The sequence below is a fragment of the Chaetodon trifascialis genome, chromosome 21 (genome assembly GCF_039877785.1).
Source record: "Chaetodon trifascialis isolate fChaTrf1 chromosome 21, fChaTrf1.hap1, whole genome shotgun sequence".
Lineage (NCBI taxonomy): Eukaryota > Metazoa > Chordata > Actinopteri > Chaetodontiformes > Chaetodontidae > Chaetodon > Chaetodon trifascialis.
In genome coordinates, this window is record NC_092076.1 from 7,235,570 (window position 1) to 7,298,449 (window position 62,880).

A 62,880-nucleotide genomic window follows, 5' to 3' on the forward strand; every position below is an offset into this window, starting at 1 on the left:
CAGCACAACGAGGGCCAAGCATGTTACCGCCTGTAGGGGTTTAATGGGCGGTGATTTACGGTCTGTTTAGATGGTGTAACTGTAAGGTGCTTTATTAATATGCTCCACCGCACAGAGGAGATGATAACATATTCAAGAGAGCACAGGCGCAGCCACCAGCACCATTCATAACTGTGTCTGAGTCACTTTCCATCAGTTACCAGGCTTGCACAGCTGCGCTAACAGCTAGCAATTGTATTTACTGTGCCTGGCAGTGGCCAAAATGAAGTTATTTCCATTAAGATATCAGTGCCTTTAGCTAATGCAATAGAAGGAGCTCTCTGTGTTGATGGTATCTCTTTGCATGGCATCTCTCTACCTGAAACATCATTACACTGTACTCAAGCTCCTCACGTTTTTCAAATGTCTGTTTGACAGTTTCACCTGAGGGTCACATCATTGGTGCTTGGACAAACAGCACTGCGCTGTTTGCATTTGTAGACGCACATTTTTTAGACTGGTTGTTTTCAGATCTTGGTCAATGCTGCTTGAATTTCTAAGTGTTTTGATGAATTGATCGTCGTTGCATATTTAAACTGAAAGAGGGTCTTCAGGGACTGTTTTCTCCACAACACTTGACAAACTGACAGCATCAGATGATCTGGGATTAGACGGACATTCAGGAAATGACTCTTATGTCTGATAAGTGGTGGGTGCATGCAGGTTTTACTGTGGCTTCATTGTACCTTAATATGACTATTTTGGTCACTGTTTTGTTCATATTTTGTTTGTTCTTAAACACTTCAAGCACTTTCAGCATCAAGCCAACTTAAGAAGCATGATTGTTAAGCATGGTTGTTTTATTCATTGGTGTGTTTTGTTCTTTTTAGTCATAGTAAAACCCTCAAAAAAAAAAAAAAAAGACTTTGGACGCTGTGTGAAACATAAATAAAACTAGAAAATCATTTGCAAGAGTCCATGCAGTAATATCCTTTATCCAGTCATGTGTTCACAAAGTGGTCACGATACTCTCACCTGTTACCAATTAACCTGTTAACCTGTGGACTGATCCAAACAGGTGTTTTTGGAGCGCTCCACAGCTTTCCCAGTCTTTAGTTGCTTCTGTCCCAACTTGTTTTAAACATGTTGCTGCATCAAATTCAGATAAGTATATATTTACAAAAATCAATGAAGTTGATGATTATTTATGTCTTACACTGCGTCCCAACTGATTTTGTGGAATTGTGTTTTAATGTTTACATGTATTTGTACTATCTGCTCTCATAATAAAAGGATTTTGTGATTTAATGCTTCTCATTGTGATTTATACAGTTTTGGAACAAGGTGCTTCCAAAGGAATTGCTTTCACCTGATAATAATAATCTGTAATATTCAAAGTCATCTGTCAGTGTTAGGCCACAAAGTTTCTCCAGACTTTGGTTTGAGAGATGGAGGGCATCCATCAACAGCTCACTCTGCCCTTTGAAAGCATGTAGCACGTCTCCAGCACGGTAAAAGACTGGATATTAGGAATGGATGACTGGCCACAGGGACAATGCGAGCTCTGTTGGGCAGCGTGGTGGCAAGAGGGAGGGGAAACTGAGCGGAAATGGACATGGAGATCAGACCAGAACATAGTGTGACAAGGTAACAAGGTAAACTGATCCAGGCTGCAATTCCTCTGGAAACTGAATCAATGAGGGTTCTGTTCATATGGAAATCCTCCCGGATATCGAGTTATGGTGAATCTATAGCACAATAGAATCAGCTGGAAATATGCCATTGTTTACCTTTGGAGTAAACTCAGAGGTACATCATACAACATGCAGATATTCTGAGTAAGTTCCATGTTTCGACCTATAGAAGTGAACCAGTGCGTCCGGGAGGTGAAGAACTAAAAGTCTTGACCCTGCAGTAAGACCATGTGTCCAAGTTTGACCTCTTCCCATTCAGCACAGTCCCGAGGGTTGTCAGGTCAGGTGACTGGTTTGACCTTTCATGGAACTGGGAAATCCTGCACCACAGTGCTGTATTCATGGGTCAGTACCCGAGGACAGAACTGATTTTCACCTGCCTGAACGCAGATGCAGTTTGACAGCCGAATTTCAGCGCTGAACAAACTCCACAAACAGTTTGACCATATTTTGTGACCCCCCCCCCCCCCCACGTTTACTGTGATCGTGCTGCTTCAGCTTGACTGGCTGAAGGTTCTGATGAGGCAGAGGTCAAAACACTCTTTTTAACTGTAATATTTTCTGAGATGCTGCCTGCTTCATCTGTAAAGGGCCCTAGAGATGAGACAGTGTTGTACTGAGAGTCTAACCCCAGGGGAAAAGCTGTGTTTACTGTAAGTGGGGAAACAGTAAGGACTGACTCTTGGCTCTGATTGCGTCTCTACATAAACACAATGTGAACACCAAATGCACTGAAACTGCCAACGCATTAAGCAGTTAACAGCTCTGGACGTCATTTGCGTCTGGCTGTAATCACAAAATTTTTTAAAAAGCCAATTTTCTCACTGAACTCTGGTGTCTAGCCTTGCAGAGAGTTTTTGCTTTTATTTGAGACATCCACCGCTGAGATTGTTGCCTTCACCTCAGCACAGTGGAGGTGAATAAAATGTTTTCACAGCACTGATAAAAGCAGTACATTTAAACAAGACTAAACCGTGCTATAGCTCTGCTGTATTTCAACACAGTGGTGCTTTAGGCTAAATGCTAATGTCAACATGCTAGCAGTTGTGAATTAACACTAAAACAACGAGGCTGCTGGGAATGTCTGTGGTGATTTGGAAGAACTCTTGTTAAGTGTTCTGTGGAGAGGTGTGGGGGTTGTGTTTCCTTTTTGGCAGAGGCTGGGCGTGGCTCTACAGGTGGCTGGGCGCTCAGCTCCTACTCAGCTGGGACTCATCACAATCAGCGCAGCATAAAGACTGTGGACTGCTGACGACTTGTCGGCAGATTGTTTCTGCTTCTCAGTGGTATTGTTGGCCTGTTACCAGTGTTACTAGTGTTTGTTATCATCATGCTGCCCAGCCTCTTGCCTCCACCTGCCTCAAGCCTCCAACCCTCTACCACCTTGCTTCACCTGTGCCCAATTCCTACTTGAAACCTAAGAGTGTCATTAGTTTTGCAAGCATTTGACCATAAATCAAATTACTGGACTCATCAAAACTTTACAATTCATGAATTTGCATGGCAATCCATCCAATAGCTGGATGCTAACAAACCACAAATATCAATCTCATAGTAATGCTGAAGGAAACGTCAGGGAATAACTAAACACGATACATCGTTTGTGCACTATCCATCCAAAAGTTACTGAAATATTTCAGTCTGGACCAAAGTGGTGAACAGACCCACATTACCATCCATATGGCCATGCAGCTAGCGTGGCTAAAAACTCAACAGCTACGACAGTGTCATAGGTCACTCGGGATAATCCAAAGATCCCTGCTGTCAACAGTTTTCACTCAGACTACTTTATAAAGAAATATTCCCAAAAAGAACCGCTGACAATCTTCTCGACTTTGAACACGAGTGGCTCCAAACTTTTCCGCTTTTTTCCTCTTTTTCTCACAAAGTCCTTTGTAGTTTAAGCCATTCTGGCTTCTAAATATGCTTCAGATTAAACAAACTGAGAAAGGAAAATAATCCCTTGATGCTCACAATTCACAGATATGCAGCCTGCAACAAGGTGTCTGTAGACGAGCTGCAGACGTGGCTTCATATGAGGGGTAACAAGCAAAACAGGTTAGGAACTGCTGGCATACAACATAATAACAGTTACATAAACTGCTGTGAACATGTAAATACAGGCCCCATGACAGAAAAACATACACTAACTGAATTACACCTGAAAAAGCAAATTGCAGATATTTCCCCAAGACCTTTGCCAGTCGCAGTATTCATATAAAGCTGATGTACCAGAAGGTTAAGAGTGCTTATGTGGGAAAGAAATGCACTGATGTAAAGTGAAAAATCTTTTAATGCACTTTACAACAGGATAAAGTGTAATTGTGGTGAAAACATAACTACAAGCTGCATTTTGCAGGCTTTTATACAACTACTACAATGTGATGATGAAAGGAGACAGGCTGTCCCTCTAATGCCCACCAACCTCTATTCTGTGACCACTACTTTACTGAACAGCATCAAAGCTTTCAGAGTGTGAAAGCAGAAGGATTCATAAGAGATTAAATGTTTTTCCACCTCTTGCAGATGTTCAAAATTAAGTAGGGTACTCAAAAGTATCATCAAGATCCTATCAAAGGTTTGGTTATTAATACACTTCAGTGTGCAACAAAAAAAAAAAGAAAGAATCATTCAATTGTGCGTTCACAAAAATAAATAAATGGGCACATGGGTAACGACAGGCAGAGGGGGCTGCAGAAATTAGCCAGTTTTGAAACAACTCTCAAAAGCCCCACTCGTAAAAACCCACAGCACAACAAAAGACATACAGGAGTGAATGAAATGAAGCTTCCTTGCCAATTACTGCTGTGAACGTGGCCGCGGTGGGGCTTTTTGTGCTCCACACAAGCAGTCTTTTCTCCCCTTGTCCCCGGCTATTGAGAGGGATACATTAGCCAGGCGGGATGGATGGAGTGGAGAGGAGCGGAGCGGAGCGTTGGCAGTCATACAGCTCACTTCACGCCTGGTGTTACAGACCTCTCTTATGACTTCACTCACTGTGCTCACACAGAATGTGATTTTTACAATGTCATTTTCCGCCGCCTTTCCAAGACTTTGACAAAAATCCAGACATGCAGAATAGCTGCTCACTTTCATCTTTGGATAAACTGGGCGAGGTGGCGTTATGTGTGGTTTAATTTCTCATTGTGCTGACTTAAAATCTATTCTGTTGACTATTTACTGAGCTAAAATAAGGATAATTTCCACCCTCCCACTAAGCAGTGGCTTTGGTCAAAAGGCCTCTGGAAGCTAAAACCTGGAATTTGACTGAAAGGTTTTTAGGAATTTAGATAATTAACTGTTTTGATTTCATTTCAGTGACTGTATTTCAACTTGCAGTCTGCTTCACAATGAAACATGATCACTTAAATACCACTAAAACAATAATTACAGGCAACCTCGACATACTTTGACCTGCAGATGCTTGCTGGGCTGCAGCGCTGTGATTTGCTTTATTGTATTTTTTCCTCTACATGCCTCTGGACCACCTCGGTGGATGCTCAGCTCTTCATGCAGGCTCTGCAGGGTCACAGTGTGGGTAAATGTGCTGCCTGTGACGACTATCAGCAAGGTTAATGCTGCGGATAACAACATCCATCATTCAGTTTCATTAGCGCTGTCCTCTGACCTGTTCCACATAATGTTGTCAAAAGTGTCAGGCGCCAGATTATTGGGAGGTATGATGATCAATAGAGAAATAAGAGAGAGAGCTGTGAGCGGCGCTGCTGGCACGGCTGCAGAATAAACCTCCATCCAGCATTCTGCCGCCTGTCACAAATCTGAAAAACAAATGGACTAGCCCAAGGCAAGAGCCATCAATAATAATATAATGTGTGGACGATGATGAGTTAGAGCCAGACTTCTCCATGCATTTGCCGTTCTGCGCGCAGAAGCATCGCCACATGAATGCATTGATCTCTGTATTCACATTAGTTTGCTTAATCTGCATTTGAGTCAATGGCATGACATACTGTTTCACTTCACTGAATTCAGAAAAGTTAATTATGTCCAATAATCAAAAGCTGTTTATGAGAGCACCTCTTTTTTTTTTTTTTTAACGTGCCATTGATTTGACTCCGTAATGCACTGCAGTCTCTGATCACTCAGACAGAATGCACTTAGGAAATGACAAATGTATTTTATATTCAATAGCATAGATTTTTTCCCCTGCTTAGCCACAGGTTGGAATTTAAACACACAGGCAAAACATTATGATAAGTACGGACTCCTATTAACATTGAACATTTCCTTTCAGGTTCCTCATTGAACTGTAGTTCTGGGAAATTGAACGACATTAAATCAGCTGGAAATTTGTGTCATTTCACCTTGATGCTGACTGACTTGAGATCAGGAAAGCTAGCTTTTTATACTTTAAAGAACACATTATTCAAGATTTGTGTTTTCTTAAGCTTTCGCCTCTTTTTCCCAGTGTGTATTCAATGCATTCAAACTTGAATCTATTCAATATCTATTGTATTAATGCTTTATTTTGCTCAGATACATGCATTTTCTTGTTTTTTGTCTTCTTGTAAAGCACTTTCTATATATGAGAAGTGTTTTATATATAAAGATATCCACTGAAGAGCTGTCCTCCTTTGCTGTTGAACCCATAACTTCAAAAAAATGCATTCACAGCACAGCCTACATATTTTCCTATAGTTCTCAAACAATACTACAGTCAACCTACATAAACGTCCGTGGACTTTCACATAAACTATGTAATATCACACAACGCAGAGAAAGCTAATAGCAGAAAACTGCTCCGAGCTGCCTCATTTCAGCGGCGGTGTCACTTAAGACCCATGAGATCCCCACGGCCCACAACCACCACTACAATAGCCCTGGTGTAAGTGTTCCTGTGTGCTGAAAGCTGCCATGAGATCAGTCTTGACCTAAATGTCACAGGGCAAGCCACACAAGAAAATAATAACAAAACAGAGACGGCATATTTTTGTTATGACGCAGAAATGTGAGAAACAAATATAGATTGACGATGGAACGGAAGTGGCCATTATTGATCTGTGATGTGGAGGCTTGGCTCTGCCAGTTCAGACCCTTGTGCTGGTCGTCTTATCACCTGCAGAGAGTTTTTGCTTTGGTACCGTACACAGTGTGTACAACTTTATCCATCTGATTTCAGCGTGACACAGACCCTTAATCGGCTGATAATAATTGGCTTAAAAGGGTATTCTTCAGGGGATTTTGCCAACACCATCTACAAAAGCAGGCTGAAATGGATACAAGGAGTCCGTTAAATCTCGCCCGCAGTCACTCAGAGGCACACAGGGAACTTGAGCCTCAAAGATGTGGTGCATTAGTTCTGCTAAGCTAACCGTGAATGCTAATTGCAGGAAGGACAAACTGTAACCCTTGCCCTGTGGCCATGAACCCATTAAACAGCACAGAGGGCTTCATAGACATGGAGAGCGTACAAAGGGGCTGGCCTGAAAAGGCTTGCAATCTGATTTGGGTTTAAATAGGGATAACAAGTTTTCCAAAGTCCCCCCGGGGAACTGCCCTCGCTGTGTTTTCCGACAGTAAAAAGAAAACTGCCTGTCACTCCAAAGCTGACCGCAAATCATCGATACAATGCAACAGGTTCTACGTTTTCAAGTGGAATATGTTGTGAGATCCGAGGGACGGTTCTCACAGAGCCTGACAGGTGGCTCTCCGTAGGCTGTGGATCAGTTTTGTTCAAGCACTTGTGGTTTCAGCCCTGGAGGAAATTAACGAACCAACCATGGTACAATATGACACCCTATACATGGGAGAGGTGTCCTTCATCAGCAGGAACCATCAAGCATTGTCTCTCTGTTTTGTGGGCAACACCCAAAACACTTAATCAGAACAAAACTGGAATAAATCTATCAGTATAACAAAAAAAAAAAAAAAAAAAAAAGGGCTGAGCTGTTTCCCTTTCTGAAGTCATAAACAAGTTTTCGGTGTATTTTCACCTTTAGTCTCTGGTGCCTCTTGGCCATGACCCCAATGCACCGACTGCCTCCACTTTCTTTATACATGCATTCATCAGTTTGACAGGTAGCATGAAAGCTGATTTGAAGGTCGCCCCTTTTTTCTTTTTTTTGCACCGATTTTCCTTTTGAAGTGAATGTTCCTCTGAATTTCTTTTTGCCTTAATTTCAGGGAAGGAAAATATGGATCTAAGTTTGATACAGCAGTAATAGAACTGTAGAAAGAGTAAGAGTCAACCCGCTACTGGAGAGGTTGTCGAGCTAGATGCTAATGTTAGCGTGTTTATGAGCTCACTATGACAATTCTGATGCTTAGCGAGTATGTTTACCATGTTAAAATTAGCATGTTAGATCATGATGGCGCATGATTGAAAGTCAAGTCTAAAGTGTGGTCAAAACCTCTAATCTAAATTCAGCAAAATCCTTCATTTACATTCCCATATAACAGTGATTAATTCACTCTGGTTTCATTGTTTTTCAGGCCTGATCCGAGAACACCAGTGCTGCACATTTTTTAACCAAATGATTAATCTGTGGCACAAAGCCTACGAGCCAAAATGTAACCCCGAGCCCAAAATCACACCCAGAGATGTTTGATTTACTATAACACAGCTCCCAGGTGAGCGTCCCCGTCACTAGTCAGCCCCATGCTGCCTGCCTGGACAGCCTGTAAAGAGATGGATGGCTGCGAGTGTGAAACCTAGCAGTGGGTTACATAGCCTTGAGCTTTACCGTCTAATTAGGCTCTAATGTAACTACAATGCTCTGGAGGAGATGTTGTCTTGCCCACCAAAGCTCCTTAAAAGCCTCCCCGGGGCAGGGGCAGCTCGGAGTGAGGTGTTGTGGCAGGCCGCAGCCAAGTCGAAAGCTCAGGTTACATCCTTCAGCTGGGATGTACTGGCAACGAGACGCCAGGTCTGTGCGGGACAAGACCAGGATCTTCATTCTGGACCCGTCTGACAGCTGTGTGCAAAGTGTAGGTGTTCATCTGTGAAAATTATTCAAGAAATGGTTTAGCAGGGGTGGTGGAGCAGCCACATCCTGGTCCTTATGCACAGTTAGATGGTAGATGACACACACACTCATTGGCTGTTTGATACCTTCTTTTTCTGTAAAGTGTAATGCCTTTTTTCAGAAAAATGTGGGAAAAAAAAAAAATCACATCTGTATGAACACTTGCACCAGGCATACAGATGTTCACTGCAGTAAACTGTAGCCTGGCAACCCAAAGCATATCCTTATTGACTTATTACTGACCAACACAACGTTTATAAAGGATATATTAGACATGTCAAAGCATTTAGTTACACTTATGTCCATCCCACAAATCTTAAATCCTTCATGCGTGTTCCTGCGGCTGGCACTCTGCATAAGACAGCTTTCCAACTTTAAAACACACACACACACACACACACACACACACACACACACACACACACACACACACACACACACACACACACACACACACACACACACACACACACACACACACACACACACACAAGATCATTATCACAAAGAGCTGCTGAGCTGCTGCCATCAATGTAAATCAGTTTTTCAATGCTATCATCAAGGAAGCATGTCCCAACATGGATAGGAAGCAATGTAAAGTAGTGTTATAAAGTGAAATAATGCTGCTGTATATTCATTAAAAAAAACGTTACTAGTTTCATCAGGATTATTGAAACCATGAATTGAATGAAAAAGGAAGAAAGTGCATCATTGCATGGCGTCACCGTGCCTTCACCTCTGGTCCGCAGCACATGGCAGCGAAACAGAAGACAAACCATAATCCAGAATGCTGTCAATATTTTCCTAATGCATCATGTGACTTCCCCATTTCCACACAGCTCATGAAGGATGGTATCATCAGCTTGATATAATATTAGAAACCGGTCCTGAGAGATAAGGTGTCTGGTTGAAGGTCATCCGTGCCCTCTTGAGTGAACATAAGAGCCTTTTGTGGTTGGGTTAAATGCACATGACAGGCTGTTGGAGCACAATCACCCATTTTAATTGTCATGTAACGGTTTCATGTAGAGCCAAAGTGTCTGCAACACTTCAGCGCTGGAAACCAGAGCCCGGCCACACAACCACAGACGTGGTTAACTGGGCCTTTGCCGAAGGAACGGGAACAAAAAAAAGAGAGGCAGAGCTCGCTCTGAGGAGACAGGCTCGGAGGAAGATGCTGATAGATAATGCAGCAGATTTATCTGCGGCAATCTTTCAAACTACAGACCTTCATAAATCCACTAAGGTACGGAATAAGACTGGATTAGATTTGTAACTCTATGCAAGAAAAAAAAGGCTGCTTAATTACCTTTTCCTCTAAAACAGCTATCCAGCAGAGATGAGAAAACCTAAACAGTTTTAATGCACACTCAAAGAACTCAATTTTCCAATTTAGCGGAAACCAAACATGACAGGAAACAAGGTAATTCGCTGTAGCCCCACCAACAAACCCCCGGCCATTCTCCGTCTGCTTCATGGGCAGCAATTATGTCCCAAAATGAATGCCATTTCATATTAAGTCGCAGCCGTAATCCAACGTCAAAGATGGACTCATTATCGACAATCATGGGAATTAGTTACATCATTTAACCAATCCCAGCTAATCATTTCCAGGATACCGCAGAAGCAGATAGAGACATTAGAAAAAATTGGAGCTCTTAAATAGAATAATTGACATCTATATCTTCTCTGCTGCTTTGGCTGACGGGCTTCAGAAATTACATTAGTTGCAATTGAAAATGTGAACTGAGGGAAAAAGACACCACTTAGACTTTTGCAGGGCACCGCTCTGATCGCTGCTCCCATTCAGATGATGCTGAACGCTGTGTTAAAAAGGTCTGCACTGCATCTGACTCTGTCATCAGTGCAACAACTTGCAAAACAGCAGCAGATAAATTTGGCGATAATGGTGAAAAAAGTATTAGGCATCTCTGCTATCATCCTTTATCTACTATATTGATAAAATTGGTTGAATGCATTGAACTTCCATGGTAACATTTTCTTCTCCTGTATATATTTCTGGCTGAGGGAGTTAAAAACAATCCCACCATGCAGTGAGATCATAAGTCTAGAAATGAGCCTCGTGATCTCTTTATTTTAGTAAACTAAATTCCTTCCACCAGCCTGCCAGACGCAGCCGGGTCACCCAGTTTGGTGGTTTTCCACCAACAATGAAGGATCTGGTTTAGGCCGCAGACCTCTGATGTCTATCAGCACAGGTCACTGTCTGGGGGCAAGTGGAGCCTTTGGCAAGAGGAGTGCATCATCGCTTTCCCTCAACACATAATCAAGAGAACAGCCTCTGACACATTCCGAGCATTTCCCAGGTTTTCTTTGCAGGTACCTGTATTTTATGTAAATATGTTTAATTACACTCCAAGTGCCAAAGTCACATTGGAGTCACCGCAGTGTCATTTCAATGCAGGTACATCTTAAGGAGTCAACAAAAATGATCCTGAAACCCCAAAAGGTATATTATAAACCACTTTTATTTAAGAAGAATAGTTAAACACAAATATGAAACAGACACAGAGTAGTGAATTCAAACAGTTTAACAAGGACCAGAAAAAAGAGCAAAGGTTTTCAAACGTGACTTACAAAAAGGAATCTGAAATAGAAAAAGAAATGACAGGAAATAATGTATTTTTGTACACTGGATGCAGATAATCAAAACCTGATAAATGTATGCAGAGGGAAACCATTCCAAGGTGGTCTTAGGTTGATCTGTAAACCAAAAAAACAGTAGAAAATAGATTCAATCAACTCAGGCGCAATCACTGAACCAATGGAAGCAAGTCAGATCCCATTCATTGAAAACTGTTTCGAAAGTTATTTCTAGGGTTCAACACAGTCTGAGTGAAACCACCCATCCTTAAGACAATCAATAAAGTGGGTAAAAGTGACTGATGTGAGGCAAATCACTCTAAACTATCCTTTAGAAGCTGAAGTAAAACTTAACTTGTGAATGAAAGCCAAACAGGTGCAGATCGCTGTAATTGAACTGAAACTAAAGTTTTGCAGATTTTGTAAATCTAGCGACATAAAGGAAACAATGGGAAACGGTCATTTACTCCTAAGTCTCTATTGTGAGACATTAGTGGGAACATTTTACACTGACTACTACAAAATTCATCCTTGGTCTTCGAGAACCAGCTCCAAAACTCTAACACCGTCGTTCCTATGTACAAATGCTCAGCGATGGCCTTGACTGCTTATTTAGCTCCTGATATGACTGAAAAGTCAACAAGGTTAAAAACTTTATTTTCATTGGAGTGGGTCTTTAAGAACCGCAACTGATAAACAGAATCAGAATCATTACAATCCAAATGACAACCAACCCGAGTCTCCACAGAGCATTCTTGGAAACTAGAGCTCTTATGAACCAATGCTCGATTTACTGAATACAAGCAACCCCCTATCAAAGCCAGTCATAGTATAAATAACATTGCCCAAACTATTTTGATAATCAATTCATCATTTCAGTCATACATGTACTACATGGTACATGTTCTACGGGGTTTTAGATTTTGTTGTGCCAAACCTGCAGTGACCAGAAAAGAACAAACATAATTCAAAGTGAACTGAGTTGTCTTCTATTAATCACTGTGTTGTCAGTATTTCGCTCACCATCATGGACAAACAGGGAGAACCTAAGTATTACAGACACATTCCAATATAAATCAAGTCAATGCAGCCAACACAAACAGCCTCAGAAATGACCACCTGATTGCCTTATAGTCAACAGAAATATATGCTTCTAGTTCCACTAAGGTAGTAGTTATTACAGGGCTACAGTAGTGGATTGCATTACAATGTACAGCAGGTTTCTATTTGTCTGGTCACTGAGTGTATATTTACGAGAGCACAGACACACACACACGGGGGGAGGATTTTCACATTTTTAATCGATCTATCTTTCAACTGTCGGATATTGAAAAGCGGATGAACAGAGATAGAGATCAGCATATGCTGCAGCTGGACGTGCTCCTTATAAATACAGCTGCTCACAGATTCAGTGAGTGGCAAACCGTCAAATACTGAGGACAATGAGGTGAGGTGAGATGAGACTCACTTGGGTTTGGTCTCAGCGTCTGTGACTTGGCGGATGAAGATGGCGTCCTCTGGGTGGCTGATGTCTCCCTTCTCGTACATGTAGGAGGAGGCGATGGCAAGTAGGGTGCCGTCGTTATTGAAAGCCAGTGAGGCGATGCTGGTCGGGTACCTGTGGAACTGACACAGGCGCTTCTTGTTGAACGGGTCCCAGATGTTCACAAAGCCGTCTGAGCCACCTGGCAGAAGGAGAGGCTCAAGGTCAACCATCAAATCATTTAGGCTGTGTTACTGCTGAGATATGGATCTATAATAAGTGTGTCCTCCTTATGCAACCTTGGCAGCTCAATGCTAAAGGTCACAGGAAAATCCATGAGGTTTATAACAGCAAATTGCCCCATTAGAGAAACAAATTAAATATAGAAAAAAACAAAGGCTTCTGTCAAGTACTAACTAGTTAATCATACCTGTGGCAAAGGTGTTATGAACACTGTGAAATGAGATGGCATTGACAGGGTAAACATGCTCAATTCCATCCTCCTTCAGCCTGTGGCACTTGAAGGCGTACTTCTTCTTCTGAAACTCCTGGCTTGGGTCCAGGTACTCCACAGCGACACGTCCCTCGATTGAACTCAAGACATAGCCCTGGAGCCAAGACAGAAAATATGAAGTTACCATCCGACTTCTTCACATGAACACAATCATCTGTATCTGTAACACAATGCTTTATAAGGAGTAAATTATCTGTCAAGTTTGAACTGCATCTGCATCTTTCATCAGAACTGTGTGCACTCTGATAAATTTGAAGTATACCTGTTTGTTGGGGAAGGCTCGAATGCAGCGAGTCTGATACTTGAGACTGGACTCTCTTCTTTGCTGTACGTAGCCCATGTTCCTCAAATCCCACACCAGGACTCGTCTTCCAGCTGTGCCAACGATCAGCCGATCTCCAGCCACAGACAGGGTATACACCTTTCACAAAGACGACAAGTATGAGACAAGAGGGAGACAAAACAGTATCAAAGCCAAGAGTCCAACTTGATTACTATGCTAACACGTGCAACAATGAATGAGTAACAATGAAATACATTCTTCATCAATGTCATGCAACACTATTTGATAGTAAATGAACAAATTTACAAGAAGTTAATTTTCTTATATCTTTAGGCCAAAATAGTGCACTAAAAAAAGCCATAATATAAGCCAAAAAGTATTTTTCTCTGCCTAACATCCTGCTGATTTATACTTTTGAATCATTGTTCTACGTGTTATGTCCTTCGCAAACACAGTTTATTTGAGAAATACATCAAATAAACATGGCAGAATTAAACCTGGGACGATAACATGCAGAGAGAAACTCGTGGGTTGTAGGTAGCTAAGATGTTCCTGCCAGACAGTCACTCATTCATAAAATCTCATACACATTTACAGCATTGTTATAATATAGAACACTCTTTACCTTTTCAGGCTGAGAAAAGGTGCCAGCATTGCAGGGCGTCCTCGGGTCCCACAACCGAACTGATCTGTCCCAGCTCCCCGTTACCATGACATTAACCTCTGGGCAGTACTCCACACAACGAATGGGGGCATCATGTGTTCCAACGATTGTATCTGTTTGAGAATAATATGAATAATTAGCATAAATACAGACATACAGCAAATTAAGGTCATAGTTATGAAAATCTGCGACAGGTCTGGGTGATCCTGCCTTAAACATTTGATTAGTACTTTGCAGGTTTGTGACATACCTTGGTCTGTGTTCAGATCATGAGTTTTTAATTGCGCATCTAAGCCTCCACTCCATGAATGTGTTGGGTCCTGCAGGTCAAAGGGGAAAATTAACTGTGTGTACCAGATTTCTATGCTTTCACATGGCTATGAGGAATCTAATCAAATACAGAAAAATCTGTGACCCACATAAAAAGCACAGTCAAGAACTGGAGCTGAGTGTTGGTACTTCATCCGCATGGTGTTGCTTGCCACATCAAAGAGACGGACAGTGCAGTCCCAGGAGGAGACCAGCAGGAACTGTGTTGTGCTGGGGCTGAACTTGACAGCAGAGATGCCATCCTCTGGTCCCTGGTTCAGCTTGTACTCGTTTGAGCCAGTCATCTGCAAAAAATAAACATCATTGCTGCTAAATACAAAAGTTGACATTCAATTCTGATTATACAGGTTCGCTTTGAGCGAACTATTGCAAACAAAAGCCAGTCGTTTTATATGATAATAACAGGGGGCTCCTAGTAGCTCTCATATTTCGAAAACCTTATAAAACATGCCTGTTACATCATTTTGCCTGTCTGGGAAACATATCTCAAAACTACGTTTTCCAGATTCACACTAAAAGGAAGCTAACGTTGCAGGCATACCGGCGGATCAATCGCTGTCCTGCTTGTTGTTAGCCTAACGTTAACTCAATGGCAGTGGTTGTGGATGTAGCTAACTAGCCCCACAGAGTACTTATCTTATTCATATTAAAGCTAAACATGATTTTCTCTTGCGAAAGGCGGAACAGTACATATATTTTATGAGCATTCGCTCCCTTATGTTCTTTTGTCAAACTATAAACACGACATGTTCCGTTACATCCAGCAATTACACCAAGCCCACTAGTACTACGCCCGGTGTTTGCTAGCGTTAGCTTGAAACGTGAACGTTGGCTACAAGCCCTAGTGTTAACCGTTTCACTTGACTTACCGTTTCACTTTGGTGTCGATCAGATGCAATTGGTTCTTTTCTTCAAATACACTATTATGCCTTGGTTTACAATAAAATACAGAATATATAACGCATGAACTGCTATAAGGCAATGTGGCTGCGTTAAGCTAACTCCCTCGCAAGGGCTGCCGAAACTCCAGCGGATGGTGATTGGTCGAAACGAATGTTCAAATTCCCGCCTGCGATATGATTGGTCAATTGCATCTCAACGTATATTTCCGTTGTTTGAACACAGATCACATGACACAGGACTGCTCTCTCTTTATCTCCTCTCTGCTCTATCTCTCTGTCACTGTGTTTGAGTAAATCTGTCTTTCATTTAAAATAGATAGAATGCAAATGTCATAAAAACACTATAATGCACCATAATAAAAACAGTAAAGCAGAGTACTTGACCTTCTACAAACAAGGAAAAGCGTTGAAAAATTAAGATTATTTTCCATCAGGTTGACTGGCTCTATCAGCAAGGCTATACAAGCCTATCCACGCTGGTTGAGGATGTTATATGATATACTGTATCACACAATACAAATCGTCTGTATATAACCTTCCATCATTTTTTATATTTATTTTCCTTTTCTTTTGTCTTTTTCAGCAGAACTGTGCCCAAACAGGTCTAATCTAACAGAATAACAGTATTTTATTGGCCAACAGGTCGTTGTTTTCAGCCCTCTTCCCATGCGCCGAAAAGAAAGAGAAAAATAATTCATCCCTCTAAGAGTAATATCATCATATCGTTAAAATGTATGAAAAATTAAAGACTAATTTGGAGATTATTTAATCCCTTGAATTTGCTTTCTAATTTGGCCGTTTGCGAATGAGACAGCCGTTTTCTGCACAGCCTTTAATCAGTAATTTAAGAAGCACAAATTAGCAAAGCTTTATAGCAAACGGTCGAGGTGTATGATGGTAAAAATAGTCTATTGCAGAATAAATTCGAGAATATGGGTCTTCAAATGCTGTATGAAATTAGGCTAACGTCGCTCGAAATTTCTCCAATCATCAGATAAAAAAAGACGACCATCATTAATTAATTGTTAAAACGATCTAATTTTAGTATTTTATTTTGGGAAGGGACCATCCTCTCTGCAGAGCCCCCTTGTGCCTTAATGGTTATTTATAGTTAAACATATTTTTAATCTGTTTTAATCCACAGGGCAAGATTGAATTGAATGATTGCTTTCCCATGTAAACCTACATCATGATTAAGGATAGATACTTTTTTTTGGAACAAAATCTTTACTGAGTGTAAGACCATATAATATACAGAATTTCAATAACAATATGAGAGGGGAAAAAAAACATACACAAAAACAGAGGCTATTTTTGGCTCTTTCATGGCTTTAAAATTACCGGTAACATTGCGTGATAGAAACAATCACCTTTCACCTGCAGCTCTTCGGGGATTTTTTTTTTTTTTTAAGAATCACATGATTGTCCTCACTATTACAAAGAGATTTTTTTTTTCTTTTCTGTAAAAGTGAACTGTAGGTGACGAAGGCTGGTAGCCTAATGTGAAGCCAACAGTATTGCACAATATTGGAAAATATCAAAATATTAAATTCCACATTTTCTGCTACAAACACTGACACGAATCTCTGCAAAATACATAGGCTATGGACAGTCAACCCTGTTCAAAACAAGTTCTTTTTTCAAATTCAATACATTAAAATATATCCTACTCACTTCTGAGCATGTAACAATTTCACCAATAATAATAATAATAATAATAATAATAATAATAATAATAATAATAATAGTTTCAGATTGCCCCTGTTGTAACACTAGGGACTCTGTCAAGAGCGTTTCAGCATAAAAGATGATTACATATAATAATAATAATAATAATAATAATAATAATAATAATAATAATAATAATAATAATAATAATAATAATAATAATAATAATCTAACATTGCGTCCGTTCAATCTACAAAATATACAAAATTTCACTTTCTTTTTTTTCATTGAAGGTCACTCTCATTTAAAAACATATGTACAGCGCGTAATGACACAGTCAGCGTTAAACAGGCCTCAGCAGTGGGACCGGGTGGGAATAGTACATGTGGTGGGGAAAAGCCAGGAGTGACTGGCTGCCCGGTGAGTTTGCAGCGGGGGTCGCGGTCGTTTCTGGTGCCCCGTTCTCGTGGTAAAGTATGGGGACTCGCACAATCCTCTGCGCCGCCGCATGGCTCAGGTTGGCCGCCTCCAGCTCCGCGGCCAGCTGCCTTTTCCACTTATTCCTCCGGTTCTGAAACCAGATTTTCACCTGCGTCTCTGTCAGGTGCAGGGACGCGGCCAGGCCTGCTCTCTCCGAGCTGCTCAGGTAGCGCTTTATGTCGAAGGTGGACTCCAGCTGGAAGACCTGACTCCTGGAAAACACCGTGCGCGTCTTCTTCTTCCGACAAGGCTTCCTGTCGTTGTCCAGCTCGTCTGTTTTTCTCCTCCAATCGTCCTCTTGGTCTATTTCTTTCTTTGGCTCCTCCGAGTCACTTTCGTCCAGCGCGATATCGTCGTCGGCGCTTTCCTCTTTAGCATCTTGGTCACTTTTTTGGAGATCAGGGGAGCGTCTGTCTGGTGCTGGTGATGCTTCTCTCAGGTTGGCCTTCTCAGACCCTGGAGGAAAAAAGAGAGTATTCAAATTTGATCCTATAAGCAATGAAAAGCGTGATCTGCAATAGCCCGTATTTGAATTAGACATTCAGTTTATTGGCAGAATATTCTTTTTTCCTTTTGTTAAAATATTAATAGACATATTTATTAGAGAGATCAATGACATAATTACGCACGTATAGACATACAGGCTATAAATCCCACATTACTCATATGATATCTCTTAATCATATGAACTAAAAGGCCTTTTACTGTAATGTGTATCTAAATACAGACTTTTGCATATCAGGACACTACGCTTCCTTTATCTGAAGAGGTGAGGTTACATATATTTACCTCCAGTCCTCAGATGAGTCCCGAGCGTGTATGGGTACCACCAGGTGGACGCTCTCTCCAGGTACTGCGCTGATAGTCCAATTCTCTGCGTGGGCAACTCTAATCGAGGGAAAGACAAGTCACCAAGCCGGGAGAAGAAGCTGCCTTCAAACACTCCTTTGGACGAGCCGAGGAAGCTTTTCGGCTTCGTGGGTTTGTCTTCAATGTTCAGCAGGTTCTTTATGGAGAACGGCGAGTCTTTTGCGGGTTGGCGAGTCTCTTGCGCATCAGAGTCTGCCATCACCGTTTACTGTCCGATGTGAATCACCATCAAAATGTATAAGGGGAAAGAAAACGCCTGAAAAAGACTGTCTTGTTTTATAGTCTATGAAATCATACGAGAGCGAGAGCAGAGATAGAGGGAAAAAACAAAGTCGTCCGAAGCTGCGTCCAGCTCCAGAGGATGATCAGAGTGAGAGCGCGGAGATAACCACGTCAAACTTGCGCTGGATTGAAATGATGAAATAAAAAATGCCATCCGAGTTAAAACGCGCTCGGTCTCTGCTATTGGGCAGGTACAATAGCAAATGGGGTTTGAGATGAAACCGCGGGGGGCTGTGACGAGAATAGACTCCAAAGAAAAAGGCCGCGCAAGCGTTTTGCCATCGGGCTCAACAGTACGCACCCACTTATCAACCAATTAGATTAAAGAGGAAAATGTCTCAGGGTTTTTGGGGGCGTGCGTGAGCCGCAATCACCCGCCAGTAAATTGAATAAACGGTCCAGGGATTTTCACACCTCAACACGGAGTTGTATATATATCCTGGCCTTGGCACACATATTACGAATTTTACGCAAATTTTACGCACTAATATAAACATATAAAACAATACTAAAATTAGGAGACTTCGGCTTAAAAAATATTAGATTCATTTCTTATAGCACAAGAAAGACGGGTTACTGCAGAGGATGATGCTTGATGAACACTGTGACCTGTTGAGGACCAACCTGTCATCTGTCGTATCAAATATTCAGACGTCTTCTGTTCCACCTGTGCGCAACAGGAAAGCAATATGCACTGTGTGTTTCTCCAGGACCGGAGCTCATTGACTTAATTTCATTAGTCAGGAAGTGCTACAGGCAGACATCAAATTGAATGCTTGCCACCATGATAAAGGCTTTTCAAATCAGCTTTGTACAAAAGCCTGCAAACCCACAGGGGCAGCAGGTGATCTAATGCGAGAGGATGACACAGCAAGTCGTTTCTGTCACATATTACAATAACAGCAGTGCTCGGATGCTGCAAATTCTGTTTGTATATGTAATGAGACATCCATAGACTCAAGTGTGATCAGATTAGATGATGGAGACACAAAATGATTTAAGGAGCTACTGAATTCTGGAATTTTCTGAACCAAATAACTGGCTTCAGCAATTGCTTTGCCATAAGACATAATGCATATGTCACTTAGAAAACACACACACACACACACACACACACACACACACACACACACACACACACACACGCACACACACACACACACACACACACACACACACACACACACACACACACACACAAACCCTCAACACAGTGTTTGTACAAAGCTTTTAGATATAGATCTTTTTGTGTTTAACAGTGAGGTAATATTAGGCTCACACTTATCAGTATATATGGCCATACATGAATGAAAAAAAGTACAAAAAACACATCATGGGATGCATTTAAGAATCATCATTTATGCCAGTCTTGAAACAGATGCAGAGAACTAATCCAATCAACTGGATTTGCTCAACCTACAAACATGCAGCCTGTCCTTTTAGCTCGTGGAGCGCTCTCCAGCTCCAAAGGACAACACTGTGTTTTGTGAAAAGCTACTTGAATCCCTGCATAATTAGAGGTCTCATAGCTGTGTTAAAGATGGGGGCGGAGAGAGAGGCTAGTTGAGCTGCGCTTGCCAATGCAAAGTGAAAAGCAGATAGCTGTGTTTTCATCAGATTATGTTCATTAAACAGGGGCTTGCACAAAAGACAGAACAAGTCAGAGTGGACCAGAGGGGAAAACAAAGTACACTCAATCAGTGATGCAAATGCAGGCATGTGCTTCCCTCCTTTCAGTTTTGTCGCTTTCGTGATTTTTGGAAATGTCTGGGCAATCATGGAGCTGATCTTATTGGTAACATTTTGTTTTCTGTCTATAAGCTTGGATTTGAACCTGTCATGTGGTCTGGCTGAGGTTAATGAGATCCAGGTTTAAATTATGGAGGTTTATATCTTCACATAATAAACTACTCATGTCAGATTAAGTCCAGACTCAGTAGACCTGAGCCTAAACTATACTTTGTCTTTAAGAGATCTATGGTGAGGTATGAATATGTAGGCTTCTTTTACAGGATGAAAAGACTCTAATGTTGGTCAGTCTGTCTGACTGACTCCTCAGACAAAAAACCCAACATCTTCATGAGGACAGGATACAAAGGATACAAATACAAAGCAGCGCTGTGTCTGATCTGCTGTCAACAAGTGACACTGAATATTTATCATACACTAATCAGCAAATAAAACCTTATCATTTTCTCTTCCATGACAGAAAACACTCATTTAGGTTTTTGTGCCATATTCATTAAGTGGAATAATTATTAAAAAAAAAAAGAAAAATGGTACATTTTCAGCTACTTTTTGCCAATGTTTGTCCTTCCTATGTGTTTTTTCTTCTCCTCTTCAGCTCAATTTAGTTTTTTTTTTTTTTTACTTTGTTAGACAGAGCTTTGTTATGTTAAAATAAAGTGTAATCAGTGTAATGAAATATGACATAATCTTGCATGGTTAGAGTCTATGAAACCACTGTTATCCAGTAACTTCATGGGAATCTGCTTCTACAAATTTGGCATCAATACTGCCAATTTCTATCACTGCAGCAGTCATGAATCAGACTTTTTTCCATCCCTTTCACTAACTATTGTTAAGTACTGTCAGTGATTAATGGCTTTCAAGACACACCATTCATTTTTACAAGGGGTCATCATGTGTAAAACAATGGATCTCATTGCACACAGCACATGTTGGCCACGGAAATGTAATAAATCTCACCTGAAAAATAATCAGAGTCAATTACACAAGGCAGCCTCTTTGCATCTGAAGCACCAGCATAATTAAATTGGTATAAAATATCATTAGAGGTGACGGGCGGTTAAAGACGCGCTAATTGACTGCTCTCTCAGTGAGAAGCTGCCTCAGCTCAGAGTGCTGCTGTCACTCTGGAGAAGGCTGCCATCTAGTGACGGAACAGGGTCCGCAAACAGGCGACCACACCAAAACAGAGGCCGTCAACTCCACAACAGCACACTTTTATTAATATTGCCAGTTATGGACAGATTGTTCTTTAGAGATAATGTAAAATCACTTCCTCGATTTCCTCACAAGGAACTGTACAGTATTTATGGAGAATATAAGTGTTACAACCCACCTATTTTAGAGTGTCCTGCAAAGAAAACACACTTTGAAGTGACTGATCGCAGTCATAGCGGACCTTCTGAAGGCACTGAAACAATGAAAAATTCATCCTCATATTGTAACATATGGATCAGTTATGTAATTCAGACATGATTCATCACCATATCTCAATAAGCAGAAGAAGACATGTATGGATAAGCAAGAAGAGTTCTACATATGACACACTTATTCCTAGACCTTTGAAAAGAACAACTTCAACCCTGAAGCTGGGGATATGCAACCAGTAACATCAGTAACATCAGTCGGGGGAACTACTTAAAAAGAGTAAAAGTTATGAAACTACAACAACAAAAAAAAACCTCTACAAATATGAAAGCAAGTCTACAGCAATGACCAAAGTCATGTGAGGGAAGGAATATGGAGTGTAACACAACAGAGTGCAATCTCTCAGGCTCCGGTCAGACGGTCTCAGTGGTCGTACTCCTTATCAATGAACTTGGCCATAGTGGATAACTGGACATTTGTTGTGCCTTCATAAATGGTACCTGCACAGGGAGGCAAAACAAAGCATTAGAACGAATTCCTGCCACACAAAACAAAGTCAATTTTGTCAAATTCCCCTACATGAATGTGCAGCTTTCACTATCAGGAGACAAGGGGGCTTATTATGCAGTCTGCCGGTGCTCCAGCTGGAGAACCCCAGAGCCCAAATGGTGGTGATGAAAGGAAAAGTGACATTTTGCCCTGGCAGCTTCCTTGGCTGTGTCTTGGTATAATGGCACTCTGAAGGGTTCAGACGGGGGAATTCCTGCAGAGTCCGATTACAGCCGCCACTATCAGCCCCTCTCCCCGCCCCCGCCCCCACTCTGGTCCAATCACAAACAGCTCCACCTGACCTTCCTGCAGCCCTCATGAGTTGTGTTCTTTCCACAGCAGCAGCTTCGGTCACAGTTAGCTAAACCACCTCTGACCTAAACAACAATCTCAGAAACAGTGTGCAGACGCAAGCCAGTGTGTGGTGCATATGTGTGCAGCCATGCTCACCGATTTTACAGTCTCTGTAGTATTTCTCTATGGGATAGTCTTTGGTGAAGCCTACCCCTCCCATCCATTCGATGCATTTAGATGTGGTGAGGGTTGCAAGCTGAGGAAGATAACAATATTAGAAAGACTTTAATTCAACCTGGAAGATGCCTCTGTGAGACCAGAAGCTTCCTGGCTAAGACAACAGCACCACATGGAATCATCAAAACAATCAAAACATTACAAAATATTTAACTCTTTTAACACTTTTAAATAGATGAATTATGAAGAGAGAGATGAAGGTTCAACACAGATAAAAATCAGAGGAATAATGTAGAACTGATCATAAGAGAGAGGGAGAAAAATCCTTAAAAATACATAAAATGGATTTATACAACATAGAACAGATAATCCTGATAATTAAATACATCCTAGAAATACACCAAAGCTTCAGCAGAACCTTCCTTTGAACTGTAATCAGTGAATGATGAAGCTCACCTCTGCAGTGAAGTATTTAGCCATGCAGGCCTCCTTAATGAAAGGTCTCCCAGCTTCCTTCAGGCGAGCGGCGTTGTACGTCAGCAGCCGAGCAGCTTCGATCTGTGTTGCCACGTGGGCTATTTGGTGCTGCATGCCCTGGAATACAAAGCATGACCCCAACAGCATCGCTGAATGCACCACCCTCCGGAATAATGTGAATGAAGACAAACATCTGAAGGGAATGGAGCTTCACCTGGAAGTCAAAGATGCGTTTTCCAAACTGCACCCTCTGCCTGGTGTAAGGGATCGTGTGGTCAAAGCAACCCTGTGCCAGCCCAAGCATCTGAAACACACATTTAGCCAAACCAACATTTCTATTTGACATGCTGTAATCTTGAATAAAGCGCTTTCAGCTTGTTTTATATTATTCAAATAAAAATGTACCTGAGCGGCAATTCCAATCCTGCCCTCGTTCAGCATTCCGATGGCATACTTGTACCCCTGACCGATCTGTCCCAGAATGTTCGTCTCTGGTACCTTCAGCAGAGAGACAGTTAGTGACAGTCACGGTGTGCAGCTGTTTCTCATTGATCCAGCACAGCGCGAGGTGTCTGGCAGCACCTTGACATTGTCAAAGTTGAGCGGGCAGGTGGAGGACGCACGCAGGCCGAGCTTGTTCTCCTTCTTGCAGATCTCAAGGCCCTCCGTGTCCCGGTCCACGATGAAGCAGGTGATGCCTCTGTATCCCTGTCAATCAAAAGTCAGCTGGTCTTTACGTTCCTTCTTCGCGCACACAATTCTAGAAATGATGTTACTCATAACTGCACACCATCTCTATGATGTAAATTGAGATTATGTATTAAAATGAAAACCTTAGAGATTACAACTTCCTATAGAAATACAATAAATACATGTGGATCCTTTTTTTAGCTGATAACAGGCAACAGGAACAGGAAGATGAGTGGTTACTCACAGCAGATGGGTCCACATTGGCCATCACCAGGAAAACGCCTGCATTCTCTGCGTTGCTGATCCACATCTTCGATCCATTGATGATGTAGTAGTCTTTATGTTTTTCAGCACGCGTCTTCAGAGCAAAGGCATCACTTCCCGACTCAGCTTCAGAGAGGCAGAAGCTTCCAATCTGTGAGACACCGACGTTTAAGGAGGTTCAGGAGTACATTTCAGCGAATGCAGCTCAGAATACCCACAGGGAATCAAGAGTCCTACAGTTTTACAAGTGTTCTGTCGTAGTTGTCTTCATCTTGAGATTGCAATGAGGAAAACATTTTTTGATCTGTGCTACAGTAACAAAGTTTTATGCCATGCATTGAGTGTCGGATTGCTCACCATGTCAGTTGAAAGACGGCTGAGGTACTGCTCTTTCTGGGCCGGCGTGCCCAGTTTGACGAACAGCGTGTTGATCAGCGTGTTCTGGATGTCACAGAGCACGGCCACGGAGGGGTCCACCTTCGCCAGCTCCTCAATGACCAGGATGGAGGTGAAGAATGTGGAGCCGGTGCCGCCGTACTTTGGATCAATCTCAATACCCATGAGCTGTAAAAAAAAAAAAAAATCTGTATCACACACACTGGATAGAAAAGAAAGACTGACTTTGATTGTATGTAATGTCACATGTGTTGATGGACAAGCAAATGAATTACTTACACCCTGTTCAAAGAGAGATTTGATCACTTCCTCGTTCATGGTAGAATTCTCATCCATCTTCGACACAAACGGAGCAATGCGCTCTTGTGCATATTTTTTCACTGTCAAACAACAAGACAGGTGTTCAGTGTTTTGAGGAATTGCAGCAGGGGTAGGACACCTGGTTCCAGATTCACAGCTCACCTGCGTCCCTCATCATGCTCTCCTCCTCTGAGTATGTCTGTAGGGGAGGAAAGGGGACCACCCCAGCTGCCGGGTCTGAGGCCACGTCTGGGACAGGTCTGCTGGACAGGCTCCTCCATCCAGCCTGGCATGCACCCCATGGTCGAGAGATCTGTCTGCAAGACTGAGAGCAGGACAGACAACAGTGGAAATGTCTATCTGCGTCTTTGAATTAATGCAGAGAATTAGATTGTCATGTTGGCCATCACTCACCGCTAATGTTAATTCAACGTTTCATTTAGTCATCAGCTACGTTATTCTCGAGTTTGTGCTCTCAAGCTAACGTTAGCCGTCTGTTAGCTAGTAACGTCACATCAGCAAGAGCTAGCCGGGTTACGTAATTCAAGGATAAAGGATCGATACAGTGCAAAATTAAGCTTAAGATGAGCACAAAAAGCGCTGCAAATGTAAATAATTGTGACCTTAATATTCAGACTCACCTTAGAGAAAATCCTGACCAACGGGGCAGCCATGATTTGTTACAAAATGTTTACATGCGTTGCTGCCTTCAAGTACCCCTTCTACGAGTCAGACACTCCCTATAGTGGGAGTGTGTTAGCATTAATGATAACGCTTTTGAGAAAGCACAAAACATTTTTTCAATTGTTTTTGTACCTAATTATAAACTGTATCATATGGTGGTAAGAAATACTTGGGATGCTTAGTAACTCGGATAAGGTACACAAATAACACACTTATTTGAGAAGCGTTATTGATTTGAATGTTTGAAATAGCCGTACATATTCTTTCCGTCAGTTCCCGAAGGCAACAGTTGCATTTGAGGGGACGCGGAACACAAATGGATTAGCCAAAAACGGAAGCGTTCACCTGTTCGCAATTCTGTCCCGATAATTGGTGTCCATAAGCAAATTTACACACTTCTCTCCCCGCAGCGATGATGTTACTTAGATACTGAAAGGTAAGAGATGAACTGCGGTGAAAATGGCGTTGTATAATTGGTGTTAATAGTAATGAAAATGCCTGTAATGGTCGAGCTAGCTAGGCAACGTTAGCATTGTTATTCAATATGAGCTGACCATTAAGATGTTTTACAGGCGGCTACATTAGCTATTGTAGGTTATCAGCAATCACATGTGAAAACATAGTTGTCACGCGTCTGACTATGAACTCATCTCCGTTGGACCTTTCAGGTTCAATACCGAAGAGGGAAAATGGAAGAGATAAAGACCGAGCCGGTTGATTTTGTGAGGGAATTTCAAGAATACCTGACACAGCAAACCCAGCATGTCAACATGATCTCAGGCTCTGTTTGCGGAGAAAAAGAACCAGGGGAGCCGTTTCAAGCCGGTGGGAAGAGAGTACAATACATTGTGCAGCAGTACATCTTTAATGAGTACACAGTAAAGTCTCAGTCATTGTGTGTTTGGCTTCAGTTGCCCCCAGGAGTGAGCAGAATGGCATGGACCCTCCGTCCGTGGAGGTGAGCCTGTCAGTGGAGGATGGCTCAGATGTGCAGATGGACGGCTTGGAGAGGACCTGCGATGGGAAGTACAAGTGCAGCTACTGCAGCTATGCCAACAAGGGCATGGCTCGTTTGATAGAGCACATTCGCATCCACACAGGTGAGTATTCCCGCTGCGCCCATTCACTATGGCAACACCATGCCATGAAAAAAACAAAACAAAATATCTGTGTGAAACACTGCAGGTAATCCACACACACACACACACACACACACACACACACACACACACACACACACACACACACACACACACACACACACACACACACACACACACACACACACACACACACACACACACACCTGAGGAAGTGATGCATGCCAGTGGCTCTCAGGCTCGGTAGAAAGTTCAAGGTGATTCCCAGCAAAATTTAAATAAAAATAAAAATGTACTCTTCTTCACTTGGAATGCCCACAATCAGCTACTACATTATAGCTGATGGTTGGTAGTTCGATCCCTGGCCTAGACAGTCTACATGTCTAAGCATATATTGGGCAAGACGCTGAACCCCAAATTGCCCCTGATGTGTGTGAGTGTGTGTGAATGGATAAAAGCTCACAATGAGCTGCTGGTCGAGCCATCGTATGAATGTGTGTGTGAAAGGGTGACTGTGTGTGTGTTCATGTGTGGTTAATTGATTCCCAAAAACTCAGCTATACTGTGACTTAAGTGTCATCTTAAGTTCAACTGCTGTGTCACAGTTTCTCATTTGTCATATATCATTGTATTGTAGGATTTTATATTCAATGTTAACACACAATACTGTCTAAATGAACAATACAAAATTATTAATAAGTCATATTTGCATTAAAATGGCCTAAAACTCGTAATTTTAGTTTGATTTACAGTCACAAGCTAGCCTACATTAACTTGACAATGAGGGATGAAATATTAAAAGATCTTCTTGCTATCTCTTCTATCTCTCACAGCAAAGCATGCTGGGTAATATCATTATTATAACTGCAATTTTTTTCCTCTCCTGATTGTCACCCAGGAGAAAAGCCTCACCGCTGCCAGCTGTGCCCGTTTGCTTCAGCGTACGAGCGCCACTTGGAAGCCCACATGCGCTCGCACACGGGAGAGAAGCCTTACAAGTGCGACCTGTGCGCCTTCCGCTGCAGCGACCGCAGCAACCTGTCGCACCACCGCCGCCGCCGCCACAAGCTCCTGCCCACGAGGGTCGTCCGCTCTCCTTTCTCCAGCAAGAGAATGTTGAGCTCCCTGCAGAAGAGGACGAGCTCGCTGGGCTACGGCAGGCGGCTGCTCATCAACTTCAACCCTCCCTCCATGGGCTTGCCAAAGTCGGATTATCTGAATGACTTGTCGCATAAGATCCACCATCATTTGAACAGCACTGAGTATAAGAACCTTCCCAAGGTAGATGAGAACGACAGTCGCAGCAGAGGTGCAAATGGTTTGACTTTTAATAACCCGCTGGACCAGCTGTCTACACTTGCTGGACAGTTAGCTGATCTTCACCCTGAGTCTCAGACTCCTGCATCCCCAGACAGGGAGTCCTTAACAGACGAGAAGCCCATCCTCATCCAGCAGGTCTCTAGTGAACACGTTTCAATGTGTTCGAATGGAATGCAGACTTCACCGCCTAAAAAAGACTCTCCCACCTCGGGCCACGGGAGCTGCAGTCCCGTTCCCGGCCCCGGCATTGAGAGCAACACTCTCACTGCGAGCGTTAGCAACAGCCAGCCGAGCACACCCGCCCCTGCCCTGACCGCGCCGGACCAGCAGCTCTTCCATAAATGCCAGCATTGTGATATCCAGTTTCTGGATAATATCCTCTACACCATTCACATGGGCTGCCATGGCTATGAGCATCCATTCCAGTGCAATATCTGTGGTCACAAGTGCGCAGACAGATACGACTTTGCATGCCATTTTGCCCGTGGACAGCACAAAAAGTGATTCCCTGCAACGTTGATGCATATGGAGTCTCACATCCTGGTGTTTTCAGTATATTTCATGTACAGCATCTAAGCATGATGACACTTACTTACATTTTCTATTTCGGTTTTCTGATCCTTTTTTATTTTCTACTCACTGACTGAACTATATTGTTGCCTTACTGCAGTCCTACATGCCTCCCAGCTTTGACTTCTTCATATTAGATTTGAATTGACGCATGCAAAGGGTGGATTAAACAACTTCACGCAATGCAGCAGCTCTAAAAACACAAATTGAAGCTCACACAGCATCATTTCATCAGTATTAGTCAGGGCACTGTGACCACTGTCCGTCTTTGCCAGTGCAGCTGCTGGTGTTTGGCCATGTCTCAGTACTTTGCAGTGAGTTCCTACACTAAATCACAATTGCGCAGGCAGCTATATAAGTAAAATACACATTAGCAGTATTTAGCACCAAACATGAGTGCCACCAGCTCTGTATTCATTGTGGGGCTGTTTAAACTAATTTTGTCCACCATCTGTGCATCGCTTACATAGTTATACACCAAAGTTTCCATCTGAGGTGAATCAGCTGGACTCATTTCGCAGTGAGAAGCTGAAGAGGGGCGTTCAGAGACTGAAAACAGCCGAATTGGCTCATGATCTGTTCAAAACAAGTTTGTGTCCAACCAGACTTGTTATAATCTTGCTTCCTGTTCCCATGCTTATTTATACCTCACTCCACAGACTGCAGCAGGTGTCAACCAAACCAAACTGATATTTTAGGCAGATTTCAATATTGCTTTTGTCTTTTTTTTAGTTACTAATTTATACACATGAAGCAGTTTTCTACGAATATTTATACATTATCTTGAGTAGTTTTGTGGTACCAATTTTCAGTACGTGTAATATCACTGTCGCCACTTCTTATTTGTACAGGAGCAGATTTGTGTAAATCTCGGCAAAGACTTGTTTGCATGTCATCCTATTATGGACGGAGAGAAAGCAAGCACACACCAGGTACATGACCACTAGTGTGTCACTGTATCTTGAGTTTGAATATGTTTTGAGGAATTAGGCATTTGAAAAAAGTATTTCTTTCAAGTTTTTAAATCACCAGATAAAATGTTTGGATACATAAGTTTTCTCAGCAATTGTCTGAACTGTGGCGATTAAATCTGGCTTCGTCAAAATTCAAGAAAAGACTCGAGTCATTTATTCTCGTTCACGATTCTCCACAGGATTTCCTTTCTCTCGCGATCAAAAACGTCCACTGCTCTTTTCACCACACGTTCCACGTCAATGTCCTCTCCTTGAGTGAAAGACGCTCCCTGAAGCAACTGTCCCCGCAGGTTGTGAAGGAATGTTGCCTTGGAGTCGTTCAGTTGAGCAGCCAAAGACCTCATGTGCTCAGGGGGTACTTGATTTTCTAAAGGTGAGGAGACAAAATGATGATGCAGATGAAAAACTGAGAGAAATATCAACTGTGTCTTATTAATGAAGCTCACAACCGACCTCTGGCTGTCTTCATGGCTTCAGAGATGTGCCGTCGACAGGCCTGATCAGCCTGGTGAACCACACTGGTGGCACATTTCAGCCGGTCAGCCTCCTGCAACAGCGTGAGACCACAGCAACAGTCAGTTTTCCACTTCTGCAGCCGCATATTTAAAACCCACTTTCAACAGATTTAACGGGAGTTGCGCTGACACCGTTTGTTCAGAGTTGTCCTCAACCGGGCTCAGTGGGTTGCTCATTGCAGAGGAGATCAACTCCATCACCCTCTGGCTGAGGAGAAGCCAAACAGGAAGAGAGACACACAGAGCGGACAGGTGAACACCTGATGCATGCACGCAAACTTCAGTAAAACGTGTCAGTAACTGCTTCATCTTACGTGTCACATTTGGATAAACTGCTTGCGGTGTTGAGTGAAATGCTGTTTGTCTCCCACGAGTTCTTCTGTGGATTTGGAGCCTCCAAACGCTTCACCATCTCCAGGATCACCTCAGTGGGAATGGGTTCAGACCTGCTCTGGTTTCTGCTGATGCAGGAGTCCAAATCACAGTGCAGGTACACCTGGCAGAAACCCAGCGAATCTAAAAAAGGCAACTCACAATTAAACCTGAGGGACACTATTAAAAAAGGCATACGAGCAGTTTTGCATGTTTTGAGTCGTGAAACTTGCTTGAAGTCAGTAATTCATCATAGTTAACAGTTAATAGATGGCAGATTTGTCAGAATTGTGTTGCAAGACAAGTTAGTGGCCTACGCTGGAGACAGAAAACAGAGTGCTTACACTTTCTTGCAAGTTGGTACACTTCATATCTCATGCTGGGATAGTAGAAGTTGTCATCCAGTAGAAAAAGAAGTGGTGCCTGGTCAGCTTGACAGCGGTCCAGCGCTTCAGGCTGCAGCAGAGCTCGAATGCACCATTCCCACGCAGCCGTGCTGATCTGACAGCTGCTCGGCAGCTCGGGCAGAACTTGAGGTTTCTCCAAGAACCGTTCAATGCACCGCAGAACTGCCTGTCTGTGTAACTTCCATTCAGTGTGCTAGAAAGAGTGAAAAAAGGACATTTTCATGGCACAAAATTATAGTGAGTAATTGATAGGGACACATGAAAACCAGCCAACGGGGCCTAAGCTGACAACATATTCAGAATGCTTGTTTCGTCTGATCAACAGTGCAAAACCAAAAGATACTCTGTTAAATATTATAAATAAACTAAGAGAAACAGCAGGCACATGTGAGAAGCAGCAACCAGTGAATCTTCTGTCATTTTTCCTAAATTAATAACCTACATGATGAATCCATTATCACAATTTGGCCTTGTTGTATCATTTCTTACAATAACCATATATACGATATCATCAGATGTCACTTTTAGACTTAGTACGACCGATTTAAATCCGAAACTCGCATTAAAAATCTACCAATTTAACTCAGCTCTTTTACCATTTCTTGCTGTTTGACACCGTCCTCCACTATTCTGGTCTGAAAAGCATGCTCGGGGATCAGGTCATCATACGGCACCACACTGGCTCTCCAGCCGTGCTGTCCAGCGGTGCTGAGGACCTGGCGGGCCAGCGTGGACTTCCCGGCAGCAGGCAGCCCGCAGAGGACGCACAGACAGGCCGGAGGCCGGGTGACGGCTCCTGCTTCCTCTGCCGCCATGCGCTACCAGACAGCCGCTTTAAAACTCAGCTTTTTAACTTCATGCGGCATCCTCGGCTGGTTGCAGATGACAGCTTACTTCCGCATCATGTCGCGTCAAAGCGTAAGGAAAGCACGTGACTTTCGGCTTTTATCGTTTCAAAATAAAAGCCCATAGAGTGAAGCAAATTAAGTAAATGAGGGAGATGCACTTGAGACGTGGGGAAAATGTCTTCTTTTTTATCGGAGCTGTTTCTAAAAATCTACAGTGCCTCTCATGTAGTGAAACAAACCCACTACCCGATAGATGTTTTATTACAATTCCTGAAATCAAAATTCACAACATATTTTAAATAATGAAAATGAAAAAAAGACTGAAAAAATATACACAATAGCACAAAATACAAATGATTTTGTTCCCCCCCCCCAATAATGTATGTGCATGTATTTCCAATGAGTGATAAACAAGAATCCAATACAAACACATATATTGCATTAAATATTTACATGTCCTGCAGCCTCGTCCACCATCATGTCACTACAGTTAACCTTAAAAAGGTGCTGGCAAACATTTACCAGGAGTTAATTATTATCACAGTGTTTTAAAATAGTCTCTTTATACAGTGTGGAGCTGTGGACAACTCCAAATGTTCACAATCCAGTTGAAAATATTTTGTAAAAACATCAGTTTGGTAGCTTCCTGGGTGGGATTGCCTTGGGCACTCCGGGTCCCTGCCTGGGAGCTGGTGGTTTTGCAGGAGCCGCGCTTGGTTCTGTATTCCAATAGTCCAGCTCTCCATACCTGAAGCTGACAAGTTAAGTCCAAATTTAGTTAAATCAATTATACAGGTTTGCTTCTGTATTAAAAGTTTCAATTTGTGTGTGAGAACAACATGTATTAATCGAAATAAAAAATTAAACTGGTTCATACCCAGAAATTGGATTCGAGGCAGCTGGTGGATATCCAGGCTGGAATTAGAGGAAAAACAATATATAATTCTCTTTTGATTGACTTATCTCTGTCCTCATGTGTGACTGTATTTTTAGGAAATGAAAAGCTGCAAAATCAACACTGCACTGCCTCCCCTGCAGTGATGATTATTAAGAAAAACAAAAATATTTACCATATCAGGAGGAGCCTGCGCTGGAGGCTGAGTTGTTGCACTTGTCTGAACGTTGCTGTTTGACTGGCTATTTACATTTCGAGCATTACTTGACCTGTATTAAAAAAAAACAAAAAACAAAAAAACACATGAAAAGCAATAATGTCTTCAAAATATGAAACGTTTTAAAAGCAGCATTTAAAACATCTATCCATATATTCTCAACATGAGGTGATGTTTACTTGAGACGGCTGGCGAGGCCTCCTTTCAGGCACGGGTCCAGGGAATCTCTCCTGAAGACGTAGAGCAGCACCAGAATGAGAAGGACCAGAAGAGGGACCACCAACAGGAAGAAGATCAGCAGGCCGTCCCTGAGGGAGTGGTCTGAGGTACAAAAGATCACGTGTGAAAAAGCAGCATTACAGTATTTAACTGCGCACACCAGCGAACACATAATCCCAGCAGATTAGCTACAATTACAACAGTGATTTGCTGATTTTGCAGTGATTTTTGTTATGATGTTTTTAATTAATGAATAAACAAACTGGCATGAGGCATTTTTAACATTATTAAAATGATCTAAGACCAAGGAACCAGTGCTACCACAGCCATGCCAGCAGAGGACAGAATGATTAATAGATGAGTAATATGAAGACCTGATAAAGGACTATTACAGGACATGCAACCTTGTATTAGATTACCGCCTATCGAGTGGTGCATTTAGAGAACTTCATTGCTGATTTCCATATGGTTCCCCAAATAGAGGTTTTGAGTGTGGCATTAGGTGAACTGTAGATAGTAGAATACCTGTGACTTTCTGTGAGATAGAATCAAGTCAAACCCACCTATCTGTGCGGGACCACTGTCTATGCTGCCACCTAGCCCCTGCTTGTCACAGTAAGGTGGGGCCCACCCGTTTTCACAGTGGCAGCGCCCTTGGTTATTACATACCTGAAGGACAAAGCATGTAACAGCATAGTCAAGCAAAGTCACTATTGGCCGCTAAAGGTAGGTAAAGAAAATGTCTTACCCCTCGGCCATTGCAGGTGGTCTGGGCATCACAGTCCAAGTCAGACAGCAGAACAGAGGCGTTCACACACTGGAAGTCCAGGCAGGTCTGAGAGAGAAGACTTATGACTTATTGCTGCACTCAAAATGAGTCATCAGGCATCATTTTAACAATGCCAGTCCTGTCGTGGAACAAGTCAAACCACATTTGTTAGTTTCCAGTCTTCAAAATCTGTTTACCTTTCCTTTGTCACAAGGGCTGCCAGGGTTGACGTAGGCAGGATCCAGCACATCTGTGCCGAGGTTGAAGTCTGCATTGATACAAACTGATCCCTGAATTGTTTGGATGCTGACCTGGGCTCCAGGAGGGATAGTGCTGAGGTCCACGTTGGTACACTGCACCTTTCCACACTTGGCATTCCTGCATTACAGGCTCAGGTTCACATGCAAAAGTCAATTGTACCGAGAGGACGGATGACTTGATTTTTGAGTACTTACGCTACAGAGCATTTGATAAACTCTCCTTTGCTGTTCCTTCCACAGTTTCCAAATAAGTTTCCTCTCGTATTTGCATGCTCGAAACAAATGTCATCTGCTTTTGTTGCTGGATCTGCTCAAGAGAGACATAACATCCAACATAAGATATTAATGATAAGAGAAGTGAATTATTATTTTCCTTGGTGATCCCTGCCTCCTGGTAGACTTTGGGCTGACGCATTATTAGCAAGATTATCCACTGTCCGGGTGTTACACAACCAGATAGCAATCTAAAGTTTCTGGTTATATTAGCTGCAGTAATCTTTGTAACAAGCATCATTGAATGTACCTGGTGCAAAGAGATGCTGGCACTGGAAATCATACGTCTGACATCGGCCCTCATAGCAGTATGCGTCATGACAGGGCAGGCCGTCCAAGATATAGAAGTCATCCGGACACAACCCAGTCTTGCCATCACAGTATTCAGGAAGATCACAGGAGTTGGCAGACTCTCTGCATGGCGTTCCAGAGACTCTGATCTAAAACAAGAAAACAATCTCCTTCAACAATAGAAAAATAACTACTCTTTGATTTCCTTAAGTAAAATGTATTTCCTCAATCCAGCGCTGCTCCAACTCCAGCCTTAAGTCCAACATAATGCTGACCTGACAGTTGCTGCAGCAGTCCCCCTGAGCACAGGTGGACCCGCGGGTAAATTTACAGGTGGCAGCATCACAGCACCTATTGTTACATTCCTGAATGAAAGAGAAATGGTGAACATTATTATCACCACGCTAAAAAGACAGAAAAAGAACAAGAACTTAACACTGCCAGAATATTTTTATCGTAAGATCAATGAGGTTGTACCATGACGTATGTGCACTCTAGCCTTCAGCTCTTTATCTTCCTGTGTGTGTGCGTGAATTTATCTGACAGTCAGGACTCTACCTCTGGTTTGCCACAGTCACACTGCTCTCCTTTGTCCAGACGGCCATTGCCACATTCAGCTGTGCCAACCACATCTGATGTGGAGGGCTGGTTTTTCAAACACAGGCCCCCTCCACGGAGGATGAGCGTCTCAAAGTCTTCGCCACTGCAGCGGCTGAAAGTGGTGGAACCACTACAGGGTGACAGGATAAACCATTAGTGGAAATACCCATTTGGACAGACCTCATATTACAAAACACTCTCTGAGTGTAGACCAGTCAAATGTTGTTGTTTTTTTCATTAATTGGCAGGTTTTTTTGTATGGGATTTTGGGAGCATGAACCTTGAACCAAAAACATGAACCTTTGAACCAAACAATATCAGCACGAAGTGTGGGTATTTTAGATTACATTAGGTACATTCAATTTTGGTCCAAGTAAAAGTAAAATTCTTAAAACATCATACACTTGCCTCTTTTAATCTCTTGATAAATGGACTGATTGTATATGCAAGTGTAGTTTTCAGCACAGTATGAATGAACTGCCTTCAAAAGAGGCATATTGCACTTAACGGGTGAAATTCTGTCAAATCCAAGAGCGATTACAGTACGTACAATACATGGACCATGGGCATTAAACTGAATTAAACTCACAGAAAACAGAACTGCTGTCTGCCAGTTTTCATGGAACAAAGAGTATTTTTAATTTCAGGGAGGCTGTGTAAGACACTATGGCTCTTGTAAAAGGCACAGAATATACCATGCACATTACACATTTAAGATGTGTTACCTAGCACTGGCTGCCATGATGCAGCTTCCTCCATCACATTTGCAACGCGTATCGTCGTGATTCATCCCCAGGTTATGGCCCATCTCGTGGGCCACCACAGTGGAGACATAAGCCAGGTTGTTGCCGCTGAACTGTGAAAACACACCCAGTGCATACAGTGCCAACCTTATCATTCTCATCAAAACAGCAAAAAATAGGCTTGCCTTCTCATAAACCAGAGCATTGTTAAGTCACAGTGAAAGAGAGCATCATACTTTCATCATTACTTTTTAATATGTGTTCTCAAACTCACATATGTTACATTTAAGTTATCAGTAAAAAACTGTAGTTTTTCTTTCCAGTGTGACATTAAGGGTTATTAAAACACCAAAATACATCACAGCCCAAAGGAATGCAAGGAATCCAACAACCCAAATAGAGGTGCCTTGTCACGGAGCTCAGTAAACTGTGTTCAAGTCGAACCTGTCTGACTGCTGGGGTATTCGGAGCCTGGAAGTATGAGCTGCACTTATAGGACTTCCCATGAATAATGCAGACAGTATCAGTTTCTGCACAAAAGCTCACGCTGTCAAAGCACCACAGTGTCAGCTGGTGTTAGGAGTTAAAAGGGAGTTGAACTAACCACGTTGATTCCTCCAGAGGTTGCTACGGAGCACACCGTGCCCACAAAGGCCATACCTAACACGCCTCCATCGTAGGCCTTGGGCTGACCACTGTGAAACAAGTGCAACAAGAGACAAATCATGAATTTGACTACATTTCAGAGCAGTTCAGACCATGTGGCTTGCATGAAGCAATCTAATCTGATGCCACCAAATGACACACGTTACTTACACGATGAGTTGACCGATGTCATGTCTGATTTTTGGCAACAGAGAACTTTTCCTCCACTTAACAAACCTCCCCAGCACGTCTCCCGCAGAGCCCTCCACACTAAAGGGATTACTGTCCATAAAAATCTCCAGGCCTACCAACGCCACGCGGATATTCAGTGCCTTGTAATACTGGAAAGGAACGGAAAATAAAAGCAAAAGTTTAAAAAGCACAGCACAGCATTAGCAGAAAAACATTAGACGTAAGCAGAATTAACCATAATTTCTTTAAAAATAATTTAAAATCTCACCCCATCAAGTAGATTAGCCATTTCCACCATTTCCTCTCGTACTGCGGTTTCATTTTTTTGCTTGAAATTATACTGTGAATACAATTAACGCAATAATAAAAAACTATTTCCTAACAGTTAAGACAGACTGGTTAATACTTATAGTACAGCACAGGGAAAGCACTGCAACATTAGAAGTCAGAGAGAACAGTAAAAGTGCTCATCTACTAGCATCTACCAGTGACTTCATGAACAGATCAACACTCACCCTGAGATTATCCACCACCAGCACCAACTCCACATAACTGGTTTGAGGTAAATTACGCTTCCTCTGTTGAAACAACAAACAGTAAAGAAGAAAAATCAGCTCATACACTCTGCATTTTAAAACCTGCCCATGCTACAAACATAAGTGTGGGTGAATGGAACGAGAATCCTAACCCGCAGCAGAGAGGTCAGCGATTGGCCAGGCTCAAAGTCTTCATGGCTGTGTGTTGATGATGCAGCCTCGTCGACGACCCCACATGTGACGGGGTCGGACTGGACGTCCTTCAGTAGGTACAGAAGGTGGTCGTTGGTGGCAGACTGTGGCACAGGCTCAAGACCATAGGTCTCATTTTCCAGAATAATCACACCCCTACCGAGAAGTAGTGAATAGCGGATACACTGTTGGAGAAATATTTTGTCCTGAAGCTGGGGTGTGGCAATACCACACCACCACACCTGCCATCATATTTACTGAGAAACAGAATATACAGCTAAGTTTGGTAAAGTTTGCCAAAAAAACCCCCAGATACTCTTTCTATAATAAGTGGGAGAAAATATCTGAGATGATTATTGTCAAAATTCAATGTGTGACTCTACTTGTGCCTTGATACTCTGGCTGAAATCTAGAGCTGCAACGATTAGCTGATTAATTGATTAGTTGATGAAAAGATTATTTATCGCCAACTATTCTGACAAGAGATTATTGTTTCAATCATTTTTAAAGCAAACATTCGGTGGTTCCAGCCTCTTAAATGTAAGGATGTAATGGATCAGTAACTGGGACTACAAAATATTATGAAATGATCATATAATTATCACACAGTTCCACTGGAAGTCACTTAATGTTGAAGCCCAGATGTGGCTCCATTTACAAGAGAGTTGCTCATACCTGAGGCCGGAGCATGTGCTGAGCGCTACCAGTGAATCCTCATAACCCTCTACCTTTCCGTGATAATAGCAATGCACCTGTGAAAAGCAAAGCAGACAGGTTCAAGGGTTGATCTGCAAACAAGCCGAATTAAGCAGAATGAGGAAGTGTTGGCCTACATGTGGTTTTGGATACGATGACTTGTGGCCACCAGTAGCGTCTTGAGAATACTGAACAAAGTTCGGGTGTAGAAAGTCTCTGACAAGAGGGGAAAAACATACACAGGGTATTTGATCTGAGGCGTTAACAAAGACTTGCATTGATGTTTTAACAAAGAGCAAAGTTTGTTCCTACCTGTTCTTTTGTAAATGAAGGAAGTGCTTTCTGTTGTTTATGATGAGTGCATATGATATTGTCTCGTCTCCATATTTCTGAATAGGACAAAAACAAGAAAGCATCCTTAATGCTGTCATATTAAAATATCAATGAAAAAGATAATTTAATCAGGTTTGTTACCCACCTCCCCTGACTGTCTGCTGACACTCCTTGTCCGCCTGTGAATCACCTGAGGGTTTACAACGGAGTACTTGGGCACTTTAAATGGAAGCCCATTGAGAATGTCTGGAAGAAAGGCGAACATGCAGAAAAACTAAATGTTGAGAAATTTTTCTGGGGTTAACTAATGCCTTTTCTTTTTGGGACACAAATAATTCAACCATACAATAAGAAAAAGGAAAATCAATTGAATTGAGTTACTGCATTTTAAAATCTCCCTTTAAAACAAGAAAACAAACAAACTTCACAAACATGCTTGATGGCAAAAACAAACAAACAAGCAAAAACAAAAAAGACCCAAACCTCCCAGAATGCCCAGCCATCGTTTCTAACGTGTATAACAGAAACACAAGCTCTCTTTTTCTGCTCCATCGAAAGACCACACAACATGTAAACCAAATCCTCACCTTCGTTTTCAATCCCAGAGACGGAACTCAGCGAAAAAATAGCGAATAAGATGAACTTTCTGACCATGATCCCGATGAAGGTGTGTGGATTATGTCCCCATTTAGCCAACACTCCGTCGATTATTAATGAATTCACTGTCTGTGCCTTTGCTTCCTTCTGCTGGTCAGGTACGTCATGAGGGGCGTGGCTAACTACAGGTGAGGAGCGTCTGAAGAAACACTAAAACAAATAAAATGCAAAGAGGAAGTGACAAGACATTAAATATTTGAGAAAGGACTTACCACACTCAAAATGTCACTAAAGACGACGGCGTAAATTGAGGTAAGTGTCAACTGACGCTTAGATATAAGCTTTCGTCCTTGTTAACTTTCTAAAATGGATGAGTTTCTGTCCTCCGTTATTCCGTTTAGACAGAGTAAGTCTGACATACAATAAAGCATTTTTACAATGGTGCCTGAATTAGAATTTCTGCATAACTAACTATCCTACAACAAAAATAACACCTGCTGTCATAAACGTTAGAGCGCCTTTGGAAATCTCGCGTTACTTTAGTAGTCTTACGTCACGCGCGCGGAAGTGTTTTGGCGTGGAGTAGCAGCGGTACTGTTGAACTGTAGCTGTGTTCAGTAACAGTGTAAAAAATACTATTGTGCGTTTATACGAGACCAAAAAGTGTTCTCATAGGGTACTTTGGAGCTATTTCTGCCAGAGAGCTGTCACTCTACACAATAACTTAAGTGTCTGACGTTTTTCTTAAACCAGGCTGTTGTTTTGACAACCCGGTGAAGTCTAAAGCTAGTTAGCATGTAAGCTAGCTAACAAACTGGTTCACTGACAATTGTTTGTAGACAGTCTAGCCGTCTGTCGTCCGACAAGTAACTACGACCTAAGGCAAAAGTCTGAATAGTATTAAAGTGAAGCATTTCCCTGCCGTATAAGGTACTTAGGTAACGCTTATTAGTCATGAACATCAATTAGTCAGTCAGCCATGCAGTAACACGGATAATTATGTCTTTTACCGACGTACCAGTATGTGCTTTGTTGAATAGACTACGACATGTATGGCTGCGTACCACGTTTTAAGATTGTCTCATCTATTAAAGAAAAGACTGCCCAAGAAACAAGTCTGGACAAAATCGGATAACCCCTCTTTGGTGTTGTCAGCTCAAGTTGTGTTGTGAGTATACATTCAGTATTTTTCAATGTTTAAACTGCAATAATAATATCAAAATAATATGGACAGGGCGTGTTGCTTTTTCCTTTTGTAGAATGACTGCGCTGACTGACTTTGAACCTTTGGCAAAGAGACTGAGGGGTGAAACCAGCGCCAGAACGCCCCCTTCATCTCCTCTCAAAGGTAATTTGGTCAGATAATTTTTTTTTTTTTTCTGGCTGAGTATATGTCAAACAAGTTACTAGCTGCATATTAGTGTACCCCGTTGTAAAACAATTACGTTTTAATTCTCCAGTCCCATCTTTATGTATGCAGAGCACAGACAATGAAACGGTAGATCAAGATAGGAAGCAAAACAACGCAGAGACGAAGATGGATATGCGGCCAAAGACTGGAGCAGATGGTTTGCGAGGTGTAAAGACAAAAGGTTACCATCAAAGAGTTGGCGCCAGACAGCAACAGAAGTTCAGAAATACTCTTGTACAATGGTTGGTTAAACCCTCAATAAAACAAAGTACAGATGAAGTGTCCCAAACCCAAGAGGATGTAGACATGGCCGATGATGGTGACTTTCAAAGCACCTCAGCTCAGTCTCTGGACTGCCACGATGCTGAAAAACATGCTGTCTCTAGCTCAGATGAAGAAACCCAACTCTTGACGCCACAAGACCTAAATGAAGACAGTCCTGTGTCACCAGCCTCCAAGGATTCTCCAGGCAGTGGTCTTATGCAGACTCTCCACCGCAATGATGGTGAATTAGAAAAAGAAGAAATGGAGACATGCCCAGCGAGCTCAGAGGGATTTGTCAAACAGAATACCAGAATCACAGATTTCTTTTCAAGGACCTCATCACCACCATTACCCGGGAGACGACGCAGGCCAGATAAGTCTAAGGAACAAGATGCGGACAAGCAAACCACTGCTGCTGCCGTCAAGCCTGATGTCAAATGGCTGGGGACGCCAATCGCTGAGCTAAAGAGAATGCCTGAATGTGGTGGACCACTTCCACCTCTAAAGGATATTCCCGACCAGCACACTGTGATGATAAGGGTTAGAACAATTCTTTCTTTTTTATACTAATATTCACAGCCCTTCAGGTGGTTCAATGATTTAACAGTAATTTCATTGGCCAACCTCTTGTCTTTGCGGGTTACTGCAACAATACTGTGCTGTGTTTGGAAATGTAGAAGTTATAATTCTAGCTTGTTTCATCACAATTTTTCAAGCATTATTATTACACTAGAAGACTACAAACTGTAGCATCACTCTTCTCATACACTGTTTATAGCTTGTACAATTAGAGCGTGTTTTTCATGGGGGCTTTCACGTTGATTTGTACGCAAGCAAAGGCAAAATTTACTCTGAGTTTCTCACAGACCTATATTTTGTTGTCAGTGGGACTGTTTGGTTTACACACAGATATATGCTCATGTCATTTGTTTTCACTCACTCCCTTTGACAGACAGACCTTCTTAAGAATGGTGAACTTCCTGTTCCATGTCCTACTAAGTTTGAGGACACCTGGGATGACGTCCATGTCAAGATGCCCTGTTCCAGTCAAAACCTGTTTCCTGTTGAAGATGAGGTAATGGTCCAAGTGTTTATAGACCCGTCAGCAGAAAAAAACAGTTGTAGAGATGCATTATGTTCTAAAGATATATAAATGACACATTAAAATATGTGCTAGACTGCTTTTCATTGCACAGATTGTACACCAGTTGTTCAGTTATGGGTCATGCAAACAGTGCAGTCGCATTATATGCCTGACTGGAGGCACATTCAGTCTATTATTGCTACAAATGAGGATGATAGCATGAGCACTTTGATGCAAAAATTTTAAAGCGTTGTTTGAAACATATGAAATATCTCTTTTGGTGAGACTGTCACGAGTTTCATCAAGTTATGGTGCATATCCATCCAAGCAGGAGCAGCTATTTACAACCACTTTTTATGTTCAAATCTGCATGTGTGCAAATAAAACACAACGGGGGGCAAATGACAGTATGGAAATCATAAGGCACAATACTTATTAAATTAATTCATGACATCACTGCAGCACTGTTATTCTTTGCATATGAAAGCAAATTGAATTCGCTCTGCAGAGACCTGACAAAATTTGTGCTTCCACAGGAAACAAGAGAACGGCAGAATAAGAGTCGATGGGAGCTGATCCAAGAAACTTTAAACAAGAAATTTACAAATCAACTTGAGCTGAAGGCAAGTTTCCTTTTATTGGCAAGCCCTAATGTATTTCAATTCATAAAACATGGGACACGGTGCACTATAAGTGTTGTTACCAGGCAGCGCCATAAGATGGCGTCATGATCCCAGAAACTTAGAGGGTTACTGCCTCTCAGAATTGTTATTTTAACACGCACATGTAATATTTCTCACTTAAAAATGACATTCAAATTAATTTTGCTTCTCAGTTTTATGTGATTATTGAATTTGTGTGTTACAGAAAGCAATATTGAGATACAATGCCTCGAACGCCAAGAAATGGGACTTCACAGCATTACATTTGTATTGCTCTAAGGTAAACTATACAAATACCTGTTATAGTCTCTGATTTTTTTCATGAATGTCGCTGTACCCAGAAGTTGTGAATGAAGTTACTTTTGTTCTCAAAAATGGCTTTTTGGAATATTCATTGAATCACTGGCATGCAGACGTGGACACAGATGGACACACATGTTGAAGATGTTAAAGGATGATTAGCTGCAGACTAATGATGCATCAGCTGTCCAATAATGACATTTGATTGGACAGTTGAGCAGAAGGCATCGTAAACCAGTGTTGGTGCTTCTCTCAGAGCTTGGGTCAAAGAAAGTACAGCTGGCTCATTAGATAGTGATGATATTAGAAGATACAGTGATATGGATGTCTCATTTGACACAAGATTAGATTTTGCTTATTATAAAGAGTATTTAAGTAGCATTGTAAATCAATATCAATAGATATGCCTGATATCTTCTTAGCTCCATATGCAGAAATTAGTCACCACAATTTTGCAGCCATTTTCCTGATGCTTTTTTGCGCAACGTCTTGAAAATGCAGGTCGTAGAGTATAATGTGCCTGTCACATAGAGTGACTGAGAGTTCCATCATTTTTAAGTAAGTATAGGTTTTGTTAAAAGCTTTGTTCTTTCAGTCCTCTGCTGTCTTCTTGAGCTGTCTGGACATCTGGGCTCAGGTTATTAATTTGAATTTTAAAGGCGTTATTTATACGTTTTTAATTTATTTTTTTTTATACTTTACTGTCCCCAGATAAGTCATTTTCTTTACAGGCCAAGGGTAAAATAGGCCTGACTTTCATCATGGTGGCCAGATCACTGCTGGTTCATTGGTTGTCTTCTCCAGTCTCGTTTGGAGGCCATCCATCATCTCTTGTCTTGATGCGCTCTGCGTCACCCTGTGTAGAGAATCAGGGAGGGCTGTACTACTGTCTGGCTCATGAAAGGGAATTGGAATATTCCATTTGCACAGATGGGTCGTGTTGTGACAGTATATGATATAAGAACCTGTAGGAGTAGACAGATAATAGGCTTTATTTTCCTCAGTATGGGAGCACTCATCCACTCACCTGCAATACATCAGCTACATGTTTTTGCGATATCTCACATCCCAGGAAAAAAGTACATGTAACGCTCTTTTTCTTGAATGCCAGTATGTCAAGTGTGTTTCTGTTATTTTGCACAAGAACAGTAATGGATTTCACATGGGGTAATGTTGCAGCCCTTCAGAGGCAAAGTGGGAGTCTAGAAAAATAATTTAATCTTTTGCCAAAAGGTCACGTTTAGTAGCTTGTCAAAAATAGCTGACATTACATCCCAGAGAAGGCTTTACTCCAGGCTTATACTGTTGAATCAATTGTGTGTCGTATATATGTCATAAATCATGTTAGAGTGAGAATCTCATTAGATAAAATCTGGACATGTTGAGAGGCTTTAGCCATAGGCCAGGCCTTGTTGTTGCAGCTGAATTTAGATTGTGTCCAGTCTATTCCAATGGCAAAATTTGATTTTTGTCAGTCTGCAAAATGTCCAGTGCTGTGAAATATATTAAAATAGAGTTGGATTAAAGTAATGCGCCACATCAACTGAAACTAATGAAATTAAACATTAGCTCTGTCACTGTTTTGTTGATTGAAGTGAAGATCATCATTCATCACACTTATAATTCACTCAAATCTGACTGTGAAATTGTGAAAATGCAGAGTGTCAGACTTGTGTTTCATGCTGTAATATTATACTTATGTCATTGTGGCTCAAACAAAACACATTTGCTTTATTTATGCTCTACATTATCGCAAAGTTGACAGTTCCTCTTTACGGAGACTGTTTATTGCGTCTGTCCCTCGCAGAATTTATTCACAGCTTGACTGAGTAATGAATCTGAGTTTTAATAGTCTAATATGCTGAAGAGGCTGAAGCAATTAGGCTACAGTATAGTTTGTGTAATATATTGATAGTAACAAGCTCACATAGCCCACAAAATATAGTGTTTGTGTTTGCTAACACATTTAATTTAAAAAACACTCACAGAACATCCTACATGTTTGATTTATTTCCAGCAGCACACAAGTAAAATGGGGAATGGCAAACAGTGCGATGCATTGTACCCCATTTTTCACTTACTTTTCCCCTGGAGGGGCCAGATTGGAGAAACTGTAGCAGGATGGTTTTGAGTGTCAGAGAAAAGTAGACATGAGTGGCATAGAGTGACGGGCCAGGCGTCTTCATTGAATATTCATCTCTGCACGCACACCTTATGAATAACTGAAAAGCTGTTGACGGACAGCATCGTTTTTCCCTTCTCTGGCCCAACCAGTGTTGTATTTACGGTTATGAGCGCGCGAGTGTTTTTATTTTTAACGGTCACACGTCCACAGACGCAGTCAAGCAGAATGCTTTATTGCTGTGACCTGTGGGGAATCAGAAGAAGAGTGCGAGGCGTTGTGTTAAATCTGTATGGGAGCTCTGGTTTCTCACTGCCCACACCCCTGCATCATGCTTGATTACCTTTTGTCAGTTTGTTGTGATGTACAGACCCGTATCAAGTCGTACAGAGAGTTAAGTTCAGTTGATTTGATGCACTGTCTTCTGCTGATTTAAAGTGTTTGGCTTATACTACCTCAGCTATATCCACCGCCTCGCCCTGTCAACTGCCTTCATTTATTAAGCCCATAGGAGCAGTTTATGATGTCAACCAGGTCATTACTTATGACAGTGTTTAGTCAGGCTTCCTTTGCCATAATATAAATGTCTTTGCTAAATCGCCAGTCAAGGCTCCTTGTCCGGGGAACACACTGTCCTTTCTATTTCAAACACTTGGTCATTTGCATCTCTTCCAGGAAGACTGTTTAATCAGCTGGCATGGCCGTGCAACCTTGATGAAATTGCTCTGTGATTGATCATTCTGACATTTTGTCGCCAATATGGATGTAAATAGTGGTTGTGTATATTGTCTAAGATATGTTAGGGCACTAAGGCAGTGTTGTGAAGTCATGGATGGTTGGTATGTTACTTTTGATATTTGGTTGTGGTGATATTATTTTAGACAAAACGGTTGAGCTGATGCCAGGTGTGTTTTAATAATATGAAGCCATGTTTTTCCACATCTTTTAAATGTCCAATATTAGTTGTTCAACGTCTGCATGCACAGTATTTTTGGTCTGCTAGTGGAATTTACCCATTTTTAAAGGAGGATATTGCTGTTTTATGATCTACATTGTTTATATTTTGTTAATGTTTTGTTTCTCTGTAAAATTGTACATAAAGCTTCATAAATTTTGATTTGAAACGGAGCTGTTAATGTCATCAATGTCATCGTCTGTCTGTCTGTCTGTCTGTCTGTCTGTCTGTCTGTCTGTCTGTCTGTCTGTCTGTCTGTCTGTCTGTCTGTCTGTCTCAAACTAATCATCCCAAACAGCTAATAATGTCACAGCTGAGTTTTGTGGCAGAACAACAAACATAAACAGATCTCCCGCTCTCTCCAAGGTCCTGGAGCCTGATGCAGCCGAACATCTGTTTGGCTCCCTGCTGCCAGAAATGGTGCAATTAGCATTGAGAGCATCTGAGCTCTGTACCAAGGTAACAGCCATCACTAACCAACAGACACTGACTCACTGGTCTGCGACACAGTAGATCACCGCAGCAGGTTGATCCCAAAGGTCATGACATGACAAATAATCTTGTGAAATGGGAGTAAAAACGGTGAGGTCAAGGCATGGAGCTATTGACGGTCATTTGTCTGATGTTTTATAGTCCTTTTTGTCATCTGGTTCTTTGGTGTGTGGATGATTGAATACTGGAGAGTTATACATCATTACTGCAGTGTTATTCCTAAATTGGTCATTTTCAAATGTTTTGACAATGCACCTTAGACTTAGACTTTTATTTTATCGGTCCCAATTTGGGGAGTTCTTTTGTTGCAGCAGCAGGTTAAATATACACATAAACATAAACTATATACAATAAACAAGAATAAGGATGAGAATAAAACAAAGAGAGAAAGAGTGTTCTCAAAAAATATTACTAAGCATATAAACATGACAGTCATTTTACTGGTTGGTCTGTCGTCTTAATGCACCACGCTCTCCTCATCGTCATTACAGAATTGCTTATACAGATGCACTGTTTATTTCCAAACCCTTAGCCTTTATTACGATTACAGATCTCTTTTGAGGACGTTGATTGTAATTATGATGGCTGATTCAACAAGCACAGAGTGGTGCCAGATTAGTACATTTATGCAACGTACTTCAGCGTCTCATTTGGCAAATTGACAAGGCAAATTATTTTGACCTTCCTCGGCTGTGCCTCTGTTCCCCCTCTAGCCGATACCCCTCCTCAAGAGAGGCATGAGCCACTCCGTCACCATGTCTCAGGAGCAGGTGGCATGTCTGCTCGCCAACGCCTTCTTCTGTACCTTCCCCCGACGCAACTCCAGAAAGACTGAATACTGCAACTACCCAGACATCAACTTCTTCAGGTAATGTAGGGAAGTGGTAGTTTCATATGCAATGTTTAAAGTTGCACCGTAAGCTCGTAATTGATGCTGCTGTGGTAACTTTCCATGAGGGGGCACTACTGTATATGCTTTCCTCAATTTATGTTATCTTCTGGCTCAGTGTTAAAACAAACATTTACATTGTATGTAGATTTACATGTGAGCAAACACTAGATTATGAAGGGAGACAGTCATCAGTCTGGCTTATTTACACACTTATTTGAAAGAGTTTACCTTTAAAAAAATAGACATTGAACCCGCGAGTCACTGTTTTGACATTTTTCTTTGTGTAATCACATTTTAAAGCACAGGGCAGTCATTTCCTTTAGCCTACGCTGCTCACCAGAGCTATATAATGCAATGTTTTTTTTAGTCACTCTGTTTTTCTCTGGTATTTGCCAGTTTTACCAGTAAAATAAATATGAATATGACAAACAGGAGGGCAGGAAGATATTTATGGGTGGTGCAATGCAAAATCAGCTGGCAGATCACTGCTCAGTCATGTCCCCCCATCTCTGCTGGCATCACAGTGTAATTACCTAAATGGAACAGAGAATTAGATTAACATCGACTCAGATGGCTGCTTTTGACAGTGGAGAAGGCCATTGGCTGTTTCGCAGAAGGCTGTAACGGAGTTCAGTCGCATCAGTATTTCATTCACGTAAAGGTTTTGGTGTGATTTGAAAGGAAAGCCAGAGTCATCCTTTTAGGCTTTTTATTTTTTTCTGTGTTTTGCTTCACAGGAATAGATAGAGAAGATAAAAACAAAGCTTTTTATCTGCCGATGTTCTTTTATCTCAGCGCAGACTTTTATTTTGCAAAGAGATAGAACTGACGGGGAAGGTTTGATTGAACTTTGTCGTTCAAAGTATTCTTCAGCAGACTGTATTTACTGTTTTACTATGAAGTGCATTGAGCTCAAACAGAGTTTCCAGGCTGGATTTCCCTGTTTTTGTGCTGGTGATGCAGCTGCATACATACTGTAGCCTTTTCTTAAGTTACATCACAGCTTTCTGCACATCTGTGGGGGGTGTATTGATGTTATATAATTCTGTTTTAATTCTCTTTTCCCCAACGACCATATTGTGATTTCTTACTAAAAGCCTGCCCTCACTAGTGGCTATCTTATGTCAGAGACGTTTGGCTTGAGGACTGCATGGCGCACGATTGTATCTTGGGGCCACACTGACAAAAAAAATAGAAATGAATGCTGGAGCTGACTTCGATGAATGACTTTCCCAGCCCCTGAAGCACTCTCAGTGCATCAAGCTTTTGTCGTTATTTCATTTCGCTCATATGAAATTTCTTTCTCTTCATTATGGCGTGTGAGGCAGGCTGTGCGGTTCTTTATAGAGTTTGCTCGAGAGGGAGATGGCGGGCTTAATGCTGAAAGTGCATTCAAACCCACCCACCGCACCTCGCCACCAGCAGCTTTGTGTGTGACCTTTTTCTCTCTTGAGGACTCTATTGCTTAAAAGGGACACAGGGCTTCTTAATGTATCCCCAAGGATGGGAGCCCTGTTTCCCTCTCTGTTCCTTTTTTGTGTGAGTGCTGTGAAGTGGCACATGAGTGTGACTGTGATGGCAAGCCTGGGGCAACTCCATTGTCGTAACAACGAAGGAACTCCTACTTAATCGGCTAGTGACTGAAAGGGAAGCTGAGTGAGAGATGAACTAATTCATATCAAAAGTTAAAGCATGACTGAACTCACATGGCCAATGTGAAGGTCTTGTGTCTCTCTGGCACTGGTTATACAGAGAGTCATTTTTCCTGGTTTCCTGCCTATAGTTTTTAATCATTGGCGGAACTGAAAGAGATGATGGTTGGCTGCGATGCCATGTATAACCTGCCTGCTTAAAAAGCGTGCTTCACTTTTAGAGGAGGAACATATATGCAGTCTAATATCAACAGGAACTGAATTAAATTCATAATGTCTTCTTGCCTTCAGGCTGTTTGAGGGATCGTCTTCAAGGAAGATTGAGAAGCTGAAAACACTGATGTGCTATTTCAAAAGTTTCACTGAGGAAAGTAGGTGTTAAGATTTCATTTTCAAATCTTGCAGCCACACTTTGTTATTGATGTAAGGTAAGATGCAGTATTGACCCTTTTTACTTCCCTTTTTGGCTTTTCAGTGCCCACAGGACTTGTAACATTCACCCGAAAAAGATTGGATAAACCTCTGAATTGGAAAAGGTGTAGTATATCGCCGCTGTAATTGAAGAAAAATATTATTATCTCTATTAGAAGTGGTGGCCAGATAATCTCTGCAGTCTGCTAAATCCAGTAGATGGAAGCAAACACAGATCCATCGTCTCAACTGTAGTCGATAACTGGAAAAACAATTCATTCTTTGTGTTTCAGCTCACAGGCTCAGCTAACAAAGCTCCACATTACTTGTGAGGGGACCATTGAGGATGATGGTCATGGAATGCTTCAGGTAAGATGCAGAGGAGGACAAGTCCACTTGTGGAAAGACAAGATGATAGTGTAATTTAGAGGGACTTTACCTTGCAGAATCCTTTTCTCTTGCTTGGAGGAGCTCTTAGTCTTGTGCTTGGTTCCCATCTTCTTCTCCCTCTGTTGTAGTCAATCACTGAGCCACCGCATTCTGGAGTCTTTCACCCAGAATGCTTACTACTGCTGAAAAGGCCTTTGAGGGAGCCTGTGATACGTCGCAGGGAGTGTGTGCTGGGACTGGGGTCGAGGCCTCTGAGCCTCCTCTGCTCTCTGTGTCGGCCATTCTTCCTGTGCACTGTCAGGACGGCCCGCTCTGCCTTTCACCTTTTGTTTGCCTCCAGTTGCCACAAGCTGACAGTTGACGTGCACACATGACCGGCTCTGGGGCACGCCGCGGCCCGGATTGATGGATGCTCTGCCGGGGTGGGGGTGGTGCTGACAGCCTGTCAAAGCAGACTTTGGAGGCTGGCTCGCTGTCCCAGAGTTGAGTGACCAGTTTGGGGGAGATCTGCTCTGACTGCTGCTTGCCCCTTTGCAGCTTCTTCCCTTGGCTTGTGACGGGGTTGGCCTGGGCTGTCTGCAGGCCAATGAGCAACAACTGTCAGTCCTGAAATTGGATTATATGTTCCACATGACTGTTTTCTGACTAAAACAATGAGTTGTCACGCCTGTGTCTGAGCTGAAACCATGACATGCATATTTTCTTTTGAATCATAAACAGACCAGAATAAACAAGTATATCAGTGTCACCCATAAATCTGCCCACAAACCCAGAGAACACAATATATATCGCTGACATCAATCAGCAGTCAGTTTAACAGCATGTTATGACTGGAGGGAGATGTTTACTTTGGACTGTAGGACTACTCTCTTGTTTGATATTTGCTCCTGGCAGCAGCACACTTAAGTGCTGCTCCTCTGGAGAGCACATTTTGGCATGGGGGACAGATGTCTGAGTAATGCCATCACCTCAGGCAACCTTCCCAATCAGCTTGTCAGAGATTCTGTCACAAATAAAAGAGAAAGGGCTGAGACCCTTTCATGAGGTGTTTTACTCCTGTTTGTTTGGGAAACCATAAATTTCACAGTCGTAGGAAATGTTCAGTTGCTTTAAATCATATTTGAAGTTTTGTTTTATAAGAATCTCTGCATGTGACCAAACTGTGGATGCTCCCTAATGCTGTCTTCATCATCAGTCATCATTTTTGATTTGCAGGTGGATTTTGCCAATCAGTTTGTGGGAGGAGGAGTCACCAGTTCTGGTCTAGTTCAAGAGGAAATTCGTTTTCTAATCAACCCCGAGCTTATTCTGTCTCGCCTCTTCACTGAAGCCCTGGATCATAATGACTGTCTAATCATCACAGGTCAGTGAACAAAGACTCTCCCACACCTTGTTTAACAATAATTTCCATTGAAGGAATCCTTCTATTCAATTATTCATGATTTGGTCTGTTAATCCTGATCAGATCAACTATCCTCCAACTTCACTTTTCTTATGCTTGACCTATAATTTGACATAAGAATCATAATGGGTGTTTCCAGTCACACACAGCATGGGATGCACATTGCACACCTCCAGTTTACCCCAGAAGCTGAAGGGTGTTTGTAGGAATTGCCCTGTTTTCTATATATGTCCTTGTCACGTTTCCTTTTGATTGGCTGCAAAGGGGAGAACGACATCAGTCGGGAGCTGGAGATTGGGCTGTCCTGATTGCTCTGTTGGGTCTTTTTGTTGAGTAATTCCCACTGACTTCAGTATTGAGTGGCTGCAACAAACAAGGTTAGGACAAGCCAGTAAGACGAAGTAACAAGAGCTAGACTTAAGGAGTCCCAGCAGGAGGCTGATGGCTCCTGTCTGTCTTTTCTCTTTTTTTTTATTTGTTTACCACTTTGTCTAGATAGTTGCTGCTTGATTGCATTTGATGAAGATGTTGGAAAGCTAAAAAATAGTCATAACTCATCAAAACTGAGGGAAGTCTACACAAATGCAGTTATTCTGCAGCAGTAAAAATCAGTGAAATCAGTAGTGTGTGGATTTAAATCACGACTGTTTCCATTAAAATAGATCTAGTCAGCCTTTCATAAGGATAGCTGACATGAATTAAATAGATGTCTGCAAGCACAAATGACAACTTTGACTGTTAGAATGCATTTGGGAAAAGTGAAGTAAACACATCAAACTATTGATTTGAGGCTAAAGAAATGCACTTTCCATCTCATTGTGGTCTTGTAAAGCCTTAAAGCAGCTGTCATCAATATTTTTATACTAATAATTCTACACAGTTCTACACATCTGTACTGTTTTGGCTCTCACAGCTCTCATCAGCATTGTTTCCAGACACAGACTGATATTTCTAGTGAAAAAAATAATTAATTAAATTGTCTGGACGCTGTCAAGCATCAAGCAACAGACAAACACAATTAGCGGCTAGTAAAGATATTAGCTGCTAATTGGCCACCAACCCCCTGATATTTGCCTCAGGAGTTGCAGTAAAAAGAGGAGTAAGGCGCTGCTTTAACGTTGCATAACAAGTGGGTTGGATGAGAACAGGAAGTGAGGCAAAGGATCCTCCGCCCTGCTGATCAGCAGTCATACCGCTGCATCAGGTTTTCTCACTTTGGCAGAGTCACCTTCAGACTCCTTGCCAGCCATCTATCCCTTGCTTCCACTTAGGCCACTTAACTTTATTACTGGACCCAGAATTAATTATAGCTGGAGGACCTACCCAAGACCTGCTCTCCTAATGGACTCTTCCATTCCATCATCTTTATTAAACCCTGCCCGTATCTCTTGTCCCCCCCGTTGTAAAAGTCCAAGCCTTAGCTGCACTGTGGCCATGCGGTAAATCATATTCCCCAGTGATGCGCTTTGGCATACAGTAGGGAAGCTAATGGATCTTTACCTCTGCACTGAAATTTGCAAGAGTGCCCACCAGGCCTAATTGAATTTTCCTTGATTGCTAGATATCTGGCTGCCACTGGGGCGGTCAAAAGTATAAACAGTATCAAGGAGAAGCCATGTGATTCATTGACGGCTGTACTGAGCAGACAATGTGTTATCAGTATGAATGGTGGTTTTAAATATTTGAATATGATCTTAAGAGAACCTTGTTTTGACTATTTTTAATGATCTTCTTATTATAGGCATGATATGAAACTGTCATCCTCGTTTGTTCACATGCAATGAGATGCGCCTCTGACCTTTTACAGTCTCTGGTCCGCCACAAATCTGAGACACTTTGTTTTGATGTATTTACACATGAATGGAACAACCTTCAGGAACATTGTGAAATATACCTGCAAATGTTTATGCAACCTATTTGTTATTTAGAAATCATTTCTAATGACCAGGCACAGCTTCCCCTGGCCAAGATCTGCGTCTCACTGCAAATCATTTTTGAATGACAAATGGATTTCATAAACCCAAATCACAATTCACATCGTTTGTGAAGGTTGTTCCTTTCAATTGCAAATATGGCTGATCGTAGAGTTTGATGTTTTTTGGGGGACCAGTGAAGGTCAGGTGTATGCACAGTTAACACAAGGCCTTTTAATTTTATGTTTAATGTCCAGATGAAGGTTATGTATTTAATTTACCGTAAAGTTGCTGTTGGCAGAAGTAAATTGGCAGATGGTGCATTTAGGCCTGAAGAGAAAATTGTTATGTACAGTAGCCTATCGTGAAACATCCAATAGCGTATAGTATTCGTTTGATTATCTTCTGCATTAAATATTCTGACACTGTCATTAATAGAAGTTTTTCTTTATGTTTACATTACGTCAGCTAGCTACAGATATTGCCATCTGTCTGCATGTCTTCTTTTCATTATCGTTAGCGGTGGTTACTAGTTAGCTAATAAGCTAGGGATTAGCCAAGATGGAGAGATGCAAGTTTAATGACAAATAGTTGGAGAGAGTAATTATGAAATGATCATATTGGTTAGGACTAAATGATCCAAGACATTTTTTGGGTCTTAAATTGTAGTTGTTGAGTCTAGTGTAGACACAAATGCTCATTTAGCTCCCTGGTTGGTGCAGGCTTAAATTTCTGTATGTGGCCAGTAGTTGGACTGTAGAAAGGTGTTGTTCCTGTTGCAGTCCCTCGATGTCCACTCACATTGTGTTTGTCTTTCATGCTGCTGGGACTGTGACCAACCTTAAACTTATTATAAAGTTAAGCAGCATGTTATATCTGCTTTTTGCTTATCAGTTTTGTTGTAATGGTGTACTGGTGAACTAGATTAGGTACTTCAACATCTTAGTCAGGCTGCAATGTTGCTTTATTACTCAAAAAAATGGGAGGCAGCCTGATTATCAGTGAAATGTCTGTCAAGTGGAGTGCACTCGAGAGATTCCCTCCCCCCATGTGCACCTCAGAATACCTGCTGACCAAGGCCCCACTACTAATCACTTGGTTTATTCACTTTGCTGCGTGAAGCATCTCAGCGAGTGCTCTCGACTGCCAGGTACTAATGAGCGCTAATGAATGGGAAGTTAATTCGTGGCCTCATTTGTTTGACTGTGCTGCTGTGTCCCCACCCTCCACTCTCTTTTTTTACGGGTGGTGAGGGTGTCCCCCTGTGGACTGGCGGTCAGTCACTGCTTCTTATGTTGTTTTGGGGGTGGGGGGATAATAACTTGACCTTCCTTTTGTTAGGAGACAGCTGCTCCTGTTTAATCCAGCTGCATCGGGCAGTTTCTCTACAGACATACCCACTAAAACCTTTTGTTATTACAAATCATTTTTACATCAGTATGTATTGTTGTGTTTTCTTTGTGTTTTTTGCTTGTCTTGTAGTTTTTTTTTTTGTTTTTTTTTTGAAGGAATAAATATTTAAATGTAAAGAGATGATTCTTTCAGTGCATGTTGTTGGTTTACAGTATGGTATTTGTCACACACACATTTGTCTTATTAGCATAATTTACCTGCTGCTTTTGCTATATTATTGTAACTCATATCAGTTAATAAACGTCTGTTGAATCAAAATGCATAGATTTTAGTTACATGAGCATTATTACCAAAATTGATTAATCGATTGGTTGTTGATCAGTGTTTCTCAAAGCCCAAGATGATGTTCTCAGACATCTTGCTTTGGTCACAACCTAGAGATATTCAGTTTGCTGTTGCAGAGGAGTAAAGAAACCAGAAAATATTCACATTTAAGTAACACAAAAAGTAACTGATTAGCATTATTGTTTGATGACAAAACTAATTGATTAATTGTTGCATCTTTAGTTTAAATGTCAAGATTTATTGTTAATGATTTGCAGTTGTGTGTGACTAATGTCCCTGTTTATTACCAGGTACACAGCAGTACAGTCAATACACAGGCTATGCTCAGACCTACCAGTGGACTGGCAGCCACCAGGACACAACTCCAAGGTATTTATTGGACGGAGATGCTTTAAAGACCTCGACAAAGCTTAAATAATAACTGAATGCTATGTTTAACCTCTTTGTTATGATCATTTCCATCTCCCTCCCCTAATTATGATACCCTCACCTTTCACCCAGTGCCATCATTATGTAAAATTTATATATTTTAATGCCTGAAAAAAAAAAGAACAGTCACACAGCATGATTTCTTTCAGGTTTTTTTTTACTTTATTTTATACAACTTCCTATTTCCACTGTGGATGTAGCTAGACATTATTACCCTGATTGATTGAAGCCCAGTTGGTTATATCTGAAATGGAGCCAAACCAATTCTCTGATTTGTTTCAGAGACGGTTGGCAGAGAAGATGCACAGAGATTGTGGCCATTGACGCGCTGCCGTTCAGGAACTTTCTTGAACAGTTTCGCCCAGAGAAAATCAACCGAGAACTCAACAAGGTTAGTTTTGATTTTTCTTTTAATCTGTGTTTACTCCTTGCTGTCTTTGCCGGGTTGTGGGGTCAGCTTATTGGAACATGGGTGTCAGTAACCGTATGATAATTGTCTTTTTGTGTGTTTTGTTTTGTAGACAAATGAACAGTTTAACAAATTCAGTGGAAGTGTGGGGGCTTGATCCTCCAATGCCATGTCTCTTTAACAGGGAATAGCTGTAGTAATGTTTTGTTTTAAGTTTTTTTGCCATGCCACTTCCTGTTTGGTATGCACAGATTTAATGACTTTAGTGTCAATCCGTTTTGTTGACAGAAATGTCATCACAAATGTCAGTTGAGATGACACTGACTCATGTTTACTCCTCGTGGAAAATATTTGAATTATAGATAAGTGCCACATGAGTGTAATACAGACTGATGGATTGTCATATTTGTAGAGAATATGCTTAATCTTATTTATTGCACTGTCCATTAGGCCCAGAATGAATTTTAATGAACATAAGTGACCTCAGGGTGATAAATCACAATTATTAAAGTTACATCACTGATTTTTTTTAAATAGGACTTTAAGCATTTGTGCAATCTTCCTAGTCAGAGATGTCCATTCATACTAGAAAATCAAGACGTTGATCTTGTAAAGTCTGCTGTCAGAAAGCATGGAGGAGTTTGACAGCTCTGACAACAGTGTGAAGAATGCACCAACATTAAGATCAATGCTGTTTCGAATATTGTTCAGCTAACTGTCATATCTGCCCTTTCAAAGGAAGAATTTATGACTGGTCAGCGGGAGGATGGGCACTCACAATTCATTTTCACTATTCACTTCATCTCCAATGTGAAAACGAATGTCCAGCGTCTCTTCAGAGCTTTCATTTGACATCATCTGCTTTAACAAATTATTTCTCGTGTGACATACAACCAATCTGACATGCTGTTATGTCAAGTGCTCTTGTTTGTGCACATAGGTTTAGTCCATAATGTGCAATTGTGAGTAATTCCCACACCAATTTCACGCCAATGTCAGTTCAGATGAGGGAAGGCCTGTGAAATGACACCATGTTAGAAATGTATGCTCAGCCAGGCCAACCAACCTTCATGTGTTCATGCACTGAATCATGTGTCAAGCACAGGCCTGCAGGCGAATGGAATTACTTTGTTCCATTTATGTTTGATAGCACGGAGACGTTTTGTAGGCCTGGTTCTTATGAAACATACCAGTGATCTGGAACAATAAGGTGATCTCAAGACCTGAGGCTCATCCGAGCTGATTCTGCCTTTATGTACCCAATGACACATCATTCTCCACTTACTTGAGCAGCCAAGTCTTGTGTGGCTGAAGTCTTGATGTAATGTCATCCCAAAAGACCTGGTTCATTCACAGTTTTGATGATGGAAAGGCTTTCCAGTGGTGGTATCTGAAATCACTTCCGACGTGTTCCCTTATATTTATTTTCTGCAACTTTGAGCGTGCAAGCGTAAAATTTAAGCCGTCAACAATTCCCACAACTGACCACCAAATATACAGTGTTTACAGCTTTGTGTCTGCTACAGGACACTTGTCCTGTCATTGTGCTTTGCATTGTCTTCACAGCATGTCCTTTTCGAATGTGTTACCTTTGATCATCCATTTCCTGTGTCATTATTCAGGCCTACTGTGGCTTTGCGCGCCCTGAGGATCAAAGACAAAACCTTGCAGCAGTGGCTACAGGGAACTGGGGCTGTGGGGTTTTTGGGGGTGACACACGTCTGAAAGGTGAGTACAGACGTAACGCTTCCGTCAGTAGATCTTGTTAACGCACTCAGATCGTCTTTGAGCACTTGGCAGCCTAAGCGCACTGTCTTTCCTGGATGTAACGGAATAAATTTCAGATTGAAAGCCTCCAGCGGATCATTGCGGGCATCCATTTGTCTTCCAGGAATGCGTTCATTTAGTTAAGGCCTATTCGTCGCCTTCCTTCTATTGATCAAATGACAAAGTTAATATGTTTCATTAATAGTGAAATTGATCGCCTGCAGAGTCCATCAGTCTGTTACAGCTTTTTGTCTGAGCCTTGTATCACTGTCAGTGAGCAGAGAGCTTCAGGAGAGTTTATGCTAACCGTTTGCCTCCGTTTCTCACTTTGTACCTTAAACCACTGTGCTTGCAAACTATGCATACAGTAGATCTATGTATATCTATGCGTTGTTAATTAGCTCTAGCGAGGTACAGCCCTCTGTAGGCGCCTACTGTCTGCTTAATGGCATGCCTCCCGGGAAGACTTTTGTAATTCTGATGCTCTTCTCCTCCTGGGTTTACCTTCTACAGCCTCACATAACCACCTATTTTTTTAATTGTCAGGTATTTTTTGACAAAAGCAGTTGAAACAGAGCAGAGCAGAGGGAAAGTGCTGAAGTGCAGACACATTCAGCGTAGCCCTGTTCTGAAAATGTTGATTCAGTGTTGCTCGTTAATTTGCTACTGTCCCAACCTTCATTAACCAGCACATATATTTCCAGTCTCGTAAAATATTCACAGCTCTGCGGGGCCATACCTGACCTCTCTTTGTAAGTAATCCAGAGTTCTCAGTGGGGGTGAGACCTATTCCCCCGATTACTTACCTTTTACTGTACACCCTACAGAGGCTGGTGCTGCATGCTTGGACGACAGCTGTTTATTTAAATATCGCTGTATTTTTTCAAGTAAGAAGATGCAAACCCCGTGTCCTTGTACTGCATTGGAACAGATATTGCACAGCTCTCACTGTTGAGGTTTAACACTGGTTTCTTTTCCTCCAGCTCTGCTCCAGATGCTGGCAGCTGCCGAGGCGGGCCGAGATGTGGCTTATTTCACCTTTGGTGACAGCCAGCTCATGACAGATGTCCACAACATGCACTCTTTCCTCACTCAGAGGAATATCAGTGTTGGTAAGGCAAACAACCATCGTGCCTGCTTCTTTTTTGCACTTTTTTTGCACCTTTATTTTGCTGCCCTGCCATGGGTGTGATGCATGAAATAATAACATGATTAATTATGTTTTGGAATAATGTGTCCTCGTAGGATTCTGTTGTAAATGATGTAATGTTGTCAGCCAATGATATGCATAATTATCATTCCTGAAACCTTCATTTTGCTTGCTGTGATATCAGTCCACTGTAGAGACTAGATACAGTCTCACAATCTCCTTGTCTGTCACAGGGGAGGTGTATGATCTCCTGGGGCAGTACTACAGCTCAGTGTGCAAGAACAGCCTCAGTCGGCGCCCTGATGTCAGCCTCTACTCCTTCATCTACCAACAGTTCAGCTCCTCCCTGGCGCCAGATGACTCGGACAGGGGCTCGGCCAGACAACATGTCCCTGCAGACTGCCGTTGAGGTCAGGTGGCTGATGAGTCACCGTGCCTTACTGTCGGAAAGCGAAACACTTACCAAATGAAAGCGTTCTTAGCTCCCCTTTAGCTTTATTTTTTTAACTGAGCTTTGTTTGTTAGGCTACTAATTAATAGATTTGGATGTACCAAATGTGGTTGTCCACTGGCAGTCGAAAAGGAAAATCTAGCATTCGGATCCTTTTCAAGAATAACTGAGCAGCAGGAGGTGATTAGTTATGACCCTGTCTGGCACTGCAGTCCAAGCTGTGTTGATTTTGCTGCTGCTGGTAATACGCCAATGGATTGAGCTTCAATACGACGCAATCCTGATTTTAATGGTGCAGCAAAGGTTGCCATCCATCTTCTCAGTTTGTCATGTTGCCTTTTTTTACACCCACACATATCCAGCCTAATTGAATTGGCTGTCAGAAATCAAGTTAAAGGAAAAGAATAACAAGAACAGGGTTTGGAAAGCTTAGAGGAGGAAAAAGATTTAAAGAGGTTTGATTTAAAGAGCAGCCCGGCTCTTTGGGAAATAATCTTTTTCTTGCTGCATTCATGGATTGTAGTTACAATCCATGAATACATTTTCGGGGTTTTTTACTGTATGCAATACGTGCCAGTGAACCCAGCTGCACTTAATTTGAATTGTTTCTGTATTTAACAGCTGATTTCAGTGTAAATCTGTTATTTGCAGGCCTTAATTATCGTTGTATGGCTACACTTGAATTAAAAGTAAGGACTTTTTGTGTGATAGATTTTGGTTCTTCCTAAATAAAATCAGCTTTAAGTAAATGTAATATTCAAATTTTTAATATTGTCTTTTATTCTGAAGCGCCGTTTTGAATGGAGCCACAAATGTCTCAGAACAATGAAGAACGAGGGCTTCTTGTCCCATGAGCAACATGAATTTCTCCACAGCCTCACCATTTATCTTTCCCCAGCTCTTGCTTCACCCTTTCACTCACGGTTTAATAAGGTCATACCTTTTATATAAACTGTACATGACACCTCATTAAGTAAAGAGTAGATCATTGAGCATCCAGTGGAGGCGAGAGTCAAGCAGTAGGTCTCACTGGTTAATTTCTCGGACTGTTGAAACACTGTTCGAGTTGCACCAAGAAGAAGCTGCCTTTGACATTTTGCCTTCAGGTTTGATGACGTGCATATTTTGTGGTGTTTGTGGACACGTAGAATATGCAGTTTGAGCTATATGACAATGGGTTCACAACATTAAAAAGACCTCACACAACAAAGCATGTTTAAACTAGGCTACATATTTGATGAGAAGGGAGTAAACACCTTGTTTGATGCTGCATTTTTTTTTTAGCCTTGTATGCTTTGTTTATTATAAACAACTTGATTAATATTTCAGTGATGCATGTTGTGACTTTTCCTCATTGTGTGATTGTGGTAGGTACATGCCTAATGAGCTGTTATCTGTCACTTTACAGATTAACCAGTCAGCAGGAGTTTATTGGCTAAATATTTTTAGTTGAATGTTAAATTGGTTTTGTTCCCCGGCGTGTGCAGTCCTGAAGTGACCCCTGGGAGCCTGTAAGTGAATGAATGAGGCCTAGGCGTCTCTAAGATTGTTGCTGTCTGCCTTCATGGAATCAGGACATGAAGTCGGGGGTCTCTCTTTGTTGCTTGCGGAGTTCAAAAAAAGCCTTTGGTGGCGTACCTCCCGAGGGGATCCACCACAGACACACGGTCCTCCTGGATTGATCCCTCTGCAGTGAGCCCCATGTGTGTCTTTGACCTTTTGGCTACCATCTGTCAAAAAGTCACGAACAGTGTTTAGTCTTTTCACCATGATCACGCTTTGACACATGACTGTACTGCAGTGTGGGATGGAAAAGTTAGGTAAATAATGCAGTCTGCAAGTAAGACTTTGAACCAAAGAAGTGCGGCACAGAGATGTAGTTAAACATTAAAAATAGTTATTTTTTTCTATTTTGATGGTAATCTAGCCATGACATGCAGCAAGAGGCCACAGGTTGGAATGATCACCTTTTAGCTTTGAGCATCTCCTCCTGTAAGTATTCTGTTTTCTTACCCCTGCTGATTAATTATATTGTTAATGCATGATTTTATTCCTGTCACTTTTTAAAGCGTTATTTATATTCATAGCCATGTTGGTCACCTGGCACGCCATCGGTCAGTGCTTCGTTCCTGAACCCGCTCCTCTAGCGCCACCAGCTGGTCAACGTTTTCGCAGTGAAATTGCTGAACATCTGCCGATTGATTGCCAGAATTTTTGTACAGACATACATTGTTCCCAAATGATAATTCTTGCCTCCTCAGAGTGAGCTGCGCAATTTTGGTGATCCCTTCACTTCCCATATAGCACTCCATCATCAGGTAAGAACGTCAGTTTGTCCAATATTTCGTTTTATAACCGTATAATAACTGCAAAACTGGTGACATTCCCATTTACAACAGCTATACTTTGTGTTTCGGGTTAATTACCAAATTTTAGCATACTAACATGTAAGCATGAGATGGTAAACGTTCGCTTAACGTTAGCATTCTAGCACTGTCACTGTTAGCATGTTAGCATGCTAGTGTTAGCATTCGGGTCAAACCAACGCTGTGCCTAATTACAGCACACACAGAGCAGCCGCTAGCATGGCTTTGTCCCTTTTTCTAAATGTGTTATTTATTAATTAATACATGTATTTTAACCTGAATATAGCTCTCCACATCGCGTTGAAACTTTAACGCTGACACTTCATACATGGCGCCTGCTAATGGTTTGAAAAACGACCAATAGTGAGGGTGAAACGGCATCTTTTCACCAGAGGAGTGCCATTTTACTACATTACTAATGACACAAGCCATAAATGAATAATAATTACTAATTATTGAAAGCTGCACCTCAAGTGTAGCAAAGACAAACCTAATTGGTTACCTAAGTGGTAAGTTTAACGTGGAAAATCAGGGATGGAGCAGCCTTGAACAGGTACAGTGTGCTCATACATTTGAACTGAGTTATCATACACATACAGGACGACAGTAACCCCTTGTTTTCTGTATTCTGATTTATGAATTATCAATGGACCCCAGAGAACAAATAAAATGCATCAAACAGTTCATCACAAGATTCCTTTTGAACATTGACATATAATCTTTCCACTTGTGCTTTGTTTCCATCCAAGAAGGTCATCTCTGTGTAGGGTGCTCTATTATAAATGGGGAGGCCTATTTAAATTCATTATAAGCTATTTACTTCACATTCCCTTATCATTTTTGATCATTAGCGGAAACTCCCTGTAGTGTTTGGAGGAGTTACTCGAGGTTCGCTTGGCCACAGATTAAAGGCAGTATCAGCTGAATATTGATGTGTTTGGTGAAGCCCTCGGAGCTGTGGCTTACATTTGTTTGGACTGAAGATATAGGACAAAAATAGGATTCGTTGTCATGAGCTCGCTTTTGCTAATTATTCATACTTTGTCCTTTGCATGATAAGAGTCTTGTTTTCTGAAAAGGAGGTGGATGCTGCACTTACAGTACACCCAGGGCATTGGAGTACTTGTGGGATGCACCTTATTTGCAATTAAATTAATCTTGGAACGTCATGAATTATTACCATTTTACACTCTATTGGTGCTAGCAGAGATGACATGTTAAAGTCATTTATTATAATATCAAAAGAGACAAAAAAAAAGTTAGACTGGGTTCACCAACTTCACATTTATTTTCCTCCTTTTTGCCTTGCGTCTGGATATTTTCAGTGTATTTGGAAACCGTTGCAGCATGACCACAACTTTCACAGAAGTCACCTTTTCAAAAATCAAAAAGTGGTTATATTTCCTGCC

The 62,880-nt window shown here is 41.7% G+C and overlaps 8 protein-coding genes across 13 annotated transcripts in view; 3 read left to right on the forward strand and 5 right to left on the reverse strand.

The window, feature by feature from the left end:
- The window catches only part of LOC139349791 (uncharacterized), a 16,676-nt gene extending 15,391 nt beyond the window's left edge, over positions 1 to 1,285 (forward strand). For all 3 annotated transcript variants that reach the window (XM_070990780.1, XM_070990781.1, XM_070990782.1), the window contains exon 7: positions 1 to 1,285. This exon is cut by the window's left edge and continues 908 nt beyond it. The gene's annotated coding sequence lies outside the window, so the exon portion shown is untranslated.
- Positions 1,286 to 11,131: 9,846 nt separating this feature from the next.
- bub3 (BUB3 mitotic checkpoint protein) lies at positions 11,132 to 15,565 on the reverse strand. 2 transcript variants are annotated; one of them, XM_070989837.1, is made up of 8 exons: positions 15,407 to 15,565; positions 14,627 to 14,821; positions 14,458 to 14,527; positions 14,169 to 14,320; positions 13,523 to 13,681; positions 13,177 to 13,354; positions 12,732 to 12,948; positions 11,132 to 11,383 (listed from the first exon to the last, which is right to left on the reverse strand). In XM_070989837.1, the coding sequence occupies exons 2-8, from the start codon at positions 14,819 to 14,821 to the stop codon at positions 11,374 to 11,376; spliced, it is 981 nt and encodes a 326-aa protein (XP_070845938.1). In that variant the 5' UTR covers positions 15,407 to 15,565; the 3' UTR covers positions 11,132 to 11,373. The 2 variants fall into 2 exon arrangements, with proteins under 2 accessions (XP_070845938.1, XP_070845939.1); XM_070989838.1 differs by lacking the exon at positions 11,132 to 11,383 and having other exon boundaries at positions 12,597 to 12,948.
- A 1,191-nt stretch (positions 15,566 to 16,756) lies between these two features.
- On the reverse strand, positions 16,757 to 18,822 carry hmx3b (H6 family homeobox 3b). Its single transcript, XM_070990779.1, has 2 exons — positions 18,377 to 18,822; positions 16,757 to 18,043 (listed from the first exon to the last, which is right to left on the reverse strand). Exons 1-2 carry the CDS (start codon positions 18,654 to 18,656, stop codon positions 17,451 to 17,453), a joined length of 873 nt encoding a protein of 290 aa, XP_070846880.1. The 5' UTR covers positions 18,657 to 18,822; the 3' UTR covers positions 16,757 to 17,450.
- A 2,286-nt stretch (positions 18,823 to 21,108) lies between these two features.
- Positions 21,109 to 25,742, reverse strand: acadsb (acyl-CoA dehydrogenase short/branched chain). Its single transcript, XM_070991337.1, has 11 exons — positions 25,645 to 25,742; positions 25,166 to 25,328; positions 24,983 to 25,083; positions 24,665 to 24,871; positions 24,288 to 24,458; positions 23,936 to 24,061; positions 23,759 to 23,851; positions 23,568 to 23,657; positions 23,333 to 23,470; positions 22,856 to 22,955; positions 21,109 to 22,356 (listed from the first exon to the last, which is right to left on the reverse strand). Exons 1-11 carry the CDS (start codon positions 25,675 to 25,677, stop codon positions 22,280 to 22,282), a joined length of 1,299 nt encoding a protein of 432 aa, XP_070847438.1. The 5' UTR covers positions 25,678 to 25,742; the 3' UTR covers positions 21,109 to 22,279.
- Positions 25,743 to 25,851: 109 nt separating this feature from the next.
- Positions 25,852 to 28,907, forward strand: LOC139350176 (zinc finger protein Pegasus-like). Its single transcript, XM_070991339.1, has 4 exons — positions 25,852 to 26,123; positions 26,356 to 26,512; positions 26,599 to 26,787; positions 27,686 to 28,907. The coding sequence occupies exons 2-4, from the start codon at positions 26,377 to 26,379 to the stop codon at positions 28,609 to 28,611; spliced, it is 1,251 nt and encodes a 416-aa protein (XP_070847440.1). The 5' UTR covers positions 25,852 to 26,123; positions 26,356 to 26,376; the 3' UTR covers positions 28,612 to 28,907.
- An 835-nt stretch (positions 28,908 to 29,742) lies between these two features.
- On the reverse strand, positions 29,743 to 31,868 carry LOC139350178 (L-seryl-tRNA(Sec) kinase). Its single transcript, XM_070991342.1, has 6 exons — positions 31,542 to 31,868; positions 30,883 to 31,138; positions 30,481 to 30,682; positions 30,299 to 30,374; positions 30,105 to 30,198; positions 29,743 to 30,018 (listed from the first exon to the last, which is right to left on the reverse strand). The coding sequence occupies exons 1-6, from the start codon at positions 31,758 to 31,760 to the stop codon at positions 29,801 to 29,803; spliced, it is 1,065 nt and encodes a 354-aa protein (XP_070847443.1). The 5' UTR covers positions 31,761 to 31,868; the 3' UTR covers positions 29,743 to 29,800.
- Positions 31,869 to 32,185: 317 nt separating this feature from the next.
- Positions 32,186 to 39,388, reverse strand: adam9b (ADAM metallopeptidase domain 9b). Its single transcript, XM_070991334.1, has 22 exons — positions 39,242 to 39,388; positions 38,800 to 38,900; positions 38,634 to 38,710; positions 38,459 to 38,537; positions 38,301 to 38,377; positions 37,586 to 37,781; positions 37,413 to 37,475; positions 37,166 to 37,237; positions 36,877 to 37,046; positions 36,665 to 36,755; positions 36,043 to 36,173; positions 35,276 to 35,447; positions 34,993 to 35,082; positions 34,677 to 34,866; positions 34,349 to 34,460; positions 34,091 to 34,271; positions 33,873 to 33,959; positions 33,688 to 33,793; positions 33,085 to 33,226; positions 32,864 to 32,957; positions 32,671 to 32,708; positions 32,186 to 32,547 (listed from the first exon to the last, which is right to left on the reverse strand). Exons 1-22 carry the CDS (start codon positions 39,306 to 39,308, stop codon positions 32,424 to 32,426), a joined length of 2,460 nt encoding a protein of 819 aa, XP_070847435.1. The 5' UTR covers positions 39,309 to 39,388; the 3' UTR covers positions 32,186 to 32,423.
- A 404-nt stretch (positions 39,389 to 39,792) lies between these two features.
- LOC139350148 (poly(ADP-ribose) glycohydrolase-like) lies at positions 39,793 to 59,864 on the forward strand. Of its 3 annotated transcripts, none has more exons than XM_070991288.1 (17): positions 39,793 to 40,419; positions 40,511 to 40,599; positions 40,732 to 41,466; positions 41,879 to 42,001; positions 42,547 to 42,633; positions 42,878 to 42,952; positions 46,416 to 46,508; positions 47,255 to 47,409; positions 49,377 to 49,456; positions 49,561 to 49,621; positions 49,790 to 49,865; positions 51,102 to 51,249; positions 55,190 to 55,268; positions 55,611 to 55,719; positions 57,360 to 57,465; positions 58,488 to 58,616; positions 58,888 to 59,864. In XM_070991288.1, the coding sequence occupies exons 3-17, from the start codon at positions 40,789 to 40,791 to the stop codon at positions 59,061 to 59,063; spliced, it is 2,175 nt and encodes a 724-aa protein (XP_070847389.1). In that variant the 5' UTR covers positions 39,793 to 40,419; positions 40,511 to 40,599; positions 40,732 to 40,788; the 3' UTR covers positions 59,064 to 59,864. The 3 variants fall into 3 exon arrangements, with proteins under 3 accessions (XP_070847389.1, XP_070847386.1, XP_070847387.1); XM_070991285.1 differs by having other exon boundaries at positions 39,818 to 40,419; positions 40,712 to 41,466; XM_070991286.1 differs by having other exon boundaries at positions 40,166 to 40,419; positions 40,712 to 41,466; positions 42,547 to 42,637; positions 42,882 to 42,952.
- The last annotated feature ends 3,016 nt before the right edge of the window (positions 59,865 to 62,880 follow it).

What these genes read in the sequence shown, in the direction of transcription:
- bub3 (XM_070989837.1), bottom strand. Translation starts at nt 14,821, where the DNA reads ATGACTGGCTCAAACGAGTACAAGCTGAACCAGGGACCAGAGGATGGC. An exon ending in TGATCTGAACACAGACCAAG is followed by an intron (nt 14,321 to 14,457) that starts GTATGTCACAAA and finishes ATTCTCAAACAG; the next exon opens with ATACAATCGTTGGAACACAT. An exon ending in TCATAACACCTTTGCCACAG is followed by an intron (nt 12,949 to 13,176) that starts GTATGATTAACT and finishes TCCTTCTGCCAG; the next exon opens with GTGGCTCAGACGGCTTTGTG.
- hmx3b (XM_070990779.1), bottom strand. Translation starts at nt 18,656, where the DNA reads ATGGCAGACTCTGATGCGCAAGAGACTCGCCAACCCGCAAAAGACTCG. An exon ending in GACTCATCTGAGGACTGGAG is followed by an intron (nt 18,044 to 18,376) that starts GTAAATATATGT and finishes TTTTTCCTCCAG; the next exon opens with GGTCTGAGAAGGCCAACCTG.
- acadsb (XM_070991337.1), bottom strand. Translation starts at nt 25,677, where the DNA reads ATGGCTGCCCCGTTGGTCAGGATTTTCTCTAAG. An exon ending in CCAATGTGGACCCATCTGCT is followed by an intron (nt 24,062 to 24,287) that starts GTGAGTAACCAC and finishes TTTGATTGACAG; the next exon opens with GGATACAGAGGCATCACCTG. An exon ending in AACGCATCTTTGACTTCCAG is followed by an intron (nt 23,471 to 23,567) that starts GTGAAGCTCCAT and finishes TTTGTATTCCAG; the next exon opens with GGCATGCAGCACCAAATAGC.
- LOC139350176 (XM_070991339.1), top strand. Translation starts at nt 26,377, where the DNA reads ATGGAAGAGATAAAGACCGAGCCGGTTGATTTTGTGAGGGAATTTCAA. An exon ending in AGGGGAGCCGTTTCAAGCCG is followed by an intron (nt 26,513 to 26,598) that starts GTGGGAAGAGAG and finishes GTTTGGCTTCAG; the next exon opens with TTGCCCCCAGGAGTGAGCAG. An exon ending in GCACATTCGCATCCACACAG is followed by an intron (nt 26,788 to 27,685) that starts GTGAGTATTCCC and finishes ATTGTCACCCAG; the next exon opens with GAGAAAAGCCTCACCGCTGC.
- LOC139350178 (XM_070991342.1), bottom strand. Translation starts at nt 31,760, where the DNA reads ATGGCGGCAGAGGAAGCAGGAGCCGTCACCCGGCCTCCGGCCTGTCTG. An exon ending in GTGTCAAACAGCAAGAAATG is followed by an intron (nt 31,139 to 31,541) that starts GTAAAAGAGCTG and finishes CACTCTTTCTAG; the next exon opens with CACACTGAATGGAAGTTACA. An exon ending in AGCCATGAAGACAGCCAGAG is followed by an intron (nt 30,019 to 30,104) that starts GTCGGTTGTGAG and finishes CCTCACCTTTAG; the next exon opens with AAAATCAAGTACCCCCTGAG.
- adam9b (XM_070991334.1), bottom strand. Translation starts at nt 39,308, where the DNA reads ATGGTCAGAAAGTTCATCTTATTCGCTATTTTTTCGCTGAGTTCCGTC. An exon ending in GACATCGGTCAACTCATCGT is followed by an intron (nt 36,756 to 36,876) that starts GTAAGTAACGTG and finishes CTTGTTTCACAG; the next exon opens with TGGTCAGCCCAAGGCCTACG. An exon ending in GCCTCGAATCCAATTTCTGG is followed by an intron (nt 32,548 to 32,670) that starts GTATGAACCAGT and finishes TTAACTTGTCAG; the next exon opens with CTTCAGGTATGGAGAGCTGG.
- LOC139350148 (XM_070991285.1), top strand. Translation starts at nt 40,304, where the DNA reads ATGGCTGCGTACCACGTTTTAAGATTGTCTCATCTATTAAAGAAAAGA. An exon ending in CATCTGAGCTCTGTACCAAG is followed by an intron (nt 46,509 to 47,254) that starts GTAACAGCCATC and finishes TTCCCCCTCTAG; the next exon opens with CCGATACCCCTCCTCAAGAG. An exon ending in AAACCTCTGAATTGGAAAAG is followed by an intron (nt 49,622 to 49,789) that starts GTGTAGTATATC and finishes TTTGTGTTTCAG; the next exon opens with CTCACAGGCTCAGCTAACAA.